The sequence below is a fragment of the Panthera pardus genome, unplaced genomic scaffold (assembly GCF_024362965.1).
Source record: "Panthera pardus isolate Hobbes unplaced genomic scaffold, ASM2436296v1 HiC_scaffold_3, whole genome shotgun sequence".
NCBI lineage: Eukaryota > Metazoa > Chordata > Mammalia > Carnivora > Felidae > Panthera > Panthera pardus.
In genome coordinates this window covers 33,848,673-33,899,786 of record NW_026526876.1, presented here as the reverse complement: position 1 = coordinate 33,899,786, position 51,114 = coordinate 33,848,673, and the positions used below count along the sequence as shown (strand labels likewise).

General features: G+C 45.0%; 7 protein-coding genes across 7 annotated transcripts; 3 read left to right on the top strand and 4 right to left on the bottom strand.

Moving 5' to 3' along the window:
• The first annotated feature begins 719 nt into the window (after positions 1–719).
• LOC128774316 (keratin-associated protein 9-3-like) lies at positions 720–1,867 on the top strand. Its single transcript, XM_053893475.1, is given in 2 exon segments — positions 720–1,288; positions 1,364–1,867. Coding segments are annotated over 2 exon segments (693 nt in total). The 5' UTR covers positions 720–1,092; the 3' UTR covers positions 1,861–1,867.
• A 3,340-nt stretch (positions 1,868–5,207) lies between these two features.
• On the top strand, positions 5,208–6,174 carry LOC128774325 (keratin-associated protein 9-1-like). Its single transcript, XM_053893480.1, has 2 exons — positions 5,208–5,593; positions 5,669–6,174. The coding sequence occupies exons 1-2, from the start codon at positions 5,398–5,400 to the stop codon at positions 6,058–6,060; spliced, it is 588 nt and encodes a 195-aa protein (XP_053749455.1). The 5' UTR covers positions 5,208–5,397; the 3' UTR covers positions 6,061–6,174.
• A 3,159-nt stretch (positions 6,175–9,333) lies between these two features.
• On the top strand, positions 9,334–10,557 carry LOC128774315 (keratin-associated protein 9-3-like). The gene is given in 2 exon segments (XM_053893474.1): positions 9,334–9,915; positions 9,991–10,557. Coding segments are annotated over 2 exon segments (693 nt in total). The 5' UTR covers positions 9,334–9,719; the 3' UTR covers positions 10,488–10,557.
• A 13,244-nt stretch (positions 10,558–23,801) lies between these two features.
• On the bottom strand, positions 23,802–24,940 carry LOC109258596 (keratin-associated protein 9-9-like). The gene has a single exon (XM_019435507.2). The coding sequence runs from the start codon at positions 24,900–24,902 to the stop codon at positions 24,267–24,269; it is 636 nt and encodes a 211-aa protein (XP_019291052.2). The 5' UTR covers positions 24,903–24,940; the 3' UTR covers positions 23,802–24,266.
• Positions 24,941–30,887: 5,947 nt separating this feature from the next.
• On the bottom strand, positions 30,888–31,797 carry LOC109258598 (keratin-associated protein 9-8-like). The gene has a single exon (XM_019435510.2). The coding sequence runs from the start codon at positions 31,757–31,759 to the stop codon at positions 31,358–31,360; it is 402 nt and encodes a 133-aa protein (XP_019291055.1). The 5' UTR covers positions 31,760–31,797; the 3' UTR covers positions 30,888–31,357.
• A 5,396-nt stretch (positions 31,798–37,193) lies between these two features.
• On the bottom strand, positions 37,194–38,372 carry LOC109258597 (keratin-associated protein 9-3-like). Its single transcript, XM_019435509.2, has one exon. The coding sequence runs from the start codon at positions 38,324–38,326 to the stop codon at positions 37,661–37,663; it is 666 nt and encodes a 221-aa protein (XP_019291054.2). The 5' UTR covers positions 38,327–38,372; the 3' UTR covers positions 37,194–37,660.
• Positions 38,373–47,983: 9,611 nt separating this feature from the next.
• Positions 47,984–49,245, bottom strand: LOC109258599 (keratin-associated protein 9-1-like). The gene has a single exon (XM_019435511.2). The coding sequence runs from the start codon at positions 49,205–49,207 to the stop codon at positions 48,545–48,547; it is 663 nt and encodes a 220-aa protein (XP_019291056.2). The 5' UTR covers positions 49,208–49,245; the 3' UTR covers positions 47,984–48,544.
• Between the last annotated feature and the right edge of the window lie 1,869 nt (positions 49,246–51,114).

Below are 51,114 nucleotides of genomic sequence, written 5' to 3'. Positions count from 1 at the left end.
GGGAGGGAGGAAGAAAGGAAGCATAGAAGGAAGGGGGGAGGGAGGAAGAGAGGGAGAAAGGGAAGAGAAGAAAGAAGGAAACTAAAGAATGAAGGGAAGGAAGGAAGGAAGGAAAGAAGGCACGGTGCGAGGAAGGGACCTGCATGGACAGGCATGCAGGGAGGAAGGGAGAAAGGCAGAAAAAGAAAGACAGCCTGACAGAAAGAAGAAAGAGCAACCATAAATAAAGATGTAATGAGCGACGTGAGGACACTGACGAGGCTAGCTAACAAGGTTAGGGCTAGAGTCCCCAACTCACCTGGTTTTGCCCATCCTGCCCCCGCCTTTATGCCCCTGAAAGCCCCACCTCGGGTGAAAGCATTCGACCCTAGGAAAATCAGGGGTCCTGTTCAACAAGGACGTATATTGACTGATGCTTGCTTAGTCCCAGACTGCTGCTGCTGCTTCTCCCCACCTGCTTTGCTTCTGCCTTGCCATGTGGCAGAGAAAACACCAGACATCGGCTACGCAAGGGTCTTTGATCGAACTGAGATACGCAGGTGGGGTTGGGTGCTACAGGAGACAGATATGCCTGTGGGAGTCTCGAATCCGGCTTCTGTGGGGAAACGGAACTGGCCTCAGGGATCTACCACATTTGTCCCAGTGAACATATCCGCATCATGCCCCTCACCTCAGAGATACTCGCAATCCACATTCAGTCTAAGGGCAAAGACTGGGGAGGGAACACTGCTGTGACCCTAGCCACCCCAGCAGAACGTGATCACACGATGGATGCCATGATCACTGAAACAAGAACGATGCTGCTGATGTGCCCACCTTCCTCTCGTTGGAAAATGTTTCTGTGAGTTATTCTCAAATAGGAAACCATTAGACACTTATTTTGTAACGATTCCCAGCATTTAGGAAACCGCTTCCTCGTTTATGATTCCCCCAGTGACTATGGAAAACGATGTAAACACCAACAAGGAAAGTCCTGCCCATTGGCCTAACCTTCGGGGGTCCAGCGCATAAAAGCCCCAGAACCGGAGGAGGCACCAGAATCTGACAACCTCACCTCCGGACAGGACCCGCCCACCCTCCACCCCCGACACCATGACCCACTCGTGCTGCTCCTCTTGCTGCCAGCCTACGTGCTGCAGGACCACCTGCTGCCGGACCACCTGCTGCCAGCCCAGCGGCTGTGGGTCCAGCAGCTATGGGTCCAGCTGCTGCCAGCCTTGCTGCCGCCCAACTTGCTGTCACACCACCTGCTGCCGGACCACCTGCTGCCAGCCCAGCTGCTGTGGGTGTAGCGGCTGTGGACACAACGGCGGTGGGTCTAGCGGCTGCGGTTCAGGCTGCTGCCAGCCTTGCTGCTGCCCAGCTTGCTGTCACACCACCTGCTGCCGGACCACCTGCTGCCAGCCCAGCTGCTGTGGGTGTAGCGGCTGTGGACACAACGGCGGTGGGTCTAGCGGCTGTGGTTCAGGCTGCTGCCAGCCTTGCTGCTGCCCAGCTTGCTGTCACACCACCTGCTGCCGGACCACCTGCTGCCAGCCCAGCTGCTGTGGGTCCAGCGGCTGTGGACACAACTGCGGTGGGTCTAGCGGCTGTGGGTCGAGCTGCTGCCAGCCTTGCTGCTGCCCAACTTACTGTCGCACCACCTGCTGCCGGACCACCTGCTGCCAGCCCAGCTGTTGTGGGTCCAGCGGCTGTGGGTCCAGCGGCTGTGGACAAAACTGCTGTGGGTCCCGCTGCTGCCAGCCAGGTTGCTGAACCCCCGTGTACTGCACGAGAACCTGCTACCACCCCACCTGCTGCTGCCTGCCTGGGTGCCTAGCCCAGGGCTCTGGATCCTGCTGCCAGCCTTCCTGCTGCTGATTGCCTCGCCAAGAGCCACCATCTGACTGGCCACTTGGGAATCGGTCACTGCCAGGCGTTGCGGAAAGCCAGCCCGCAATCCCCAACATCTCGGTTATTCTTCCGCCTGTCTGCCATCTTGTGAATCAGCCTGATGAAGTGTGGACCGCTTCTCCCTGATTCGCTTCTTCTTTCCTTCCTCTGGGTCATGTGCCAGCTTCAGCCAACCTGATACAGAGTTAGGATCTCTGTTTGCTCTCCGTAGTCAAGAACTTTATCCTGTCCCTCTAAATACGTCAGCGCAACAACTCCTCAGGAATGACCTATAACTCGTGGAAACTGCTGAAAGCCCACACGGGTATGTTTTCTTTCTCGGTGTACTCATGAAGCTTGTACGCCTCTTGCTGCCTGTCATGTTCCCTTTCAATGTCTCCCTAGACGCGGGGAGTCTCGCCTGTATCTCTTAATAAACCCTAATCATTTGGAATCCCGTATTGTCTTTGTGTTTTTTTGTACGTACATTTTACATCACATGCAGTGTCCGTGTGGAGCCACACACAGTCCTCCACAAGTCATTATGCGCATTTTCAGCTGAGGAGATTTCACAGTGGAGTGTCCCACAGCTGACATGGACACGCTCGGATCCAAGACTGTGGTTCGGGCGCTTGCTGAAGCGCACTTACGTTCAGATCTCCAGACGTGGTAGCAAACGCCCTTAGTCTCAGCACCAGCAAGATGTCCATCCGAGGCCTTCTTTGAGCGCACAAGTGTTATTCTCCCGGACAGGCGGGCCATCACTGGCACTAAGTTGTAGACATCAGTGTCGTACAACTCAGCCGCAGCAGCCATACGTGAGGACAGCGGGACCCGCCCTTTAGAGCCCTGGGGAACCCAGGATGCTCCTGTTGCCTTGGGTGGCATCCAGGCCCTCAGCACTCTTCTGCCTCACATACAGGTGAGCCTGCGGTGTCCTCGTGAGCAACAGAGGCAGCTGAACACGCTTGTGTTTGGGTCGTGGAAATCACATTCTTGTTTGGCCTCCTTGTCCCCAGGACCTAATGGGATATAGTAAAATGGCATCTTGTGATTTTCGGCCAAACCTATGTCTCTCCCCTCCTGTGAGGCAGTTTGTCATCGTGATCAAAATGCTGCCCAGAGAGTTGATGAAGCATGGTGTCAGGGCCAGAGAGATCGTGCAATGGGCATGTAGGCCTTTGAGGAATCCATGAGCTCTGAACCATCTAAGGAAACAGAATAAGCTCTGGTATATTGTGGAGGAAGTGTGAGCAACCGAGGGGGGAAAAATGATGCCTGCTCCGTGGGGGTGAGGAGAATGTGAGGAAGAAAAAAGAGACAACAACGTGGGCATTCCTAGGAGTCAGGAACGAAGTCTGCTGCTTCTGGTCCTGAACTACTGGTGCCAACGCAGCACTCAGGGCTGTGAGGCCGATTCAGGCTCTGAGAGGAAGAGGAGACAGGGCCCCGGGTCACTTCCTGGGAGCAGTGGAGGGACCTCTGATGAGCTTCGAAGGCCCCTATCCAGGACACATGCCACCATTGGAGACTAGGTACCCAGGATGCTCTGGAGAGACTGCCAAGGCCAAACGTGCCTAGCGCTGCTGGTTCTCAAGAGCGCGATGTTGGCAAAATGAGATGAAAACCTGACACGACCCATGTTTCCGCGTATTTGCTGGATGTTGACTAAATCCTTCGTGAGCATTCCCTTTAATTCTTGGAGGGATTTGCAAAGTAGGTATTAAGGTTCCCATTGTAGACGTGAGGAAATTGAGACTGAGTGTGGTAAAGGAATGTCAGAGTTTGGTTCTCCAGAAGCTCCTCCTCAGTAAAGAGTCCAGGAATGTGGATTCTTTGGGGAGGTCATATCACACTGGTCCGCGTGTAGGGAAGTGTCCCAGGGAAGAAACACTTTGAGGCCAGCATCACAGTTTGCAACCAAAGCTTTAATCTGAAAGGTATCTCAGAAACGGTACAACTCCAAACAGGCACACAGACGCGTGCGCACACACACACACACACACACACATGCACGCGCACACACACATGCACACACACACACACACACACACACACACACACAGGCTGAGATTCTCTTATTTCAGCCACGAGGGAGCTGGAGTCTTTATAAACCCACGCTCCAGAAGCAAGGGTTGAGTGTGTTTTCTCCGTGTAGCATGCTCAGGCAGCCTGACATTCTGCTGCGTGTGAAAAGGGCACTTAGGCATTGAGGTGCAGAGCTGGTAGGCAGAAGTTGTCCCAAACACACCAATACCCAAGAGATAGGTTTGGTGGCTTCAGACGTCTTTGGCAGACTATGGTTGTGACCATTCATTCCACTATGTTCTTAATTAGCCGGGCGGATGGAGACAATCATTGGAAGAGACAGAAGAAGAGGGTGGAATATGAATGGGGGGGGGGATGAGGAGAGGAGTAGGGGGAAAAGGAGAAGGGAGGGAGGAAGAAAGGAAGCATAGAAGGAAGGGGGGAGGGAGGAAGAGAGGGAGAAAGGGAAGAGAAGAAAGAAGGAAACTAAAGAATGAAGGGAAGGAAGGAAGGAAGGAAAGAAGGCACGGTGCGAGGAAGGGACCTGCATGGACAGGCATGCAGGGAGGAAGGGAGAAAGGCAGAAAAAGAAAGACAGCCTGACAGAAAGAAGAAAGAGCAACCATAAATAAAGATGTAATGAGCGACGTGAGGACACTGACGAGGCTAGCTAACAAGGTTAGGGCTAGAGTCCCCAACTCACCTGGTTTTGCCCATCCTGCCCCCGCCTTTATGCCCCTGAAAGCCCCACCTCGGGTGAAAGCATTCGACCCTAGGAAAATCAGGGGTCCTGTTCAACAAGGACGTATATTGACTGATGCTTGCTTAGTCCCAGACTGCTGCTGCTGCTTCTCCCCACCTGCTTTGCTTCTGCCTTGCCATGTGGCAGAGAAAACACCAGACATCGGCTACGCAAGGGTCTTTGATCGAACTGAGATACGCAGGTGGGGTTGGGTGCTACAGGAGACAGATATGCCTGTGGGAGTCTCGAATCCGGCTTCTGTGGGGAAACGGAACTGGCCTCAGGGATCTACCACATTTGTCCCAGTGAACATATCCGCATCATGCCCCTCACCTCAGAGATACTCGCAATCCACATTCAGTCTAAGGGCAAAGACTGGGGAGGGAACACTGCTGTGACCCTAGCCACCCCAGCAGAACGTGATCACACGATGGATGCCATGATCACTGAAACAAGAACGATGCTGCTGATGTGCCCACCTTCCTCTCGTTGGAAAATGTTTCTGTGAGTTATTCTCAAATAGGAAACCATTAGACACTTATTTTGTAACAATTCCCAGCATTTAGGAAACCGCTTCCTCGTTTATGATTCCCCCAGTGACTATGGAAAACGATGTAAACACCAACAAGGAAAGTCCTGCCCATTGGCCTAACCTTCGGGGGTCCAGCGCATAAAAGCCCCAGAACCGGAGGAGGCACCAGAATCTGACAACCTCACCTCCGGACAGGACCCGCCCACCCTCCACCCCCGACACCATGACCCACTCGTGCTGCTCCTCTTGCTGCCAGCCTACGTGCTGCAGGACCACCTGCTGCCGGACCACCTGCTGCCAGCCCAGCGGCTGTGGGTCCAGCGGCTATGGGTCCAGCTGCTGCCAGCCTTGCTGCCGCCCAACTTGCTGTCACACCACCTGCTGCCGGACCACCTGCTGCCAGCCCAGCTGCTGTGGGTGTAGCGGCTGTGGACACAACGGCGGTGGGTCTAGCGGCTGCGGTTCAGGCTGCTGCCAGCCTTGCTGCTGCCCAGCTTGCTGTCACACCACCTGCTGCCGGACCACCTGCTGCCAGCCCAGCTGCTGTGGGTGTAGCGGCTGTGGACACAACGGCGGTGGGTCTAGCGGCTGTGGTTCAGGCTGCTGCCAGCCTTGCTGCTGCCCAGCTTGCTGTCACACCACCTGCTGCCGGACCACCTGCTGCCAGCCCAGCTGCTGTGGGTCCAGCGGCTGTGGACACAACTGCGGTGGGTCTAGCGGCTGTGGGTCGAGCTGCTGCCAGCCTTGCTGCTGCCCAACTTACTGTCGCACCACCTGCTGCCGGACCACCTGCTGCCAGCCCAGCTGTTGTGGGTCCAGCGGCTGTGGGTCCAGCGGCTGTGGACAAAACTGCTGTGGGTCCCGCTGCTGCCAGCCAGGTTGCTGAACCCCCGTGTACTGCACGAGAACCTGCTACCACCCCACCTGCTGCTGCCTGCCTGGGTGCCTAGCCCAGGGCTCTGGATCCTGCTGCCAGCCTTCCTGCTGCTGATTGCCTCGCCAAGAGCCGCCATCTGACTGGCCACTTGGGAATCGGTCACTGCCAGGCGTTGCGGAAAGCCAGCCCGCAATCCCCAACATCTCGGTTATTCTTCAGCCTGTCTGCCATCTTGTGAATCAGCCTGATGAAGTGTGGACCGCTTCTCCCTGATTCGCTTCTTCTTTCCTTCCTCTGGGTCATGTGCCAGCTTCAGCCAACCTGATACAGAGTTAGGATCTCTGTTTGCTCTCCGTAGTCAAGAACTTTATCCTGTCCCTCTAAATACGTCAGCGCAACAACTCCTCAGGAATGACCTATAACTCGTGGAAACTGCTGAAAGCCCACACGGGTATGTTTTCTTTCTCGGTGTACTCATGAAGCTTGTACGCCTCTTGCTGCCTGTCATGTTCCCTTTCAATGTCTCCCTAGACGCGGGGAGTCTCGCCTGTATCTCTTAATAAACCCTAATCATTTGGAATCCCGTATTGTCTTTGTGTTTTTTTGTACGTACATTTTACATCACATGCAGTGTCCGTGTGGAGCCACACACAGTCCTCCACAAGTCATTATGCGCATTTTCAGCTGAGGAGATTTCACAGTGGAGTGTCCCACAGCTGACATGGACACGCTCGGATCCAAGACTGTGGTTCGGGCGCTTGCTGAAGCGCACTTACGTTCAGATCTCCAGACGTGGTAGCAAACGCCCTTAGTCTCAGCACCAGCAAGATGTCCATCCGAGGCCTTCTTTGAGCGCACAAGTGTTATTCTCCCGGACAGGCGGGCCATCACCGGCACTAAGTTGTAGACATCAGTGTCGTACAACTCAGCCGCAGCAGCCATACGTGAGGACAGCGGGACCCGCCCTTTAGAGCCCTGGGGAACCCAGGATGCTCCTGTTGCCTTGGGTGGCATCCAGGCCCTCAGCACTCTTCTGCCTCACATACAGGTGAGCCTGCGGTGTCCTCGTGAGCAACAGAGGCAGCTGAACACGCTTGTGTTTGGGTCGTGGAAATCACATTCTTGTTTGGCCTCCTTGTCCCCAGGACCTAATGGGATATAGTAAAATGGCATCTTGTGATTTTCGGCCGAACCTATGTCTCTCCCCTCCTGTGAGGCAGTTTGTCATCGTGATCAAAATGCTGCCCAGAGAGTTGATGAAGCATGGTGTCAGGGCCAGAGAGATCGTGCAATGGGCATGTAGGCCTTTGAGGAATCCATGAGCTCTGAACCATCTAAGGAAACAGAATAAGCTCTGGTATATTGTGGAGGAAGTGTGAGCAACCGAGGGGGGAAAAATGATGCCTGCTCCGTGGGGGTGAGGAGAATGTGAGGAAGAAAAAAGAGACAACAACGTGGGCATTCCTAGGAGTCAGGAACGAAGTCTGCTGCTTCTGGTCCTGAACTACTGGTGCCAACGCAGCACTCAGGGCTGTGAGGCCGATTCAGGCTCTGAGAGGAAGAGGAGACAGGGCCCCGGGTCACTTCCTGGGAGCAGTGGAGGGACCTCTGATGAGCTTCGAAGGCCCCTATCCAGGACACATGCCACCATTGGAGACTAGGTACCCAGGATGCTCTGGAGAGACTGCCAAGGCCAAACGTGCCTAGCGCTGCTGGTTCTCAAGAGCGCGATGTTGGCAAAATGAGATGAAAACCTGACACGACCCATGTTTCCGCGTATTTGCTGGATGTTGACTAAATCCTTCGTGAGCATTCCCTTTAATTCTTGGAGGGATTTGCAAAGTAGGTATTAAGGTTCCCATTGTAGACGTGAGGAAATTGAGACTGAGTGTGGTAAAGGAATGTCAGAGTTTGGTTCTCCAGAAGCTCCTCCTCAGTAAAGAGTCCAGGAATGTGGATTCTTTGGGGAGGTCATATCACACTGGTCCGCGTGTAGGGAAGTGTCCCAGGGAAGAAACACTTTGAGGCCAGCATCACAGTTTGCAACCAAAGCTTTAATCTGAAAGGTATCTCAGAAACGGTACAACTCCAAACAGGCACACAGACGCGTGCGCACACACACACACACACACACACACACACACATGCACGCGCACACACACATGCACACACACATGCACACACACACACACACACACACACACACACAGGCTGAGATTCTCTTATTTCAGCCACGAGGGAGCTGGAGTCTTTATAAACCCACGCTCCAGAAGCAAGGGTTGAGTGTGTTTTCTCCGTGTAGCATGCTCAGGCAGCCTGACATTCTGCTGCGTGTGAAAAGGGCACTTAGGCATTGAGGTGCAGAGCTGGTAGGCAGAAGTTGTCCCAAACACACCAATACCCAAGAGATAGGTTTGGTGGCTTCAGACGTCTTTGGCAGACTATGGTTGTGACCATTCATTCCACTATGTTCTTAATTAGCCGGGCGGATGGAGAAAATCATTGGAAGAGACAGAAGAAGAGGGTGGAATATGAATGGGGGGGGGATGAGGAGAGGAGTAGGGGGAAAAGGAGAAGGGAGGGAGGAAGAAAGGAAGCATAGAAGGAAGGGGGGAGGGAGGAAGAGAGGGAGAAAGGGAAGAGAAGAAAGAAGGAAACTAAAGAATGAAGGGAAGGAAGGAAGGAAGGAAAGAAGGCACGGTGCGAGGAAGGGACCTGCATGGACAGGCATGCAGGGAGGAAGGGAGAAAGGCAGAAAAAGAAAGACAGCCTGACAGAAAGAAGAAAGAGCAACCATAAATAAAGATGTAATGAGCGACGTGAGGACACTGACGAGGCTAGCTAACAAGGTTAGGGCTAGAGTCCCCAACTCACCTGGTTTTGCCCATCCTGCCCCCGCCTTTATGCCCCTGAAAGCCCCACCTCGGGTGAAAGCATTCGACCCTAGGAAAATCAGGGGTCCTGTTCAACAAGGACGTATATTGACTGATGCTTGCTTAGTCCCAGACTGCTGCTGCTGCTTCTCCCCACCTGCTTTGCTTCTGCCTTGCCATGTGGCAGAGAAAACACCAGACATCGGCTATGCAAGGGTCTTTGATCGAACTGAGATACGCAGGTGGGGTTGGGTGCTACAGGAGACAGATATGCCTGTGGGAGTCTCGAATCCGGCTTCTGTGGGGAAACGGAACTGGCCTCAGGGATCTACCACATTTGTCCCAGTGAACATATCCGCATCATGCCCCTCACCTCAGAGATACTCGCAATCCACATTCAGTCTAAGGGCAAAGACTGGGGAGGGAACACTGCTGTGACCCTAGCCACCCCAGCAGAACGTGATCACACGATGGATGCCATGATCACTGAAACAAGAACGATGCTGCTGATGTGCCCACCTTCCTCTCGTTGGAAAATGTTTCTGTGAGTTATTCTCAAATAGGAAACCATTAGACACTTATTTTGTAACGATTCCCAGCATTTAGGAAACCGCTTCCTCGTTTATGATTCCCCCAGTGACTATGGAAAACGATGTAAACACCAACAAGGAAAGTCCTGCCCATTGGCCTAACCTTCGGGGGTCCAGCGCATAAAAGCCCCAGAACCGGAGGAGGCACCAGAATCTGACAACCTCACCTCCGGACAGGACCCGCCCACCCTCCACCCCCGACACCATGACCCACTCGTGCTGCTCCTCTTGCTGCCAGCCTACGTGCTGCAGGACCACCTGCTGCCGGACCACCTGCTGCCAGCCCAGCGGCTGTGGGTCCAGCAGCTATGGGTCCAGCTGCTGCCAGCCTTGCTGCCGCCCAACTTGCTGTCACACCACCTGCTGCCGGACCACCTGCTGCCAGCCCAGCTGCTGTGGGTGTAGCGGCTGTGGACACAACGGCGGTGGGTCTAGCGGCTGCGGTTCAGGCTGCTGCCAGCCTTGCTGCTGCCCAGCTTGCTGTCACACCACCTGCTGCCGGACCACCTGCTGCCAGCCCAGCTGCTGTGGGTGTAGCGGCTGTGGACACAACGGCGGTGGGTCTAGCGGCTGTGGTTCAGGCTGCTGCCAGCCTTGCTGCTGCCCAGCTTGCTGTCACACCACCTGCTGCCGGACCACCTGCTGCCAGCCCAGCTGCTGTGGGTCCAGCGGCTGTGGACACAACTGCGGTGGGTCTAGCGGCTGTGGGTCGAGCTGCTGCCAGCCTTGCTGCTGCCCAACTTACTGTCGCACCACCTGCTGCCGGACCACCTGCTGCCAGCCCAGCTGTTGTGGGTCCAGCGGCTGTGGGTCCAGCGGCTGTGGACAAAACTGCTGTGGGTCCCGCTGCTGCCAGCCAGGTTGCTGAACCCCCGTGTACTGCACGAGAACCTGCTACCACCCCACCTGCTGCTGCCTGCCTGGGTGCCTAGCCCAGGGCTCTGGATCCTGCTGCCAGCCTTCCTGCTGCTGATTGCCTCGCCAAGAGCCGCCATCTGACTGGCCACTTGGGAATCGGTCACTGCCAGGCGTTGCGGAAAGCCAGCCCGCAATCCCCAACATCTCGGTTATTCTTCCGCCTGTCTGCCATCTTGTGAATCAGCCTGATGAAGTGTGGACCGCTTCTCCCTGATTCGCTTCTTCTTTCCTTCCTCTGGGTCATGTGCCAGCTTCAGCCAACCTGATACAGAGTTAGGATCTCTGTTTGCTCTCCGTAGTCAAGAACTTTATCCTGTCCCTCTAAATACGTCAGCGCAACAACTCCTCAGGAATGACCTATAACTCGTGGAAACTGCTGAAAGCCCACACGGGTATGTTTTCTTTCTCGGTGTACTCATGAAGCTTGTACGCCTCTTGCTGCCTGTCATGTTCCCTTTCAATGTCTCCCTAGACGCGGGGAGTCTCGCCTGTATCTCTTAATAAACCCTAATCATTTGGAATCCCGTATCGTCTTTGTGTTTTTTTGTACGTACATTTTACATCACATGCAGTGTCCGTGTGGAGCCACACACAGTCCTCCACAAGTCATTATGCGCATTTTCAGCTGAGGAGATTTCACAGTGGAGTGTCCCACAGCTGACATGGACACGCTCGGATCCAAGACTGTGGTTCGGGCGCTTGCTGAAGCGCACTTACGTTCAGATCTCCAGACGTGGTAGCAAACGCCCTTAGTCTCAGCACCAGCAAGATGTCCATCCGAGGCCTTCTTTGAGCGCACAAGTGTTATTCTCCCGGACAGGCGGGCCATCACTGGCACTAAGTTGTAGACATCAGTGTCGTACAACTCAGCCGCAGCAGCCATACGTGAGGACAGCGGGACCCGCCCTTTAGAGCCCTGGGGAACCCAGGATGCTCCTGTTGCCTTGGGTGGCATCCAGGCCCTCAGCACTCTTCTGCCTCACATACAGGTGAGCCTGCGGTGTCCTCGTGAGCAACAGAGGCAGCTGAACACGCTTGTGTTTGGGTCGTGGAAATCACATTCTTGTTTGGCCTCCTTGTCCCCAGGACCTAATGGGATATAGTAAAATGGCATCTTGTGATTTTGTGCCAAATCTATTTCTCTTCCCTCCCATAAGGCAATTTGTCAGTTCTTCATAAATCAGGAGCACTGTTTATCCAGGAAGTATATTTATTGATGTTTTCTTAGTCTCAGTGTACTCTGTGGCTTCTATCTTCCTCTTTGATTCTGCTTTCACATTTGGAATAGTTGTTTTTCAGACATCCTCCACTCATGTGTCTTTCATTGAAATGGGATACCAAAATGGACTAGGGTGGTACAATAGACAGATGACTGTGAAAGGGTTGAATCAGGCTTTTGGGAGGAAACAGACTTAGTCAGTCATGATTTTAATTCATTACTGTGAACATATCAACATCATGTCCCTCATTTCAGGAACATCCCAATCTGTGTTCAACCTATGGAGCAACCTGCGGATATCTGCTGACCTCACCTACCAACCACACCCCAGGCCAGTAGGAACAATATCACACGATTAATTTATTGTAGCAAAAGTGTTGCTCCTGATGTGACCACCTTGGTTTTATCTGGGTATTTAGTTTCTTTCGTTCTCTCTTCTTTTTTTTTTTTTTATCATAGGCATTGTGCCCAACATGGAGCCCAATGTAGGTCTTGAGCTCATCTTCCTGAGATTAATACCTTAGCTGGGATCAAGAGTTGGACATTTATCCAATTAAGCCAACCTGTAACCCTATATCTGAAAATTTTTCTATGAGTCATTCTCAAATAGGAAACACATTAAACACTTATTTTCTGAAAATCATAACATTTTGGGAACAGCTTCCTCATTTTTTCCACACCTCCCCCAGTGATCTTCGAAATCAATGTAAACAATAACAACAAGAAGAAAAGCCATTCCCACGATCCAAACTTCAGGGGTCTAGGGCACAAAAGCCTCAGAACAGGAAGGAGCACTAGAATCTGAGAAACTCACCTCTGAACAGGACCTGCCCACCCTCTACCCCTGACACCATGACCCACTCATGTTCCTTCTCTTGCTCCCAGCCTACCTTCTGCAGGACCACCTGCTGTGGATCCAGTGGCTGTGGGTCCAGCTGCTGCCAGCCTTGCTGCTGCCCCAGTTGCTGCTGTACAGCCTGCTCCCAGCCAGATTGCTCTATCCCCGTGTACTGCAAGAGAACCTACTACCACCCCACGTGCTCCTGCCTGCCTGGGTGCCTAGCTCAAGGTTGTGCATTCAGCTGTTGTCAGCCTACTGCCGCCCAACCTGGCACCACAGCCCCTGCTGCAGGACTACCTGCTGCTGCACTGTGTGTGTGTCCAGCTCTTTCTAGCCTTCCTGCTGCTGATCGACTTGTTGTAGACCCACCACTGACCAAAGATATATTTCTAGACCAGTTTACCAAAGTTGCTGTTCCTGTAAGAACTTTCTCCCTAAACTTTACTGGGAACACATGCTTATTCTGCACTTTCATCATCTTTTACTGCAATGCTTGTGATTCTATTAAGGGAATGAAGTCTACTTAAATTTAATCTTATTCTTATTTTCTCTTGATCACTGTAAGAATTGCTGATCTACTCCAACTGGTCAACTCCAGATGCTGGTCAACATCTGTTGATTCATAGTTTCAGCCTTGGAAAAGTGACCATCACTTTTCACTTCTATGGCATTTAAATTGTCTTTGTATTTTATTTTTTGTTTAAATTTTATTTAGTTAACATATAGTGAAATATTGGTTTCAAGAACAGAATTCAGTGATTCACCACTTACATACAACATCCAGTGCCCATCACAGCAAGTGCCCTCCTTAATACCTGTTAGCCATCAAGCCTATCTCCCTCCCGCCTGCCTCTGTCAGACCATAGTTTGTTCTCTATCATTAAGAGTCTCTTGTGGTTTATTTCTCTCTCTATTCTCTTTTTTACCCTCCTCAATGTTCATGTGTTTTATTTCTTAAATTCCACATATGAGTGAAATTATATGGTATTTGTCATCCTCTGAATATTTCACTTAGCAGAGTACATTCTAGATCCATCCACATCATTGCAAATGGCAAAATTTCATTCTTTTTGGTGGCTGAGAAATATTCTATTGTATATATATACCACATCTTCTTTATCCATTCATCAATCGATGGACATTTGGGTTCTCTCCATAGTTTGCCTATTGCTGATAATGCTGCTATAAACATTAGGGTGCATGTACCCCTTCAAATTTGTATTTTTGTGTCTTTTGGGTAAATACCTAATAGTGCACTTGCTGGGTCATAGGGTAGTTCTATGTTCAGTTTTTTAAGGAACCTCCATACTATTTTCCAGAATGGCAGCATCAGTTTGCATTCCCACAAACACCTGTTGTTTCTTGTGTTAAGTCTAGCCATTCTGACAGGTGTGAGGTAATATCTCATTGTGGTTTTTATTTGTATTTCCCTGATGGTGAGTAATGTTGAGCATCTTTTCATGTGTCTGTTAGCCATCTGGATGTCTTTTTTTTTTTTTGAGAGAGAGAGACAGAGACAGAGACAGAGAGACAGAGAGACGGAGCACAAGCAGGAGACGGGCAGAGAGAGAGGGAGACACAGAATCCGAAGCAGGCTCCAGGCTCTGAGCTATCAGCACAGAGCCCAATGTGGGCCTCAAACTCATAAACCGCGAGATCATGACCTGAGCTGAAGTCAGTAGCTTAACTGACTGAGCCACCCTAGCACCCCGGATGTCTTTTTTAGAAAAGTGTCTCTTCATGTTTTCTGCCCATTTCTTATCTGGATTATTTGCTTTTTGGTGTTGAGTTTGCTAAGTTCTTTATGGATTTTGGATATTAACCCTTTATCAGATATATCATTTGCAAATATCGTCTCCATTCTGTAGTCTGCCTTTTAGTTTTGTTGGTTGCTTCCTTCACTGTGCAGAAGGTTTTTATCTTGATGAAGTCCCAATAGTTCATGTTTGCTTTTGTTTCTCTTGCCTTTGGTAACGTGTCTAGTAAGAAATTGCTCTGACTGAGGTCACAGAGGTTGCTGCCTTTGTTCTCCTCTAGGATTTTGATGGTTTCCTGTATCATAGGCCAGTATCCCTGATGAACATGGATGCAAACATTCTCAACAAGATACTAGAGAATCTAGTTCAATGGTACATTAAAAGAATGATTCACCATGACCAAGTGGGATTTGTTCCTTGTTTGCAGGACTGGTTCAGTATTCACAAATCAATGTGACACACCACATTAGTAAAAGAAAGGATAAGAATCATAAGAATCATCTATCAGTGATAGATGCATAAAAAGCATTTGACAAAATACATCCATTCTTTATAAAAACCCTCAACAAAGTAGGGTTAGATGACACATACCTCAATGTCATAAAGGCCGTATATAAACTACCCACAGCTAATACCATCCTAAGTGAGGAAAAACTGAGAGCCTTTCCCCTATGGTCAGAAACAAGACAAGGATGTCCACTCTCACCATTACTATTTAACGTAGTGCTGGAAGTCTTAGCCTTAGAAATCAGACACAAAAAGAAATAAAAAGCATCCAAATCAGCAAGGAGGACATCAAACTTCCACTGTCACAGATGACATGATACTCTATGTAGAAAACCCAAAAAACTCCACCAAAAAATTGCTAGAACTAATATGTGAATTCAGCAAAGTCACAGGATATAAAATCAACATGCAAAAATCTGTTGTATTTCTATACACCAATAAATAAGCAGCAGAAAAAGAAATCAAGGAATCTATTCTATTTGCAATTGCACCAAAAACAATAAGATATCTAGGAATAAACCTAACCAAAGAGGTAAAAAATCTGTATTCTGAAAACTATAGACCACTTATGAAAGAAATTGAGGACATAAATAAACGGAAAAGCATTCACTGCTCACATATTGGAAAGACAAACACTGTTAAAATGTCTATACTACCAAAAGCAATCTACACATTTAATGCAATCCCTATCAAAATACCACCAGCATTTTTCAAAGAGCCAGAACAAACAATCCAAAAATTTGTATGGAACCACAGAAGACCCTAAATAGCCAAAGCAATCCTGAAAAAGAAAAACAAAACTGGAAGCATCACCATTCCAGATTTCAAGCTATATTACAAAGTTGTAGTCATCAAGATAGTATGGCACTGGCACGAAAACAGACACATAATGCAACAGAATAGAAAACCCAGAAATGGACCCACAACTATATGGTCAACTAATCTTTGACAAAGCAGGAAAGAATATCCAATGGAAAAAAGACAGTCTCTTCAACAAAAAGTGTTGGGAAAACTGGATGAGAACATGCAGAAGAATGAAACTGGACCACTTTCTTACACCATACACAAAAATAAATTCAAAATGGATGAAAAACATAAATGTGAGACCAGAAACCATTAAACAAATTTTTTTAAGTTTTTTTTTTTTTTGGCGGGGGGAGGGAAAGAGAGACAGAGAGAGAGAAAATGTGAGTGGGGAGGAGCAGAGAGAGAGGGAGAGAAACCCAAGCAGATTCCATGCTCTCAGGGCAGAGCCCAATGTGGGCTCAAACTCGCAAACCATGAGATCATGACGTGAGTCAAAATCAAGAGTTGGAGCTTAACCGACTGAGCCAGCCAGGTGCCCCTAAACAACCTCTTATATGTGTATATTTAGCTCTCCACAGTGATCATTATTGATCATCTTTTTAGATATATGCATTATATTTAGTAACTTCTGACAGGTTACTAAACTCTTCACAATGACTGAATTTTCTTCTTTCCATTCTTTCCTAATAAAATCTGTATTATCCTGCATCCAATATTTGTGTGTTTGTGTGTTTGTGTGTTTGTGTGCATTTCCTTTATGAATTCCTTTTTGAAGCTTTCCTTTGGGTTTCATTGTTTTTTTTTGGGGGGGGGGTCACTCTATATTTAATACCTCATTCAGTTATCACTATAGTCCTACAAATTAGGCAGAGCCAAGATTATAATTCCATTATAATTCTCAGTTCAAGGATCAGGAAATTATTTGCCATACAGCTTTTAATTGACATAAGCAAGTCCTTTTATTTCAGGTCAAAGATATTTTTATTTACCTTTCCGTAAGTAGAAATAACACTAGTGATGGGGCATGGGGAAGACGTACATTTTGAATTATTTCTCTAACAGTGGAAATAAAACCACTTCAGTCTACAAAGACCTTCCTAAATATTCTTCCCACCTTTATGACCAGTAAAGACTGCCTTTAAGAGTTAATGAAGAGTTAATGAAGAGTTAATGAAGGGAGGCTTTACATCTCTGGGTTCTAATCCGCCACTAGTGCAATCTGTCACCAAAAGTAACCTGAGTATCATTGGCCCCAAAAGTGTTCCTGGCCTTATTCTTGACTAAAGGAGCCTCTTCTCTGATGTTATGGATTGGCATACTGGTATCATTTCATTCATCCTAACAGAAATTGGGATGAAGAATTACACTTGGAAAGAACACAAGCTCAGGCCACAATTCCTGGTCTCCCAAACTTTGAGGCAATTTGGTCTCCTCACCTGGACATTGTTAAGAGAAGATGAGTTTGTAGAGGCCTGAGAACTGAAGTACCCTGCAATAGGCATATAACCCTTTTATTCCATCATAATATTTGAGCTGTAAATGCAAAGAGAACAATTTATTGTGTTCTATGAGATAAAGACACATAAGCTAAAGGAAATCAAAATCAGAATTTTCAGGAAAAAGAGGAAAAAAGAGAAATGAAAAAAAAGGAGAAGAAAGGATGCAGTATTCAAACCCAAGATGGACATTAAGTTAGTTCCCAAGTGGAAGAAACCTGGATTTTTGTATTCAAAGCTGAATAATAAAGACAATAGCTAAGGCACCCAGCAGTACGAGGGTTAATATGGCTCTGTACAGAAAATAAGCAATTTTAATTATGACCATCTTCTTAAGAGATATAAAAATTCTTTGGATTAGTTAACACACTAGATGTGACAGAGGGTGTGATCTTCCTAGAGGGTGTATTGAATATTTTGCCAGATTACAAAACTTTACAATGTGGAGAATGGATGGGAAGAATTAGTAACATTTCCTGAGGGCCTACCACACACTGGCTACTGAGATAGATGCTTTATCTGCACTATCTTTCATTCTCACACAATCCTGAAAAATGGGTATTATTGCCCCCCATATTAGAGCTGAGGAAATCAGTGTTGAATAATGTAACTTGTAGGAAATTGCATGAACATCAAAACCATCTTGGCTTCAAAAATAAAGCTTTTCTGTGGGGTACAGATGAAATCATAAAGATATAAATCAGTGGAACCCAATTGAGAGTCCAGAAAGAGACACACACTTACTATGCATTGATTTTTGAAGAAAGGTGCCAAGTTAATATGCAGAGCAAGTGTGATCTTTTAAACAAATGGTGCTGGAACAATTTAACATCCACGGAAAAAAAAAAAAAGAATTTCAACCTGTAATTTGTATCCTATACAAAAGCCTATTCAAATGGGTTGTAGACATAAATTTAAAGCCCCAAACTACAAAACTTCTGGACAGAAACAGGAAAAAATTCTGTAGAGCTTCTAGCTTCCACCCCCACCCCATTAAGGAGCCTGCTTTTGTCATGTCACTTGTAAGATGCTTCTAGTTTGCATTATCCATTTGCTGTACTAAGATCCCTCGACAATTATGCAACTATTCATCTCCAATTTTATCTTCAACTGTAAGTTCTTTATCATGGAAGAAAAGATGATAGATCTTGATTATGAAAATTAGAATCATATAGAAGAGTATTCAAATTCCGGGTCTGCTACTCACTAGCTACGTGTTTTGGGGAAAATATAGACTATGTTTATGCCCCTTTATGAAAGTTTCTCCTGTATTTTGTGTCATCTGTCCTTTATGTATCTTTCTTTTTCCCACTTCCACCTTAAATAGTATGTCCACCATGGATTAGTCTGGAATCATTTCTTTCTCTTTTTCCCCTCCTTTATTTTTTAAACATTTTTTAATGTTTATTTGTTTTTGAGAGAGAGAGAGAGACAGAGTTGAGCGGTGGAGGGGCAGAGAGAGGGAGACACAGAATCTGAAGCAGTTCCAGGCTCTGAGCTGTCAGCACAGAGCCCAATGCGGGGCTTGAACCCACAGGCCATGAGATCATGACCTGAGTGGAAGTTGGACACTTAATCAACTGAGCCACCCAGTCGCCCCTTTTTCCTTTCCTTTATTATGTCAGCCAGTATTTAGGCAGATATCTCTATAAGAGATCACAATTCTTATGTTTTCAAGGAATACAGCAGAAATAAATCTTATTCAAAATCCTTAATAACATAGAATGTATCTTTCTTTCCCTCAATAACCTTGGTTCTGCCTCCTTTATTTATCCTTGTGTCCATGACTTAGCATAAACTATACCTCGAATTTATAAATTAAACCTCCAGATCAAGGCACTATCAAGAAACAATATCACATCCAGAGTTTGGTGCTGACTTCAGTGATACATGACTAAAGGGTACATGATTTGTTTACAAGCACATTTGATTCCTGTGGAAACCTAAAGTAATATGACATATGATCATGGAATACCTTGAATTTTATCAACTGATAGCCTTGGTAGCAGCTATTATGCCACATACAGAATTTTTACTACAACAGATCAACAATTTCTGGCCTGAAAAGGCAGTGGAGAGTGGATATACTCCCAGTGAAAAGAACTGTGAGCAGCACACATGGCTATGCATTTTGTTTGAAGAAAAATGGACTGAGGGAATGGTGTCCATGGCCTGTTGGCAAGCGGTAAAAAGCTTGATTGCTTGGTCTGAGATCTGAAAGCAGCAAGGTTGAAAGATTAGAGACTCACTAGACAGAGTTGGGTGTGTGGACATAAAGTGTTCCCTCTCTATGTCCCCAAATCACTGCCCACCAGAGAGTATCCATCTCTTGAGAGGCTCTGGATGAGTCTGGGATAATGCCCCATTTCTCTCCTCAGATGCTCCAGTACTTACACAGGAAACCATGAACAGAGTAGCCACATTGGCATGAATAGAGGCTTTGCATAGAACCAACAGCATGTGCTCTCTGTTGCCATGACTGTCTCTGCTGAATGTGCCGTTTTTCAGCAGCAGAGACTGATGTCAAGCCCTTAATTGGATAACATCCCTCCTGAAAATGAACCATACCACATTGAAGCAAGTTGGTTTAAAGTTTAAAGGATGCTACAGGATCTGTGTTTTGCAGGGAATTACTTAATTCTTTTTTGCTCTAAAAAGGTACTCAGGAGAAGGAAGCCTTACAAGAATTTGATTTACATGATACCAAAGGACAAATCCAATAAATGAGTCTCTCTCTCATGAGGACACAATGGATGCTCAAAATTATTTGATGCAGAAGAATTACCCAAGGGGCTGGTCAAGCCTGAGACAGAAGATTTCCCTGAATGCATGAGAGCTCTTAAAGGCAGCCACTGCTTGTTGACTGAAACATCTGCTCATTGATGCACACTGAGGTGTCGGGCACTGATTTGGGAAGAACTTGGTAAACACAAATATTATCTGCATACATAAGGGAATATTCCTTCCATTGTTAGGAATCAGTTGAAAAGCATACCTTGCTGGTATTCAGTCCCAGTTTCACCTCAACTTGTCCTGATAGGTAAATGTATGTGCCCTTGAATAGGAGCAGAAAACCCACTCTTTAACTAGAATCTGTTCATTTTTACCTACATACCATCACACAGTGAAATTTTCTCTTCTGAAAAATGGAAAATCTTACTTGAGGGATGCTGTCATAGGGCCCAGAATAGACAATGCATGAGATATGCAATATGTATATAGGTCCCTATGTCAGGAATGCTGCACAGTAAAATGAAACACAACTTGGGATGAAAATGGCACAGATTTATTAAGAAATATAGGAAAGAGTTCCTGTGTCTATGAAGAAAATTCCAAGTGATCATGGAAAGAATAAAGTGGATTATATAAATCATAAATACATTAAAATGAAACATGATAAGATGATTATTATGAAGATAGTTGCAGAAACCTAAGAAAAACTCATGAGATTTGTTTGAGTTACATGGAGGGGGAAGATGAAGATCATGATTCAGTGTCAAAGCAGAGACCAATGCTTCATATTGAGGATTCACCATAGTGGCACATGATTCATCTACACAGGAGGAAGAGAACTGGAGAAAGTACTCTGCACTCTATCAAGCTGATTCACAAGTTCTCAAACAGACATATGAGTAACAGGAATTAAGGTGATAGTATGCTGGTTCTCAGCAAAGTCTAGGAAGTGGATTTGTTCCCCAGAGCAAAGATGGTTAACAAAGGTTGTGTGCAGAGGAGAGTGGTTTGTGAGGAGGCAGTCAGTGGCAGGAAGGCTGGCAGCAGTTAGACACACAACAAGGACGCCAGCAGGTGGTCCTATGGCAAGTGGTCTGACAGCAAGTTGGGCGGCAGCAAGGCTGGCAGCAGCTGGACCCCCAGCACGTGGGCTGGCAGCAGGTGGTCCTGCAGCACGTAGGCTGGCAGCAAGAGGAGCAGCACGAGTAGGTCATGGTGTCAGGGGTGGAGGGTGGGCAGGTCCTGTCCAGATGTGAGTTTCTCTGATTCTGGTGCCTCCTCCTGATCTGCGGCTTTTATGCATTGGATCCCCCAGAGTTAGAACAATAAGTAGGATTTACCTTGCTGTTGTTCATGCTGTTTTCAATACTCACTGGGGAATAATAAAAGAGGAAGCTATTCCCTAAATGTTATTATGATCTTCAGAGAATACATGCTTAATGTGTTTCCTATTTGAGAGTAACTCATGGAAACATTTTCAGATGAAATCAAGATGGTCACATCAGCAGCAACACTCTTGCTACAATAATTTCATTATGTGATATAGTTCCCACTAGCCTGGGATGTGGTTAGTGGGTCAGTTCAGTGGTCTTTCCCCAGTGCTGGTCCTTACATTGCATGTAGATTGGGAATATCTCTGAGGTGAGGAGTGTGATGTTGATGCGCTCACAGTGATGAATTAAAATCATGCCTGAGACCAAGTCTGTTTCCTCACAAAAGCCTGATTCAATATTTTCACAGGCATCTGTCTCTTGTAGCCCCCTAGTCCATCTTGGTATCCAACTTCAATCAAAGACACGAGTGGAGGATGTCTGACGTCATTTCTTCCACATGTCAAGGCAGAATCAAGCAGGTAGATAGAAGCCACAGTAGTACACTAAGACTAAGAAAGCATCAACTAACATACTTCCTGGATGACCAGTAGTCCTGATTTACCCAGAAATGAAGTCTTTCCCAGGGTATGGGACTTTCAGTGATATAACTGGAGCAGTTTGGGAAAACCAGGATGAGGTGACATGACAGCATCCATCCTTCCTTCCTTCCTTCCTTCCTTCCTTCCTTCCTTCCTTCCTTCCTTCTTCCTTCCTTCTTTCTTCTTTCCTTCCTTCTTTCTCTCTCACTCTACCTTCCTCTCTCCCTGCCTACCTCCTCCTCCTCTTTTACCTCTTCTCTTTTCCTCCTCTGTCTTCTCCTTATAAAAATTGTATCTGTCCACCATCCTTCAGAGTAAATATTGGGTGTGAAGGAAGAAAACTGTAGACTACAGATGATGTCTTGAATATGCCATCATTATAACTTGTATATTAGTGTGTTTGGGACAATTTCTACACACCAGATCTGCATCTCTATGTCTAAGGGCTCTTTTCATGACAGTAGAATGTCATGCTGCCTGTGGGTGCCACACTGAGAAAACACTTAGCCCTTGTTCTGGAGATTTGGCTTATGCAACTTCAGGTCTCTTGCTCCTGAAATAGGGGAATCCATACATGGGTGTTTGACATTATTTCTGATATATTTCTCAGGATTAAGCTTCATTTGAAAACTGTGACACTGGCCTCCTCTCCATGTCATTGTCTCACACTCCTTCCTGTGTGATCTGACCTCCCCAAAGAAACTACATTCACTGGATCTTTTCTTCAGAGTAGCTTCTGGGAGAAACCAAACTCTGACATTACTTTACCCTGCTCAGTCTCAATTTCATGATCTATACAATGGGAGACTTAACCTACAGTGACATTTCCTTCAAGAATTAAAATTAATGTAAATGAAGCATTTGGTCAATACCTAGCAAGTAGTAGGCAACATGAGTCATGTCAGTTCTTCAGCTGGTCATGAAAACACCCAGTTCTTAAGAACCAGCAGTAGGCAAGTTTGGTCTTAGCAGTCCTTCCAGAGCATCCTGGATACCTAGTCTCCAACATTGACATGTGTCCTGGACATGAGGCTTTACAGCTCATCAGAGGTCCCTCCACTGCTCCCAGGAGGTGACCCAGGGCATAGTCTCATATTCCTCTCAGAGCCTGAATCAAGAATCACATTCCTGAGTGCTGAGGTAGCACCATTAGTTCAGGAACAGAAGCACCAGCCTTCTGTCTAAATGACTTCTTTGAATGCCCACCTTTTTTTCTCTTTCTCCTTCCTCACATTCTTCTCCCCACTGCAATAGGCATCTTTATTTTCCTCAAATGCTTCATAGTTGCTTCACAAAATAACGGAGGGTGTTCTGTTCCCTTAGATGGTTCAGAGCTCACGGATTACTCAAAGTCATACATGCCCATTGCATGGTCTCTCAGTCCTTGATTCATCCTTCCTTAATCGTCTGGGTAACATTTTGATCATGATGACAAATTGCCTTATAGTTGGGAAGCATAATATGTTTGGCAGAAAATTACCTCATACCTTTGTACTCTGCAATTAGGTCCTGAAGACCCAAGGAGTCATATAAAAATGTGATTTCCACAATCCAAAAACAAGTGTGTTCAGCTATGTCTCTTTCTCATGAGGATGCCACATCCTCACCTGTATGTGATGCAGAGGAGTGCTGAGGGGCTGGACGGCACCCAAGGCAACAAAGGATCCTATGATCATAAGAGCTGTAAAGGGCAGGTCCCGCTGCCCTCACATTGGCTGCTGAAGGCTGATCTGTAGGACACTGATGTCTGCAACTTAGTTCCAGACATCACCTGCATATATAGGAGAACAATGCTTCCATGGTCAAAGACGACACTCGAATGAACATCTTGCTAGTTTTAACACTCAAGGTGTTTTCTAAATCATCTGGAGTTGTGAGTGTAAGTGCACTTAAGCAAGATTATAAGACGCAGTCTGAGATAGAAGTCTGTCCATATCAACATATGATATTCCCCTGTGAAATACATTCATCTGAAAATGGAGATTAAAATGTGTGGGGGCCTGAATCAGACTCCAACGGACACTGTATGTGATATGCAGTCTATGTATGAATCCCTATATTGGGAACACTGCACAATAAAACAAAGACAATATGGGATGCCATATGGTATAGGATTTATTAAGAAATATAAGTGAGACTCCCTGCATCTAAGGAGACATTGAAAGAGACCATGACAGGAAGAAAGCAGCATACAAGAACCAAGAGTACACTGAGAAAGAAAACATATTAGTGTAGACTTTCCATAGTTGCAAAAACCTGTATGTCAATTATGAGGATTTGTTTCTCTAAGGTACTTCGAGGGACAGGATGAAGATCTTGACTATGCACTCAAAGCAGGCCTCATGACAGGATCAGAATGCATGAAGCTGGCAGGTGACCCATAAGAGGATGGAAGAAGAGAATCAGGGAGAGGGAGTCCACACTTTATCAAGCTGATTCACAAGCTTGTAAAAAAGAGAGATAAATAACAGAGATATTGGGTATTGCATGCTGGCTTTCTGCAACGTTGAGCAGTGACTATTTCCCAAGTGGCAAGTCAGATGGTGGTTCTTGGTGAGGCAATCAGCAGCAAGAAGGCTGGCAGCAGGATCCAGAGCCCTGGGCTAGGCACCCAGGCAGGCAGCAGCAGGTGGGGTGGTAGCAGGTTCTCGTGCAGTACACAGGGGTACAGCAAACTGGCTGGCAGCAGTGGGACCCACAGCAGTTTTGTCCACAGCCGCTGGACCCACAACAGCTGGGCTGGCAGCAGGTGGTCCGGCAGCAGGTGGTATGACAGCAAGTTGGGCGGCAACAAGGCTGGCAGCAGCTCGACCCACAGCCGCTAGACCCACCGCAGTTGTGTCCACAGCCGCTACACCCACAGCAGCTGGGCTGGCAGCAAGTGGTCCTACAGCAGGTGGTCCTGCAGCAGGTGGTATGACAGCAAGTTGGGCGGCAGCAAGGCTGGCAGCAGCTGGAGCCACAGCCGCTAGACCCACCGCAGTTGTGTCCACAGCCGCTGGACCCACAGCAGCTGGGCCGGCAGCAGGTGGTCCGGCAGCAGGTGGTTTGACAGCAAGTTGGGCGGCAGCAAGGCTGGCAGCAGCTGGACCCACAGCTGCTGGACCCACAGCATGTGGGCTGGCAGCAGGTGGTCCGGCAGCAGGTGGTCCTGCAGCACGTAGGCTGGCAGCAAGAGGAGCAGCACGAGTGGGTCATGGTGTCAGGGGTGGAGGGTGGGCGGGTCCTGTCCGGAGGTGAGGTTGTCAGATTCTGGTGCCTCCTCCGGTTCTGGGGCTTTTATGCGCTGGACCCCCGAAGGTTAGGCCAATGGGAAGGACTTTCCTTGTTGGTGTTTACGTTGTTTTCCATAGTCACTGGGGGCAATCATAAACGAGGAAGTTGTTTCCTAAATGTTAGGAATCGTTACAAAATAAGTGTTTAATGTGTTTCCTATTTGAGAATAACAAATAGAAACATTTTCAGATTAAAGGAAATTTGTCACATCAGCAGCATCATTCTTGCTTCAATGATCATTGCATCCATCATGTGATCAAGTTCTGCTGGTCTGGGTAGGTCAGAGCAGTGTTCCCTCCCCAGCCTTGGTCCTTACATTATATTTGGTTTAGGAGTATCCCCAAGGTGAGGGGCATGATGCTGATATGCTCACTGGGACAGATTTAGTAGATCCCTGAGCCCAGGTTGGTTTCCCCACAGAAGCCTGATTCAAGACTCCCACAGGCATATCTGTCTCTCGTAACACTCTACCCCACTTGTGTACCCCAGTTCAAAGACTCTTGGGTGAGATGTCTGGCATCATCTCTTTCGTATGGCAAGGTATAACCAAAGTAGGTGGGTAGAAGCAGCAGCAGTTCACTGGGACTAAGCCAGCATCAGTTAATGTACCTCCTCATGACCAGTAATTTTGATTTATCTTGGAACAAATGATTTCCCAGGATTTGCAGACTTCAGTTAAATAACTGGGTCAGTGGGCCAGCCAGGATGAGTTGGCGACTTTACTTCTAACCTTGTTAACCAGCAGAGTGTGTGACCTCACCTCACTGATAGCACATTTTCAGTTAATATTTGTTGTTTATATTTCTTTTTTATTTGCTTTCATTTGATATGGGAATTGGATTAGTTAAGGTGATACTTATTTTATCTTTTGGATCTAACATGTTTAAAAATTTTTAGGTATACCATTCATTTAAAAAGTGTGCAAGTTATTAATCCATCTTGATAGATTATCACAAAATGAACACACCCATATCAATATGACCAGAATAAGAAATAGAAATTAAATTCAGTCTCTCTAATTTATACTTCTTCACTTATCCCCAAAGGTGACTAATCACTGTGTTGACTTGTAACCGTATAGGTCAGTTTGGGCTTTTTAAAACCTTCATATATATGAAATAGTATAGAATTGGCTCCCTTTACATTATGATTGAGAGAATACCAATGTAATTATTTGTTGTTTATTCTTTGTCATTGCTGTTTCTTTCACTGAATGAATATGACATAATTAATTTTTTGACTTTCCTGTTGATAAACATGTAAGTTTTTTGAAGTTTGGGACTATTAAAAAATAGTGCTTCTATGAATGTTTCTTTGCAGGTTGTTTGGTAAACATATATAAACATATCTTTGGAATCCACCTAGGAGCAGATTGCAGATAGAATTGCTTGGTCAAAATATTTATCTCATTTCTGTTTCATGTGCATGTCAATCTTTTGATTTTTCTGGAAATTTTTCTTACTTCTTTCCCATTATGGATGGGCCAAGTTGAAGGCAGAAACCTTCTTTAAAAGACCACAATTATTATATTTTCAAGTTTTACCACAAAACACATTGAATCCATTGTGCTTATTTTTAGTAGAGAGTAGTTTATTCTCCCTTCATTCTTCCTGTGATAATCTAGCATTTTGTCTGTGTTGTTTAACTCTATATCCCTGACGCAACATAAATTGTACTTCAAATTTACAAATTATAAGCCTACATGTTCTCATTCTCCCTCCCAAAGTCCATATATTATAGAGAAAGGATAACATTATGTGAAAACAATAGTCATTCATATGTCATTGACCATAACATTTTTCCCCTTGGCCTTTTTATGGCATTATATGTAAGCAAGTGCCAAGGTTAACCTCACTAGATAAGGTGTTGTCTAGAAATGCAGTGTTTTGTAGTGGCCTACAGAACATGAACTGAGGATTCTAGAACTGCCTGGTAGACTACTGTGAATAGAGTCAAAAGGTTCAGAGAAACATATATGGTAGAATGGATTTATTTCATATCAGCCCACAAACTAATCATGTTCCCTGAGAGGTCCCAAAAGAGATTCCTTCACAGAAGCAGTAAAATATATGCATCATTGAAAAGGTCAGTGGTGGTAGTCATCTGTGGTCAGGATTGATGGTATAAACTGATGATGGGGAACTGGGAAATGGGGAATGACAGAGAGCAGAGTTGTGGTAGATATATTACTAAAATAGGAAGAAAGGTCAATCAGTGGTCCTTGACTCACAGAGATCTGACTAATAGACTATGGCTTCCTTAAGGGTGAGGTAATTATGCAGCCAACAAGAGTATTACCCTGACACCAGTATATACACTGGAAAAGGATCAAGGACAGGTGAATCAGAGGCTGCTGTTAGTGACTTCAATAGAAAATGATGACCTCCCATTCAGTTTCCAGACCCAAGTCAGTTCTCAGACTAAAGCCCTTCAATCGAAGGAGAGGGTTAGTCTTCTTGAGAAAGATACTGCAAGAATGAAGTGTGTGTGTGTGTGTGTAGCATTGTTTCCCCCCAGTCCTTCCACAACGGATTTATAATCATATGCCAGAGTAACTGTACACTTGGGAAAGGTGAGAACCCAGATATATCTAAAGGTGTTGGATTCAGAGTTTGAGCAGACACTGATACCAGGACTCCTTGTGTTAAAATGCATGCATATGGAGGCCAGGTAATAAATGGAGTTCTGATTCATGTCCATCTCATGTGGGTCTAATTAGTATTAAGGTCCACTTTATACTCATTTCCCTTCTACTTGAGTAGGTAGTGAATGACAGAATCCTTCCATTGTGTATCATTTGGGTCCTCTGAGAATCAGACACTGAAACAGTGGTAAGAATGTAAGACATTCACTGGGGAGTGATGCCTATGAAAGGTTTAAAAAGAATGGGGGAAATAAGGTGGATTAGACAGCAAAAACCTACAGACTGCCATGTAGATGTAACATCTTTCCAAAAAAAAGTACGAAAAAGGCAGCATTAGGCAAGGAGGATATAAGACTGCCATGCAGGTCTAACAAAACATTGGTCAACCCAATGGAGATATCCAGAGCAAAGATAGCCATTAACAAGTCTCATGTTGGGAAGAAAATGCTAGGCCCTAGTACCTTCATGGTGTGCAATTATCCAGGAGTTTACAGAAAGAACAGGGCCTTATCTGTAAAGCTGATGTAGATCCTGAAGTTGCTAACAGTTGGAAACTCAGCTACCTGCACTCTTTGCAGCAGAAGTACATCTCCAGACATCTGAAATGAAAACCATAATAGAAACAAAGGTGAAATAAGAGCCCCTAAAAATTTCTCGCTTCCTGATCAATGTATTAAAGAGAAGCAATAGCAATCCATGGAGTTTAGTGCTCCCTCAAAGACTTAAAGAATACAGGGATGGTAGCTCCCAGCACAACTGTATTTGATTGCCTGTCTGGCCCCTGCAAAAACCTAAAGGATCATGGTATATAATTATGGAATACCTTAAATTAAATCAATTGATAGACCCATTAATAGCTATTTTTTTCTACAATAGTTCACCTTCTAACTTATGAGGATAAGGCCCCAATAATAGGGTTGATACTCTTTTAATAAGAGACAGAGACCAAAGCCCTCTCACTCTCTCCTTGCCATTTGAAGATACAGCCATAAAGCAGCCATCAGCAAACCAGGAAGAAGGTCCAACCAAACATGTAATCAGCCAGCACTTTGATCTTTGACTTATCAGCCTCCAGAACTGTGGCATATAAATATTACTGTGTGATCCAACCAGTCTATGGAAGTTCATTATAGCACCTGAAACTGACTGGCACAACTAATCGTGTATCTTTGATCTCAGTGTGCTCAAGCCAACTTCCAGTTGCCACATATGCATCTCTGTGTCTAAGGGTTCTCTTCATGCAACAGCAGAAAATCATGCTGTCTGTGCATACAATGTTGAGAAAAACACAACCAATGATTCTGGAGAGTTGTCTATGAAGATTCCATCTCCATTTTCATCAGGTAGGGTAACTCTAAAATGTATATTTTATATCATTTCTGATAATTTTCACTCAGGTATAATCAGTTGCAAACAGTGATAGTAGATTCATGTGCACCCTTACTCACCCCATTTCTTCAATTCTCTGTTAGTGTGCAGTGCACATCCTAAACAAACTGTATTTTATTCTTTTTCTCAAAATATATTCTCTGAGGTTACAAACTATGACTTTAATTTACCTCTCTTGGTCTTAGTTTCTTCTTTTCTAAAATATTTAGAATATTTACACTTCCTTGAAAGTTTATTCAGAATTAAAGATAATGTACCTAGAGCATTTAATACCTAACAAGTAGTAGACAACACACGTTGTGTCATTTATTCATCCCATAACCTAAACACCTAGCTCTTAAGACCCATCGGTAGATACGTTTCACTTTTTCAGTCTTGCCAGAGCATCCCGGATACCTAGAACTCAAACATTGGCATGTGCCCTGGATATGAGGCTTCACAGCTCATCAGAGATCCCTCAACTGCTCCCAGGAGGTGACTCAGGGATTAAGTTACCTATTCTTCTTAGAGCCTCAATCAAGCCTAACATCCCTGTGTGCTGAGGCAGCACCATTAGTTGAGGACCAGAAATGCCAGCCTTCTATCACAACCCCTATGAATGTCCACATCATTTTCTCTTTATCCTTCTTCACATTCTTCTCACTTCCCTGGAACAGGCATCTTTTTCTCCCCTCAAATGCTTCACAGTTCCTTCACAAAATACCGGAGGTTGTTCTGTTCCCTTAGGTGGTTCAGAGCTCATGGATTACTCGAAGTCTACATGCCCAAGCATGACCTCTCAATCCCTGACGTCGTCCTTCCTTAATTGTTTTGGTAGCATTTTTTAAAATATGAAATTTATTGTCAAATTGGTTTCCATACAACACCCAGTGCTCATCCCAACAGGTGCCCTCCTCAATACTCATCACCCACCCTCCCCTCCCTCCCACCCCCCATCAACCCTCAGATAGTTCTCAGTTTTTAAGAGTCTCTTATGGTTTGGCAGCATTTTGATCACAATGACAAATTGCTTTACCATTGGGGAGCAAAATATGTTTGGCATAAAATTACCTGATACCTTTTTACTCTGCCATTAGGTCCTGAGGACCAGGAAGTCATACAAGAATGTGATTTCCATGACCCAAACACAATTGTGCTCAGCTGTGTCTCTTTCTCGTGAGGACACTGGATGCTCACATGTATCTGATGCAGAGGAGTGCAGAGGGACTGGACAGCACCCAAGGAAACAAAAGGATCCTGTATTCACAAGAGCTCTAAAGGGCAGGTCCCGCTGCTCTGACACGTGGCTGCTATTGGATGATTTGTAGGGAACTGATGTCTACAACTTAGTGCTAGACATCACCTGCATATATAGGAAAACAGTACTTTCGTGGTCAAAGAAGACACTCAGATGAACATCTTTCTAGTGCTTAGTCCCAGGGTTTTTCTAACTCATCTGGAGATATGAATGTAAGTGCACCTCAGCAAGGGCAAAAGACAGAGTCTGGGATCTTAGTCTGTCCATATCGCTTATGACATTCAACTGTGAAATTTCATCACCTGAAAATGGAGATCATGATTTGTGGAGGACTGTATGAGGCTCTAATTAGACATTGCATGTGATATTCCACCTGTGTATAAATCCTTACATTGGGAACACTATACAAAAAAAAAAAAAAAAGACAAGTGGCGCCTTGGTGGCTCAGTAAGTTGAACATCCAACTCTTGATTTAGGCTCAGGTCATGATCTCATGCTCAGCATGGACCCTACTTCGGATTCTCTTTCTCCCTCTCTCTCTGCCCCTCCCTCGGTCTCTCTCTCTCTATCAAAATAAATAAACGTTTAAAAAAAGACTTGAAAAAATAAAATAAATTTTAAAAATAAAAAAAAGACATTATGAGATGACAAATGGATTTATTAAAAAATATACGTGAGGCACCTAGGGAGACATTCAAAGGGATCATGACAGGAAGAAAGCAGCATACAAGAACCATCAGTACACCGAGAAAGAAAACATATTAGTGCACACTTCCCATTTTTGCAAAAATTTAAGCATCAGTTATGTGGATTTGTTTCTCCAAAGTACTTGGAGGGACAGGATAAAGATCTTGACTATAGAGTTAAGCAGAAATCATGGCTGTATGAGGATGTGTAAAGCTGGCATGTGAGCCTTAAAAACGAAGGAAGAAGATAATCAGGGAGAAGTGGTTGACTTTCATCAAGCTGATTCACAAGCTTGTAAACAGCAGATGAGTAACAGAAATGTTTGTGATTGCGTGCTGGTTTTCAGCAATGTTTGACAGTGACTTTGTTTCCCAAACAAAAATCAGTGTTGTGACCAGATGGTGGTTCTTGGTGAGGCAATCAGCAGCAGGAGGGCTGGCAGCAGGATCCACAGCCTTGGGCTAGGCACCCAGGCAGGCAGCAGCAGGTGGGGTGGTAGCAGGTTCTCGTGCAGTACACGGGGGTACAGCAAACTGGCTGACAGCAGTGGGACCCACAGCAGTTTTGCCCACAGCCGCTGGACCCACAGCAGCTTGACCCACAACAACTGGGCTGGCAGCAGGTGGTCCGGCAGCAGGTGGTTTGACAGCAAGTTGGGCAGCAGCAAGGCTGGCAGCAGCTCGACCCACAGCCGCTAGACCCACCGCAGTTGTGTCCACAGCCGCTGGACCCACAGCAGCTGGGCTGGCAGCAGGTGGTCTGGCAGCAGGTGGTCCTGCAGCACGTAGGCTGGCAGCAAGAGGAGCAGCACGAGTGGGTCATGGTGTCAGGGGTGGAGGGTGGGCGGGTCCTGTCCAGAGGTGAGGTTGTCAGATTCTGGTGCCTCCTCCAGATCTGGGGCTTTTATGCGCTGGACCCCCGAAGTTTAGACCAATGGGCAGGACTTTCCTAGTTGGTGTTTACATTTTGTCCATAGTCACTGGGGGAATCATAAATGAGGAAGTTGTTTCCTAAATGTTAGGAATCATTACAAAATAAGTGTTTAATGTGTTTCCTACTTGAGAATAACTCATACAAACATTTTCAGATGAAAGGAAAATGATCACATGAGCAGCATTGTTCTTGCTTCAATGATCATCACATCATGTGATCTAGTTTCTGCTGGTCTGGGTAGGGTCAGAGCAGCTGTCCCTCCCCAGCTTTGGTCCTAGGTTATATGTGGATTAGGAGTATCCCTGAGGTGAGGGGCATGATGCTGATATGCTCACTGGGACAAATTTAGTAGATGTGTGAGCCCAGGCCTGTTTCCCCCCAAAAGCCTCGTTCAAGACTCCCACAGTCATATCTATCTCCTGTAACACCCTACCCCACTTGTATGCCAGTTCAATCAAAGACAATTGGTTAGCAGATATCTGGCCTCATCTTCTCCATATGGCAAGGCATAACTAAAGCAAGTGGGAAGAGGCATCAGCAGTACACTGGGACTTAGCAAACATCATTAGTGTACCTCCTATTGACCAGTAGTCCTGATTTACCTAGGCTTGAGTGTTTTCTCAGAATAAGGGAATTTCAGTGGTATAACTAAGGAAGTATGGGCATAACAGGGTGATTTGGTGACTCTAGTACTAACCTTGTTAACTAGCCTGCACAGTGCCTTCACTGATGTAACAGATTACATCTTTATTTATGTCAGTTCTTTTTCTTTCTTCCTCCCTTTGTTCCTTCACTTGTTTGTTTGTTCCTTTCTTCCTTCCTTCCTTTCTTCCTTCCTTCATTCCTCTCATATCTTCCTTCTTCCTTTCTTTTGTTCTTTTGTTCTTGCTTTTTTTTTCTTTTCTTTCTTTCTTTCTTTCCTTCTTTCCTTCCCTCTTTCTTTCTTTCTTTCTTTCTTTCTTTCTTTCTTTCTTTCTCTTTCTTTCTTTCCCTTTCTGTTCCTTCCTTCCTCCCTGGCTCCCTCTCTCCCTCCCTTCATCACTCTCTTTCCCTCCATTCCTTTCCTTCCTTCAAACTGTTATTTCCTTTCTCCAATTTTCCTTTTATACCTTTCATTCCTTCTTCCTTTTGTGTCTTTCTTCCTTTTCTTCTCTTCTTTTCTTTTCCTACCTCCTTCCTTTTCCTGTGTTTCCTCTTGATGCCTCCCTACTCCTGCTTCTGCCCTCCATCTTCTATTGTCTTATTGTTGTGTATCTTCAAGAAATTGCATCTGCCCACCAATAGAATTAGGAAAATGTTGAAATGAGTGGTGAAAATGATAGATTGCCAAAGGTGTCTTGACTACACCAGGGCCATGTCTTGGATATTAGTATGTTTAGGATAATGTACCTACCATATCTGCACCTCTATGCCTAAGTGCTCTTTTCATGCACAGCAGAATGTCAGGCTGCCTGAGCATGCCACATGGAGAAAAACACTCCACCTGTGCTTCTGGAGAGTTGGTTTATAAAGACTCCTGCTCCCTCATTGCTGAAATAGGAGAATCTCAACGTGTGTGTGTGTGTATGTGTATGTGTGATTTCTGAGATATCTTTCAGGTTAAAGCTTTAGTTGCAAACTGTGATGCTGGTCTCAGAGTGCTTCTTCCCTGTGACACTTCGCTACATTCCGACCAGTGTGATGTGACCTCCCCAAAGAAACCACATTCCCAGACTCCTTTATTCAGGGTAGTTTCTGGGAGAAACCAAACTCTGACATTCCTTTACCCCACTCAGTCTCAATTTCCTCACCTACACAATGGGAACCTTAATACCTACTTTGCAAATCCCTCCAAGAATTAAAGGGAATGCTCACGAAGGATTTAGTCAACATCCAGCAAATACGCGGAAACATGGGTCGTGTCAGGTTTTCATCTCATTTTGCCAACATCGCGCTCTTGAGAACCAGCAGCGCTAGGCACGTTTGGCCTTGGCAGTCTCTCCACAGCATCCTGGGTACCTAGTCTCCAATGGTGGCATGTGTCCTGGATAGGGGCCTTCGAAGCTCATCAGAGGTCCCTCCACTGCTCCCAGGAAGTGACCCGGGGCCCTGTCTCCTCTTCCTCTCAGAGCCTGAATCGGCCTCACAGCCCTGAGTGCTGCGTTGGCACCAGTAGTTCAGGACCAGAAGCAGCAGACTTCGTTCCTGACTCCTAGGAATGCCCACGTTGTTGTCTCTTTTTTCTTCCTCACATTCTCCTCACCCCCACGGAGCAGGCATCATTTTTCCCCCCTCGGTTGCTCACACTTCCTCCACAATATACCAGAGTTTATTCTGTTTCCTTAGATGGTTCAGAGCTCATGGATTCCTCAAAGTCCTACATGCCCATTGCACGATCTCTCTGGCCCTGACACCATGCTTCATCAACTCTCTGGGCAGCATTTTGATCACGATGACAAACTGCCTTACAGGAGGGGAGAGACATAGGTTTGGCCGAAAATCACAAGATGCCATTTTACTATATACCATTAGGTCCTGGGGACAAGGAGGCCAAACAAGAATGTGATTTCCACGACCCAAACACAAGCGTGTTCAGCTGCCTCTGTTGCTCACGAGGACACCGCAGGCTCACCTGTATGTGAGGCAGAAGAGTGCTGAGGGCCTGGATGCCACCCAAGGCAACAGGAGCATCCTGGGTTCCCCAGGGCTCTAAAGGGCGGGTCCCGCTGTCCTCACCTATGGCTGCTGTGGCTGAGTTGTACGACACTGATGTCTACAACTTAGTGCCAGTGATGGCCCGCCTGTCCCGGAGAATAACACTTGTGCGCTCAAAGAAGGCCTCGGATGGACATCTTGCTGGTGCTGAGACTAAGGGCGTTTGCTACCACGTCTGGAGATCTGAACGTAAGTGCGCTTCAGCAAGCGCCCGAACCACAGTCTTGAATCCGAGTGTGTCCATGTCAGCTGTGGCACACTCCACTGTGAAATCTCCTCAGCTGAAAATGCGCATAATGACTTGTGGAGGACTGTGTATGGCTCCACACGGACACTGCATGTGATGTAAAATGTACGTACAAATCCTTGCATTGGAAACAGGGTACAAAAACACAAAGACACTGGATTATCTGTTTTTCGGGTGTTGAGTTTGGTAAGTTCTTCATAGATTTTGGATACTAGCCCTTTATCCAATATGTCATTTGCAAATATCTTTTCCCATTCCATCGGTCGTCTTTCAGTTTTGTTGACTGTTCCCTTTGCGGTGCATACGGGTTTTATCTTGATGAGGTCCCAATAGTTCATTTTCGCTTTGAATTCCCATGCCTTTGGAGATGCTTTGAATAAGAAATTGCTGTGGCTGAGGTTGAAGAGGTTGTTGCCTGTTTTCTCCTCTAGGGTTTGATGGTTTCCGGTCTCATATTTAGGTCTTTCATCCATGTTGAGTTTGTTTTTATGTATGGTAAAAGAAAGTGGTCTAGTTTCATTCTTTTGCATGTTGCTTTCCAGTTCTCCCAGCACCATTTGCCAAAGAGACTGTCTTTTTCCCACTGAATACTCTTCCCTGCTTCATCAAAGATTAGTTGGCCATACATTTGTGGGTCCAATTCTGGATTGTCTATTCTGTTCCATTGGTCTGTGTGTCTGTTTTTGTGCCAATACCATAGTGTCTTGATGATTACAGCTTTGTAGTAGAAGCTAAAGTCTGGGATTGTGATGCCTCCCGCTTTGGTTTTCAGTATTTCTTTTCAGTATTACTTTGGCTCTTCAGGGTCTTTTGTGGTTCCATACAAATTGTAGGACTGTTTCTTCTAGCTTTGAGAAGAGTGCTGGTGCAATTTTGATTGGGATTGCATTGAATGTATAGATTGCTTTGGGTAGTATTGACATTTTAACAATATTTATTCTTCGAACCCATGAGCATGGAATGCTTTTCCGTTTCTTTGCATCTTCTTCAATTTCCTTCATAAGCTTTCTCTAGTTTTCAGCATACAGATCTTTTACCTCTTTGGTTAGGTTTATTCCTAGGGATTTTATCGTTCTTGGTGCAGTTGTAAGTGGGATCAGTTTCTTTATTTCTCTTTCTGTTGCTTCACTATTTGTGTCTAAAAATTCAATGGATTTCTGTACATTGATTTTGTACCCTGCGACTTTGCTGAATTCATGTATCAGTTCTAGGGGGTCTTCTTTTGGAGTCTTTTGGGTTGTCCATGTAGAGTACCATGTCGTCTGCAAAAAGGGAAAGTTTGACTTCCTCTTTGCCAATTTTCATGCCTTTTATTTCATTTTTGCTGTCCAATTGCTAATGCTAGGGCTTCCAACACTACGTTAAACAACAGTGGTTAGAGTGGACATGCCTGTCGTGTTCCTGCTCTCACGGGGAACACTCTCAGTTTTTCCCCATGGAGGATGATGTTAGCTGTGGGCTTTTCATATATGGCTTTTATGATGTTTAAGTATGCTCTTGACACAATGGACAGAAGACACAAATAGACACTTTTCCAAAGAAGACATCCAGATGGCCAACAGACACATGAAAAGATGCTCAGCATCACCCCTCATAAGGCAAATACATATCAAACCACACTAAGATACCACCCCACACCAGTCAGAGTGGCTAAAGTGAACAAATCAGGAAACTACACATGCTGGCAAGGGAGTGGAGAAACGGAACCCTCTTGCACTGTTGGTGGAAATGCAAAGTGGGGCAGCCGCTCTGGAAAACTGTGGAGGTTCCTCAAAAACTTAAACATAGAACTACCCTATGACCCAGCAGTAACACTTCTAGGAATTTACTCGAGGGATACAGGAGTGCTGATGCTGGGGGCACATGACCCCAATGTTTCTAGCAACACTTTCAACAATAGCCAAAATATGGAAAGAGCCTACATGTCCATCAACTGATGAATGGATAAAGAAGATGTGATTTATATATACAATGGAATACCACTTGGCAATGAGAAGAATGAAATCTGGCCATTTGCAGCAACATGAATGCAACTGGATGCATTACACTGAGTGAAATCAGTCAGTCAAAGAAGGACAGATCTCCTACGTTATCACTCATATGTGGATCTTGAGAAACTGAACAGAAGTCCGTGGGGGAAGGCAAGGGCAAAAACAATAGTTACAAACAGAGAGAGAGGGAGGCAAACCACAAGAGACTCTGAAATACAGAGAACAAACTGAGGATGGATGGCAGGGGTGTGGGAGAGGGGAAAATGGGTGATGGGCATTGAGGATGGCCCTTGTTGGGATGAGCACTGGGTGTTGTATGTTAGCCAATTGGAAAATAAACTATATTAAAATAATAAAATAAAATAAAATAAAAAACAAAGACAATAGGTGATTCCAAATGATAGAGAATTTATTAAGAGATACAGGTGAGACTCCCCGCGTCTAGGGAGACATTGAAAGGGAACATAACAGGCAGCAAGAGGCATACAAGCTTCTTGAGTACACCGAGAAAGAAAACATACCCGTGTGGGCTTTCAGCAGTTTCCACGAGTTATAGGTCATTCCTGAGGAGTTGTTTCACTGACGTATTTAGAGGGACAGGATAAAGTTCTTGACTATGGAGACCAAACAGAGATCCTAACTCTGTATCAGGTTGGGTGAAGCTGGCACATGACCCAGAGGAAGGAAAGAAGAAGCGAATCAGGGAGAAGCGGTCCACATTTCATCAGGCTGATTCACAAGATGGTAGACAGGCGGACGAATAACCGAGATGTTGGGGATTGCGGGCTGGCTTTCCGCAACGCTTGGCAGTGACCGATTCCCAAGTGGCAAGTCAGACGGTGGTTCTTGGCGAGGCAATCAGCAGCAAGAAGGCTGGCAGCAGGATCCAGAGCCCTGGGCTAGGCACCCAGGCAGGCAGCAGCAGGTGGGGTGGTAGCAGGTTCTCGTGCAGTACACGGGGGTACAGCAAACTGACTGGCAGCAGTGGGACCCACAGCAGTTTTGTCCACAGCCGCTGGACCCACAGCCGCTGGACCCACAACAGCTGGGCTGGCAGCAGGTGGTCCTGCAGCAGGTGGTTTGACAGCAAGTTGGGCGGCAGCAAGGCTGGCAGCAGCTGGACCCACAGCCGCTAGACCCACCGCAGTTGTGTCCACAGCCGCTGGACCCACAGCAGCTGGACCCACAACAGCTGGGCTGGCAGCAGGTGGTCCTGCAGCAGGTGGTTTGACAGCAAGTTGGGCGGCAGCAAGGCTGGCAGCAGCTCGACCCACAGCCGCTAGACCCACCGCAGTTGTGTCCACAGCCGCTGGACCCACAGCAGCTGGGCTGGCAGCAGGTGGTCCTACAGCAGGTGGTCCGGCAGCAGGTGGTGTGACAACAAGTTGGACAGCAGCAAGGCTGGCAGCAGCTGGACCCACAGCCGCTGGACCCACAGCATGTGGGCTGGCAGCAGGTGGTCCGGCAGCAGGTGGTCCTGCAGCACGTAGGCTGGCAGCAAGAGGAGCAGCACGAGTGGGTCATGGTGTCAGGAGTGGAGGGTGGGCAGGTCTTGTCCAGAGGTGAGGTTGTCAGATTCTGGTGCCTCCTCCGTTTCTGGGGCTTTTATGTGCTGGAACCCCGAGGTTTAGACCAATGGGAAGGACTTTCCTTGTTGGTGTTTACGTTGTTTTCCATAGTCACTGGGGGCAATCATAAATGAGGAAGTTGTTTCCTAAATGTTAGGAATTGTTACAAATAAGTGTTTAATGGTTTCCTATTTGAGAATAACTCGCAGAAACATTTTCAGGTGAAAGGGAGGTGGTCACAACAGCAGCATCATTCTCACTTCAATGACCATTGCATCATGTGATCTAGTTCCTGCTAGTTAGGGTTAGAGCAGTGGTCCCTCCCCAGCTTTTATCTTTAGGTTGTATGTGGATTGGGAGTATCCTTGAGGTGATGGGCATGATGCTGGTATGTTCACAGGGACAAATTTAGTAGCTGCATGAGCCCAGGTCCGTTTCCCCACAAAAACCTGATTCAAGCCTCCCACAGGCAAATCTGTCTCCCATAGCACCCTACTCAACTTGTATCCCAGTTCAACCAAAGTCTCTTGGGTAAAGGATGTCTGGCATCATCTCTTCCATGTGGCAAGACAGAACCAAAGCAGGTGGGTAGATGCAGCAGCACTACACTGGGACTAAGCAAGCATCAGTAAGTGTGAGTCCTTTTTGACCAGTACTCCTAATTTACCTAGATTGAATGCTTTCACAGGATGTGGGACTTTCAGGTGTTATAAGTGGGGCAGTATGGGCAAACCAGGGTGAATTGGTGACTTAGTCCTTACCTTGTTAGCTAGCCTTGTCAGTGTCTTCACGTAGCTGATTACACTTTTATGTACATTTGCTCTCTTTCCTTCCTTCCTTCTTTCCTTCCTTCTTTCTCTTTCTCTTTCTCTTTCCCTTCCCTTCCCTTCCCTTCCCTTCCCTTCCCTTCCCTTCCCTTCCTCCTCCTCTCCTCTCCTCTCCTCTCCTCTCCTTTGTTCTGAAGTTTCTTTCCTTTTCTTTTTCCTTTTCCTTTTCTTTTTTCTTTTCTTTTCTGTCTCCTTCCTTCATTTCTTCCTCTATCCTTGCCTCCTTACTCCTCCTCCTCCCCTTCCCCTTCATCCTCCTCCATCTTATCTTTGTTTCATCCAGAAAATGTATCAGCTTATTAAGCAAATTAAGAAAATGTTGGAAAGAGTGATGAAAACCATAGATTGTCCAAGATGTATTGAATACACCAGCCATATATCTCAGAAATTTGTGTGTTTGGGACAATTTCTACCCACCAGATCTGCATCTCTGTCTATGGGCTCTTTTCATGGACAGCACAATGTCATACTACCTGTGTGTGCCACACTAAGAAAATACTCAACTCTTGCTTCTGGAGATTTGGTTTATAAAGACTCCAGCTCTGGGGGTGCCTGGGTGGCTCAGTCAGTTAAGTGTCTGACTTCAGCTCAGGTCATGATTTCATGGCTCGTGGGTTCGAGTCCCACATCGGGTTCTGTTCTGACATCTCAGAGCCTGGAGCCTGCTTCAGATTCTGTGTCTTCCTCTCTCTCTCTACCCCTCCCCCACTTGCACCCTGTCTCTCTCTCTCTCAAAAAATAAACATTAAAAAAAAAAGAACCAGCAGTAGGCAAGTTTGCCCTTGACAGTCTCTCCAGAGGATCCTGGATGCCTAAGCTCCAATGTTGGCATGTGTCCCAGACATGACCCTTTGTAGCTCATCAGAGGTCCTTCCACTGCTCCCAGGAGGTGACCCGGAGCATAGTCTCATATTCCTCTCAGAATTTGAATCAAGCCCCACATCTCTGAATGCTGAGAGAGCACCATTATTTCAGGACCAGAAGCACCAGCCTTCTGTCCATCATGACTCCTATGAATGCCCACATTTTTTTCTCTTTCTTCTTTCTCACATTCTTCTCACTTCCCTGGAACAGGCATCTTTCTCCCATCAAATGCTTCATGGTTCCTTCACAAAAAAAATGGAAGGTGTTCTGTTTCTTAGATGGTCCAAAGCTCATGGATTTCTCAAAGTCATACATGCCCATTGCATGGTCTCTCAGTCTCTGACATTGTTTTTCCTTAATTGTCTTGGTAACATTTTGATCATGATAACAAATTGCCTTACAGTTGGGAAGCATAATATGTTTGGCAGAAAACTAACTAATACCTTTTTACTCTGCCATTAGGTCCTGAGGACTAGTAAGCCATACAAGAATGTGATTTCTTGCATGTGATTTTTGCTTCACATGCAAAAACAAGTGTGTTCAGATGTGTCTCTTTCCCATGAGGACACTGCCTGCTCACCTATATCTGATGCAGAGGTGTGCTGAGGGCCTGGGCAGCGCCCAAGGCAACAAAGGGATCTTGTGTTCACAAGAGCTCTACAGGGCAGGTCCCGCTGCCCTCATATGTGGCTTCTGATGTCTGAATTGTAGAACACTGATGTCTACAACTTTGACCCAGAGTCACCTGCATATACAGGAAAACAATACTTATGTGGTCAAAGAAGACACTCAAATGAACATCTTGCTGGTGCTCAGACCCAGGGTGTTTTCTTTTTTTAATGTTTTTAATTTTTTTTTAATTCACACCGAAATTAGTTAGCATATAGTGCAACAATGATTTCAGGAGTAGATTCCTTAATGCTCCTTATCCATTTAGCCCATCCCATCTCCCACAACCCCTCCAGTAACCCTCTGTTCTTCATATTTAAGAGTCTCTTAAATTTTGTCCCCCTCCCTGTTTTTGTATTATTTTTGTTTCCCTTCCCTTATGTTCATCTGTTTTGTCTCTTAAAGTCCTCATATGAGTGAAGTCATATGATTTTTGTCTTTCTCTGACTAATTTCACTTAGCATAATACCCTCCAGTTCCATCCACGTAGTTACAAATGGCAAGATTTCATTCTTTTTGATTGGCAAGTAATACTCCATTGTATATGTATACCACATCTTCTTTATCCAGTCATCCATCGATGGACATTTGGGCTCTTTCCATACTTTGGCTATTGTTGATAGTGCTGCTATAAACATCGGGATGCATTGTCCCTTCGAAACAGCACACCTATATCCCTGGGATAAATGCCTAGTAGGGCAATTGCTGGGTCATAGGGTAGTTCTATTTTTAAGTTGTTGAGGAATCTCTATACTGTTTTCCAGAGTGGCTGCACGAGCTTGCATTCCCACCAGCAGTGCAAAAGGGTACCTCTTTCTCCGCATCCTCACCAACATCTGTTTTTGGCTGAGTTGTTAGTGTTAGCCGTTCTGAGAGGTGTAAGGTGGTATCTCATGGTGGTTTTGATTTGTATTTCCCTGATGGTGAGTGATGTTGAGCATTTTTTCATGTGTCGGTTGGCCATCTGAATGTCTTCTTTGGGGAAGTGTCTATTCATGTCTTTTGTCCATTTCTTCACTGGATTATTTGTTTTGGGGGTGTTGAGTTTGATAAGTTCTTTATAGATTTTAGATACTAACCCTTTATTTGATACGTCATTTGCAAATATCTTCTCCCATTCCATGGGTTGCCTTTTAGTTTTGCTGATTGTTTCCTTTGCTGTGCAGAAGCTTATTTTGTTGAGGTCCCAGTAGTTCATTTTTGCTTTTGTTTCCCTTGCCTCCAGAGACGTGTTGAGTAAGAAGTTGCTGTAGCCAAGATCAAAGAGGTTTTTGCCTGCTTTCTCCTCAAGGATTTTGATGGCTTCCTGTCTTAGAAAGATTTAGGTCTTTCATCCATTTTGAGTTTATTTTTGTACGATGTACGATGTAAGAAAGTGGTCCACGTTCATTTTTTCTGCATGTTGCTATCCAGTTTTCCCAGCACCACTTGCTGAAGAGACTGTCTTTATTCCATTGGATATTCTTTCCTGCTTTGTCAAAGATTAGTTGGCTATATGTTTGTGGCTCCATTTCTGGATTCTCCATTCTGTTCTATTGATCTGAATGTCTGTTCTAGTGCCAGTACCATACTGTTTTGATGATTACAGCTTTGTAGTATAGCTTGAAGTCTGGGATTGTGATGCCCCCTGCTTTGGTTTTCTTTTTCAAGATTGCTTTGGCTTTTCAGGGTCTTTTCTGGTTCCATACAAATTTGAGGATTACTTGTTCTAGCTCTGTGAAGAATGCTGGTGTTATTTTGATAGGGATTGCATTGAATATGTAGATTGCTTTGGGTAGTATAGACATTTTAACAATATTTGTTCTTCCTACCCAGGAGCATGGAATCTTTTTCCATTTTTTTTGTGTCTTCTTCAATTTCTTTCATAACATTTATATAGTTTTCATTGTATAGATTTTTCACCTATTTGGTTAGATTTATTCCTAGGTATTTTATGGTTTTGGGGGCAATTTTAAATGGGATCGATTCCTTGATTTCTCTTTCTGTTGCTTCATTGTTGGTGTATAGGAATGCAACCAATTTCTGTGCATTGATTTTATATCCAGCAACTTTGCTGAATTCATGAATCAGTTCTAGCAGTTTTCTGGTGGAATCTTTTGGGTTTTCCATATAGAGTATCATGTCATCTGCAAAGAGTGAAAGTTTGGCTCCCTCCTGGCCGATTTGGATGCCTTTTATTCCTTTGTGTTGTCTGATTGCTGAGGCTAAGACTTCCAATACTATGTTGAATAACAGTGGTGAGAGTGGACATCCCTGTCGTGTTCCTGACCTTACGGGGAAAGCTCTCGGATTTTCCCCATTGAGGATGATATTAGTGTTGGGTCATTCATATATGGCTTTTATGATTTCAAGGTATGATCCTTCTACCCCTACTTTCTTGAGGGTTTTTATCAAGAAAGGATGCTGTATTTTGTCAAATGCTTTCTCTGCATCTATTGAGAGGATCATATGGTTCTTGAACTTTCTTTTATGATGAACTTTGATATGATGAATCACATTAATTGTTTTACAGATATTGAACCAGCCCTGCATCCCAGGTATAAATCCCACTTGGTCGTGGTGAATAATTTTTTTAACTATTGTTGGATCCAGTTGGCTAATATCTTGAGGATTTTTTAATTTTTTTTTCAACGTTTTTTATTTATTTTTGGGACAGAGAGAGACAGAGCATGAACGGGGGAGGGGCAGAGAGAGAGGGATGGAGGATTTTTGCATCCATATTCATCAGGTAAATTGGTCTATAGTTCTCCTTTTTAGTGAGGTTGGTTTTGGAATCAAGGTAATGCTGGTTTCAAAGAACGGGTATGAAAGTTTTCCTTTCATTTCTATTTTTTGGAACAGCTTCAAGAGAATAAGTGTTAACTCTTCCTTAAATGTTTGGTAGAATTCCCCTGGAAAGCCATCTGGCCCTGGACTCTTGTTTTTTGGGAGATTTTGATTATTAATTCAATTTCTTTACTGGTTATGGGTCTATTCAAATTTTGTTTCTTCCTGTTTCAGTTTTGGTAGTGTATATGTTTCTAGTAATTTGTCCATTTCTTCCAGATTGCCCATTTTATTGGCATATAATTGCTCATAGTATTCTCTTATTAATGTTTTTATTTCTGCTTTGTTGGTTGTGATCTCTCCTCTTTAATTCATGATTTTATTTATTTGGGTCCTTTCCTTTTTCTTTTTGATCAAACTGGCTAGGGGTTTATCAATTTTGTTAATTCTTTCAAAGAACCAGCTTTTGGTTTCATTGATCTCTTCTACTGCTTTTTGATTGCTATAGCATTAATTTGTGCTCTAATCTTTATTATTTCCTGTCTTCCTCTGGTTTTGGGTTTTATTTGCTGTTCTTTTTTCAGCACTTTAAAGTGTAAGGTTAGGTTGTGTATCTGAGACCTTTCTTCCTTCTTTAGGAAGGCCTGGATTGCTATATACTTTCCTCTTATGACCATCTTTGCTGCATCCCAGAGGTTTTGGGTTGTGGTGTTATCATTTTCATTGGATTTCATATACTTTTTAATTTCCTCTTTAACTTCTTGGTTAGCCCATTCATTCTTTAGTAGGATGTTCTTTAGTCTGCAAGTATTTGTTACCTTTCCAAATCTTTTCTTGTGGTTGATTTCGAGTTTCATAGTGTTGTGGTCTGAAAATATGCACGGTATGATCTCGATCTTTTTGTGCTTGCTGAGGGATGATTTATGTCCCAGTATGTGGTCTATTCTAGAGAACATTCCATGTGCACTAGAGAAGAATGTATATTCCACTGCTTTAGGATGAAATGTTCTGAATATATCTGTTAAGTCCATCTGGTCCAGTGTGTCATTCAAAGCCATTGTTTCCTTGTTGATTTTCTGATTAGATGATGTGTCCATTGTTGTGAGTGGGGTGTTGAAGTCTCCTACTATTATGGTATTACTATCAATGAGTTTCCTTATGTTTGTGATTAATTGATTTATATATTTGGGTGCTTTCACATTTGGTGCATAAATGTTTACAATTGTTAGGTCTTCTTGGTGGATAGACCCCTTGATTATGATATAATGCCCTTCTGCATCTCTTGATACAGTCTTTATTTTAAAGTCTAGATTGTCTGATATAAGTATGGCTACTCCAGCTTTCTTTTGCATGATAGATGGTTCTCCATCCCCTTACTTTCAATCTAAAGGTGTCTTTAGGTCTAAAGTGGGTCTCTTGTAAACAGCATATAGATGGGTCTTGTTTTCTTATCCGTTCTGTTACCCTATGTCTTTTGATTGGAGCATTGAGTCCGTTGACTTTTAGAGTGAGTACTGAAAGATGTGAATTCATTGCCATTATGTTGCTTGTAGAGTTGGGGTTTCTGGTGGTGGTCTCTGGTCCTTTCTAATCTTTGTTGCCTTTGGTATTTATTTATCTGTTTGTTTGTTTGTTTGTTTGTTTATTCATCTTTTCTCCCCTCAGAGAGTCCCCCTTAAAATTTCTTGCAGGGCTGGTTTAGTGGTCACAAACTCCTTTAATTTTTGTTTGTCTGGGAAACTTTTTATCTCTCCTTCTATTTTGAATGATAGCCTTGCTGGATAAAGAATTCTTGGCTGCATATTTTTCTGATTCAGCACATTGAATATATCCTGCCACTCCTTTCTGGCTTGCCAAGTTTCTGTGGACAGGTCTGCTGCAAACCTGATCTGTCTTCCCTTGTAGGTTAAGTACTTTTTTTTACCTTGCTGCTTTCATGATTCTCTCCTTGCCTGAGTATTTTGTGAATTTGACTATGATATGCCTTGTTGGTGGTCGGTTTTTATTGAATCTAATGGGAGTCCTCTGTGCTTCCTGGATTTTGATGTCTGTGTCTTTCTCCAGGTTAAGAAAGTTTTCTGCTATGATTTGCTCACATAACCCTACTACCCCTATTTCTTTCTCTTCCTCTTCTGGCATCCCTGTGATTCTGATGTTCCTTTTTAATGAGTCACTGATTTCTCTAATTCTTAAATCGTTCTCTTTTGCCTTAATCTCCCTCTTTTTTTTTCTGCTTCACTATTCTTTGTAAGTTTGTTCTCTATATTGCTGATTCTCTGCTCTGCCTCATCCATCCTTGTTGCCGCAGCATCCATTCGAGATTGCAGCTCAGTTGTAGCATTTTTTACTTCATCCTGACTAGCTTTTACTCCTTGATCTCTGCAGAAAGGGATTCTAATCTATTTTCAACTCCAGCTAGTATTCTTATTATCATGATTCTAAATTCTGGTTCAGACATCTTGCTTGTATCTGTGTTGGTTAAGTCCCTGGCTGTCGTTTCTTCCAGCTGTTTCTTTTGGGGTGAATTCCTTCATTTCATCATTTTGAAGGGAGAAAAGCAATTAATGAGGTAGAAAAAATTAAAATGAAAATGAAAAAAATATTAAAATTAAACACACACACACACAAATCAAATAAATGATGGTAGATCCTAGATGTGTTTTGGTCTGGGTGTTGCAAGTGGCTTGATAAATTAAAGAAAAAAAAGGAGAAAAAAGAAAAAAAATAAATTGTTTGAAAATTTGAAAAAATGAATACACTGAGGTAGACTAAAATGAAATTATGAAAATAAAATATATTTTGAAAAACTTTACACAAAAGTAAAAACTATAGTAGAAAAAATTAAAGAAAAATATGTTTAATAAAAATTTTAAATAAAAATGAATTTTTCCCTTTCTGTATTTAAGAAAAATAAAAGAAATGAAAAAGAGGAAAAAAAAAAGAAAGAAAGAAAGTTGAATAGGTGGACCAGCTAACAGACTGAAATATGACTGAAATTACTTCATTTTTCCCTCGAAGTCAAATTATGAAGTACTTCATAGTCCATGAACTTAGCAGGCAGTGAGACTTGTGTTCTTGGAGAGCGAGGTTGGCCCAGTTGGGTGGGGCTTAGTGTAATGGCTCCGTTCTCCACTAGATGGCGCTGCTAGCCTACTGGGGTGGATTGTGGTGCTTGTAGGTACGTATGCGCATGGGCGGGAGCAGTGAAAATGGTGTCACCCAGCTACCCAGTCTCTAGTATGGGAACTCTGTTCTCCCCAATCAGCAATCGCGCACCTGTCCTTTGTCTTTGGCTTCCGTCCACTCTCTGCTTCCACACCGTCTATGACTGAGCCCCAGGCAGCACCTCCCTCCTGAGTTTTGTCTCAGATGCGGCTGCTTTCCTTGGCCCCCCACTTCTGAGGGACTGTGTCTTTGACCCTCTGCGGAGGATCTCAACGAGCAATGGCTGGGTGCCAGCTGCACCCAGGGACGCTTGCAGGACTGTGCTGCTGCCAATGCCCAGAGACCGGGGCCAGGTGCCAGCCCACCCCAGAAAAAGTTCATGAGACAGTGTAGCAGCACCACCTCAGGGATTATGGCAAATCACAACACACATCTGGCACCAGGCTTCACCCCCAATGACATCGTTCCAGCACCAGCGAATGTGGCCATTCTCTGGGGTCTGCTGGGCCCAGGTGGCCTCACAGCCTCTACCAAATGTCCTTCCAGCAGTGGAACCGCTTCTCCCCATGTGGCCCAAGAACGTCCCAGACCCCACTCTGCTCCTGAGGATTCGCCCTTCACACCAGAGCACCTCCAGGTATTGAGCTGCAGAGTTTCAGACTCTGCACTCCCCTGTTTACAGTCTTAATGGAATTTAAACCCTCTTCTTTCTCCTTTCTCCCTGTTTAGTTCAGTCCTTGCAGCTGTTTCCACTTTTCCGCTTTCTCTCCAGCTGCTTTTGGGGAGGGGTGCTTTTCCCGTATCCACACACCCCCTGCTGTCTCCATCCTCTCTCCACATGCAAAAGCAGCTCCCTGCCCTCCAAGGCTTCTCTCTCCTCAGGTTCACCTCTCCACACCATGTACCTGCTGAGTTCTGTGGTTCAGGTTGTGCATATTGTTGTGTTAATCCTCAGATCAGTTTTCTAGGTGTGCAGGATGGTTTAGTGTTGGTCTGGCTGTATTTCATGGATGCGAGACACACAAAAAACTTCCATGCTGTTCCACCATCTTGGCTTCTCCACCCTGGGTGTTTTCTAACACGACTGGAGATATGAATGTAAGTGCACTTCAGAAAGGGAAGGAGATGTAGTCTGGGATCTGAGTCTGTCCATGTCAGCTACGACATTCTGCTGTGAACTTTCCTTATCCAAAAGTGGAGATAATAATTTGTGGAAGACTGTATGAGGCTCCAAATGGACATTACATTTGATAGGCAACTTGTGTATAAATTCTCACATTGGGAGCACTGGACAAAAAAAAAAAAAGAGAGACAAAATGAGATTCAGAATAGAACAGGATTTATTAAGAAATGTAAGTAAGACTTTCTGCATCTAGGGAGATATTCAAAGTGATCATGACAGGTAGAAAGCATCATAGGAGGACTGAAATATAAAAATGATATGAAGTCTTTCATTATTTGGTGACACCCATGTATGAGTCATAAGGATTTGTTTCTTTATCTAGATACTTAGAGGGACAGGATGAAGACCTGAGTCAAAGACCTGGAGTCAAAGCAGAGATCATGGCTCCATAGCAGGATACATGAAGCAGGATACAGGGCATGTGATTCACAGGACATAAGGAAGAATATAATTTTAAAAAAGTGGTCCATACTTCATCAATCTGATTCACAAGCTCTTAAATAGGCAGATGAATAACAAAGAAGGCTTGCAGCAGCTGGACACAGCAAGGGCAGCAGCATGTGGTCCTACAGCAAGTGGACTGACAGCATATTGGGCAGTAGTCAGGCTAGCAGCGGCTGGATCCACAGTCCCGGGCTAGGCACCCAGGCAGGCAGCAGCAGGTGGGGTGGTAGCAGGTTCTCATGCAGTACACGGGGGTTCAGCAACCTGGCTGGCAGCAGCGGGACCCACAGCAGTTTTGTCCACAGCCGCTGGACCCACAGCCGCTGGACCCACAACAGCTGGGCTGGCAGCAGGTGGTCCGGCAGCAGGTGGTGTGACAGCAAGTTGGGCAGCAGCAAGGCTGGCAGCAGCTCGACCCACAGCCGCTAGACCCACCGCAGTTGTGTCCACAGCCGCTACACCCACAGCAGCTGGGCTGGCAGCAGGTGGTCCGGCAGCAGGTGGTGTGACAGCAAGCTGGGCAGCAGCAAGGCTGGCAGCAGCCTGAACCACAGCCGCTAGACCCACCGCCGTTGTGTCCACAGCCGCTACACCCACAGCAGCTGGGCTGGCAGCAGGTGGTCCGGCAGCAGGTGGTGTGACAGCAAGTTGGGCGGCAGCAAGGCTGGCAGCAGCCTGAACCGCAGCCGCTAGACCCACCGCCGTTGTGTCCACAGCCGCTACACCCACAGCAGCTGGGCTGGCAGCAGGTGGTCCGGCAGCAGGTGGTGTGACAGCAAGTTGGGCGGCAGCAAGGCTGGCAGCAGCTGGACCCATAGCCGCTGGACCCACAGCCGCTGGGCTGGCAGCAGGTGGTCCGGCAGCAGGTGGTCCTGCAGCACGTAGGCTGGCAGCAAGAGGAGCAGCACGAGTGGGTCATGGTGTCAGGGGTGGAGGGTGGGCGGGTCCTGTCCGGAGGTGAGGTTTTCAGATTCTGGTGCCTCCTCTGGATCTGGGGCTTTTATGCGCTGGACCCCCAAAGTTTAGACCAATGGGCAGGACTTTCCTTGTTGGTGTTTACATTGCTTTCCATAGTCACTAGAGGAATTGTAAAAAAGGAAGTTGTTTCCTAAATATTATGAATTTTTGCAAAATAAGTGTTTAATATGTTTTCTATTTGAGAATAACTCATAGAAACATTTTCAGATGAAAGAAAGTTATTCACATCATCAACATTGGTCTTGCTTCAGTGATCATCACAGCATGTGATCAAGTTCTCACTGAGCTGGGTAAGATCAGCACAGTTGTCCTTCTCCAGGTTTGGTCCTTATGTTGTACGTAGAATGGGAATATCTCTGGGTTGAGGGGCATGATGCTGACCTGTTTACACAGATGAACTGAATCATGCATAAGCCCAAGTCTGTTTCCCCCACAGAGCCTGATTAAAGACTCCCATAAGCTTCTGTCTGTTGTAGTACCCTCTGCTACCTACATATCCCAATCCAAGGATCTTTGGGTACAGGATGTCTGGCATAATATCTTCCATATGGGAAGGCAAAACCAAAGCAGGTGGGTAGAAGCAGCAGCAGTACACTGGGACTAAGCAAGCATCAGTCAGTCATCCTGAGTAATAAATGGTCCTGATATACTCAGAACTGAGGGCTTTCCCAGCACGTGGAATTTCATTGATATAACTGGGGTGGTTCGGGGAAAGCAGGATAAATTCATGACTTAATCCTAATTCATTTTTTGCATAGTCATTGACCTCATATAACTCATTATATATTTTTTTCTCCTATTTTCTTTTAATTGAAGGAGTAGTCTAGGTAAGATGACACCTAAGGTATTTGTGAGTTCTAAAATGTGCAAATGTTTTTAGAGCTTAATATTCATCTTATTTATTTTTTATTTATTTAAGTCCAAGTTAGTTATATAGTGTAATACTGGTTTTAGGAGTAGAATTTAGTGATTTGTCACTTACATATTACATCCAGTGCTCATCCCAACAAGTGCCCTGATAAATGGGTCATGGACATTAACATTAATTTTAAAAAGTACTTCAATTGAGATGCCTGGGTGGCTCAGTTAGTTAAACAACTGACTCTTGATATCAGGTTGGGTCGTGATCTCTCTGTTGTGATCTCTCTGTCGTGATCTCTCTGTTGTGATCTCTCTGTCGTAATCTTGTGGTCGTGAGTTGAGCCCCACGTCGGGCTCTGCTCTGAGCATGGAGCCTGCTTTGGATTCTCTCTCTCCCTCTCTCTCTTTCTCTGCCCATCCCCTGCTCATACTCTTTCTCTCTCTCTCAAAATAAATAAACATTAAAAAAAATTTTAAGTTCTTCAATTTTTAAATTATAATGCATTAAAGTTAATCATTTTAAATATGATAGAATATCACCAAATGAACATCCATGTCACTAATACCAGGTTAGCAAATAGAATTTTACTTCATCCCCTTCAAATTATATCCTTCATCATACCCAAAGGTAGGTTATCGTTCTATTGACTCACACATTGTATATGTTAATAGTCACTTCAAATGTTTTTAGATTTTTTTTATAAAGGAAATATAGAATTGGCTACTTTTACTTTATATTATGAATGTGAGATTTATATAGGAAATTCCTTCAATTCTGTTTCTTTATAATTTTCCAATGAATAAATATGATATAATGTATTTGCTTATCTACCATTGATATATATTGTGGTACATATATATGTATATTTATACCATTGATATATATTGTGATATATATTGTTGCAGCTGGGAACTATCAAAAATATTACAAATATTAAAATGTTCTATTAATTCTATTGTATGAGTCTTATGATATATATTCATTAT

Coding starts and splice junctions, on each gene's coding strand:
- LOC128774325 (XM_053893480.1), top strand. CDS start 5,398: ATGACCCACTCGTGCTGCTCCTCTTGCTGCCAGCCTACGTGCTGCAGG. Junction 5,594..5,668: donor CCAGCCCAGCTGCTGTGGGT/GTAGCGGCTGTG, acceptor GCTGCTGCCCAG/CTTGCTGTCACACCACCTGC.
- LOC109258596 (XM_019435507.2), bottom strand. CDS start 24,902: ATGACCCACTCGTGCTGCTCCTCTTGCTGCCAGCCTACGTGCTGCAGG.
- LOC109258598 (XM_019435510.2), bottom strand. CDS start 31,759: ATGACCCACTCGTGCTGCTCCTCTTGCTGCCAGCCTACGTGCTGCAGG.
- LOC109258597 (XM_019435509.2), bottom strand. CDS start 38,326: ATGACCCACTCGTGCTGCTCCTCTTGCTGCCAGCCTACGTGCTGCAGG.
- LOC109258599 (XM_019435511.2), bottom strand. CDS start 49,207: ATGACCCACTCGTGCTGCTCCTCTTGCTGCCAGCCTACGTGCTGCAGG.